Source organism: Podarcis pityusensis (genome assembly GCF_964106645.2).
Source record: "Podarcis pityusensis genome assembly, chromosome: 16".
Lineage (NCBI taxonomy): Eukaryota > Metazoa > Chordata > Lepidosauria > Squamata > Lacertidae > Podarcis > Podarcis pityusensis.
The window spans coordinates 41,029,154-41,100,590 of record NC_138041.1 but is presented as its reverse complement, the minus strand read 5'-3'; the positions used below and the strand labels follow the sequence as shown (position 1 = coordinate 41,100,590).

Sequence of the window (71,437 nt, the reverse complement as noted above, 5' to 3'; positions counted from 1 at the left end):
GGCCGGCCTGAGTTTGGGACCCCCAGTGGGACACAGTTTCCTTAAGGTCCTTGCCGAGATTATGGATAGAGTTGAACCCGTGTCAAGCTCCATGCGGCATGGGGCCCCCTCTATCTGTACCTCTACATAAATTTTCTCTACGTTGGGGTGGGGCAACTGGTATACCTGGAAGTCCGTGAGCTCCGTCGAGTTGCCTTGGTGCGTTGGGCCCCGGGACCTGGGGCTCTTGGATTGGTCATCTGATGCCTGGTGTCGGGTGGGCCGAGCCCGACACACCCGGGCGATGTGTCCCGATTTTCTGCACTGCCTGCACTCTGCGTTGCGGAAACGGCAGGTCCTCCTCTCGTGACTCTCCCCGCAGCTTGCGCAGTTCCCTCCTTCTCGTCGAGGCAGCTGTGGTCTGTGCGCTGCTTGAGTGCGCTGCTGTACTCGGTGCACCTCCTCCCTGTCGGATCCTGAGTCGTCGGTGAGGTCTTCATGGTGGACCCTCGGTTGGGATGGCAGGCTCGGCCGTGCCTCTTGGGTCGACCTCTCGGCAGCTTCTGTTGCCAGGGCCTCCTCCAGAGCGACCTGGAACGTTAGGTCCTTCTTAGCGTAGAGGCGTCGTTGCAGCTTCTCATCCTTCAGGCCACCGACGAGGCGGTCACGAAGCATGTTCTCCAGCTCTGAGAAGTTGCAGAACCGGGCGGCTTGGCGGAGAGAGGTCACAAACCCAGTTATGGTTTCCCCAGGGGCTTGCCGCTTTGCGTAGAAGGCATTTCGACGAGCCACCACTGAGGGCTGCGGCGAAAAGTGCCCCTTCAGCTGTTCCATCAGACATCACAGAAACAAGAGTGCCAACCTGCTGGGAATGTGGGCTTGGGCGTGGGGGGCATCTTTGCTTGAGGCCCTGTCCTGCCATGGGATGCCCAAAATCGTCCTGATGCAGCACATCAGCTTTCTGCAAAATGAGATGCAGGAACTAAGGGTGTGTTTGGTTTCTGTGGGAATGTCGTGGAAGCAACACACCACCTGGGGTCCGTTGACATGCAGTTGAGCCTGAAGAAGGCCTGGCCACTTGAAGTCTTGAAGCAAACAACTTGTGGGGGTCGGGGGGGGGTCAGGTGGCCAGAAGTGCCTTTGGCCCTGGCAGTTCCTCCCCTCCCGTCTCCCTCCCCTTTTTTATCTCCCTGCAGCTACCTTGGAAGCCTTTGCCGTCAGCTGGAATCAGCTTCCTCATGCGTGCCCACTAATAAATTGGAAATGCCACCTTCTCCCAAACTGCATTATTACCGTTTATAATTTTGATTGTTCATTTGCATACGAAAATTAGTCCTGTGACATGCGTGAATTTTATTTTATTCCTGAACTAATTATAAACAAGAATGCCACATTATTTACATAACTAATTATTGTTCCTTCTGTTCTCTCTGCTTCCCCCCTTTTCGGGAAGCCCCCCCCCCTTCTGTGCTGCTTAACGATGCAAATGAACAATCAGAAAACATTTCCAAAGTTTCTGAATTTCTTCTATTTGCATCAAATACAAATTCCTTTGAATGGGAGATGATGTGCGTTTCCATTTTAATGGGCCTAAATTGGCTTGATCTTAATTTGTAGTTAATTGGAATGAATAATTCTTGTCTACCTGGGTAGATTTTTCCCAGCCACTAATTGTAGATACTTATTAACCCATAAATCTGGCGTTCTCTTAGAAGGAAAAGCCCATTTTGTCCGAAGGAAGCGGCTTCCTCCTTTGACGGGGCTTCTCCTCCACCGCCCCCTCCTTCTTGCACTCTCGTCCAGCTCCTCGGGGGGGGGGGGGCTTTTGCTTCTTCCCTTGCCGGTGCGTTTTGTGTGACAAATGAGGACTCCTGTAATTTATTATTTAGATTGCGGCAGCGCCCCCAAGTGCGCCGACCTGTCATTCAGGCAGAGGCTTTCGCAGCGAAGCTGAGATGAAAGGCCCTTTTCAGGCCTTCTTTGTGTCTTTCAGAAAGACAGGGGTGTCCTCTGGGCGGGGGGGGGGGGGAGCTCCAGATGAAAGAGCAGAAGCAAAAGGGTTGGTTTCTGTACCCTTTTCATGAAAATTTATCCTGGAACAGGAAGCAAACGTGGAGCCATAGACCAAGCACTTCATCCCTGCGTTGCAAATTGTATTCTAGTTTTGCTTTGTTTTGGTATGGAAACCCCCTAAGATGGGTGCCCTTGTGGGTTGTTGGCCACAGGAGCAGAGTCTGGATCTTTTGCACAAGGGTGGGGGGAGGCAGACCCCTGCTCCTCCCACTTTTTAAACAAAGGGGGGCGTGGAGGGGCCTGGGCTTGCTGCAAAGGGCACTGCCCTCAGGATCCCAAAGTCCACCACCAGAGCACAGGTCCTGGGTCTGGGTGTCCCGGGTCTTTTAAATACCTAATGAATGAATTTACTTTATTCAGTCACAGATCAGCATAAGCAAAACATCTAAATAAATAGTGTAACAGTATGAATCTAAGCGAATAATTATTAAATAAATGGGAGCAAGAACCAATTGTAGATTAAAACATATACATAGAATAGTTGATTAAGCATAAATAATGGGTGAATAAAAAATAATAAGAAGAATTACAAAAGACCCTTTAAAACAGCTATATGGGGTGGGGCTTCAGTGATACAGATCTAACAATAGGGGCCTTCATTTTAGGACTGATTTGTAGCATAGACCATCCTCCAATGAGTATCATGGCAGCGCAGAATCTGGCAACTGAATATGTGATTTCTGGGCTTTCGTCCTGTAGCAATAGGAAGATGTTGTGTTGTTCTGAACGCCCTGGGAATGTATATAGGATGGGCTGGATAAACCTGGCTCAAATGTCTACATAATACTGGCAGTGAAGAAGAGTGTGCTCCATTTTCCTGCTGCCCAGAGCCACATGGTCATTTCCTCTCCTCGTATGGTATTTTCCTATAACGGCCTTCCTGAATTGCTGAAGGGAGGGCCTGACAACGGGCCAAGGTGAAAGCCCTTCGCTGTTTTGGTTTTGTCCGCTCCCGGTCTTTATGCCAACGTCTCCGTTCCAAACATGCCCTGTCTTTTGTGAGAGATCAGCAGCCAAACCTAACAAATACATATTCTTGCTAGTTGGCATGAGAAGGGACTAATGCCACAGAGCTGTATTGCTGATGGGCTGATACTCAGGCCATAGAAATAGAATTGGTAGAGAGGGTTCTTTGTGATGTCATTTCCCCTCCCCTCCTGGAGAGGAAGGAGCATGTAGTACTTCCTGTTCCTCCATCTCTCTCTCTTCCTTTGGCCAGAGTTGGATGCAAACACACATGTGCTTGCTCCAGCTTTAGGCACATGCCCAAAGCTAGTTATATTGTAAATTTAAGTATTTTGCCTGCATGGATTCTACTGCTGCTATTGCTGTGAAACAATGCAAGATTGTAAGTAAGTCAGTTATATTTATAAACTTACTTCCCAAGTTATTGCCTGTAAGAAAGAGGTGCCAGCTTATTTCATAGCTGGAGTTGCTCAAAACAAGGCTTTACAGCCTAATTTATGGAATCATTATGGAGTTGGAAGGGACACCAAAGGTCATCTAGCCCAACCGCCTGCAATCCAGGAATCTCAGCTAAAGCATCCAGGACAGGAGGCCATCCAACCTCTGCTTAGAAACCTCCAAATGTCAGGATGCTGTCAGTGGCTCCTGGCTGGTTGGCCGGAAAAGTATAAAGACCAGGAAAAGTTTCTTACAGTTCTTTTTTATTTCAGACCTTACAGAGAGAGCCTCTTGGATAATGGCGTTGTCCTGAGTGACTCTCCACCCCCCTTCTCTCCCACTCCCTCATTGGTCATCGTCTCCTCTGTGCCCTCTGCCTTTGAGCTCTTTGCTCTCCTACTTTTAAGGCTTGCCGGGTTCTGGGAGATGAAGGGTCTGGAATGCTTTCTAGTGACAGTGTGTCAGCCAACTGCTGCTCCGGCTGCCTGCTCCGCCTCTCCCATCATTTCCCAAATTTCCCCTCATCTGCCTCTGAGTTGTGACCTCCCGCAAACCCCTGTTGTAAATCTATACTATCTTCCTCTTCCTCCTCCATCGAAGGGTCAGGATGGGGAGGTGGTCTCCACCACTCCTCCTCCTCTGTCCAGCCCCTGACATCACCCCCCTTCAGTGTCCTCTTCTGCCCAGTCCCTGACACCAAGGAAGGAGAGTCCACCACCTCCCAAGGGAGGTTCCACTGTCGATCAGCTGTTATTGTCAAGAAAGTTTTTCTGAATGTTTAGTTGGAATCTCCTTCCTTGAAACTGGAAGCCATTGGTTCAAGTTTTACCCTCCAGAGCAGGAGAAAACAAGCTTGTTCCCTCTTCCATGCAACAGCCCTTAAGATATTTGAAGATGGCAATCATACCTCCTCTCAGTCTCCTCTTTCGCAGGCTAAACATACCCAGTTCCTTCAAGCGCTCCTCGTAAGGCTTGGTTTCCAGACCCTTGATCATCTCGGTCACCCTCCTCTGCACATGTTCCAGCTTGTCAAGATCCTTCTTAAATTGTGGTGCCCAGAATTGGACACAGTATCCCAGGTGTGGTCTGACCAAGGCAGAAGAGTGTGGGACTATATCTTCCCTTGAGCTGGGCACTAGACTTCCGTGGAAGTATATTCCTATGCTCTTAGTTTTGCTGCTGAGAATGGGATTTTGAAACTCTGTTCAACCCACAAACGTGGGAGCCTGGAAGGCTAAATTGCAATTAATATATCCTCTCCTACCCATTAAAACCCATCCCACATCTTTTGTGTTGTAGGATTGTTGTTGTGAGAGGGGCCAAGGAGGGCAGCAGTGAGAGTCAAGCAGCACAGCCAGCCAGCAAATTCAGAGCTGAGAGGAGAGTGGAAACCTGAGCCCTGCATGATTTATATCGGGAAACATTTGCTTTGGGGTTTTCTTTTTGCAACTGAAGTTGGAGTGTTAAAGTGCCAAACACGTCCACAATTACATACTACGAGGTCCCCTTCTCAAACAGCTGCCAGTGTCTCAGGTTAGGAAGTCCGGCAAGCTCTTGGCCATCTAGAAACACCTGTGCTTCTTTGATGGGGCTCTGATAGAGAACGACCCTCCTGCCTGTATGTTCATCCCACTCATAGGTTTTTAAATTCCGCTTTAAAGGAAACTCACAGAATACTGAAAACCCCCATCGGGAGCCTCTCTCTCCGACACATGCAAAATAACTGGCAAGCCCAGCCCACCCACAACGGCACGCTATACGGAGGGCCAGCTAATTGGCTGTAATGGGATTAGGAACCTAAAATGCTAATGTTTGAATGAGAATTTAATAAACTCTAATGTGATCGTGAAGAGGAGACCTCGGCTTCGAATTTCCTGGCCTGCCAGTGGGGAATAGGCAGCTGCGATTAGCCAAACAAAATGGGCTCATTATTGTGCCAGGTACTTCGGAAAATTTGTAATCAAAATATTCAGCTACAAAGGGGAATCCATTTGCAAAGAGGCGTTGGGCTGAAGGAAGCCAAGAGCAGGCTGGGAGTCTTGGGTGAAAAAGCAAAGGGGTTGGGGGGGGGGAATCGGTGCTGCCTTGATCGGAAGGGGTGAGTGATCGCTGCAGGACCCTCCCCATACCAAGGTGTGAAGGGCCTCAGCTCTGCAAGGATGCTGCCAGGGTCTTTCCATCCTGCAATCACTGAAGAAGAAGGTGGGCTCCTTTCAGGAGGTGATATAGGGAAGAATTTTGGCAGGTCTTGAGCACCTGTTTGGAAAATCAAAATATATGTCATACACTGCAGAGTTAAACTCTGGAACTCCCTCCCACAGGAGGCAGCAAAAGCTTTAAGGAGGGCTATTAAGAGGGCTACTAGCCATGGTGGCTATTCTGAGGGGTGTAGCACTGTCCACAGGTGCCCGGGGCGGGTGGGGGTGTACGCACGCCCCCCAAGCGGGAATGGGGCACGCTCACCCAGCCCTCGCTGCTGCTGCCGGGCTCCCTCCGGGCTCACCCAGCCCCAGCTGCTGATGGGTGGGCACTCGCGCACCAGGCGGGGGTGGGGTGCAGAGGGTCTCTTCCCCCTCCGCACCCTCCCCCCGCCAGGTACTGGGGGGCGTTAGCTGGTGGACAGGAGCGGGGCAGGGCATGGAGGGTGAAGAACATCCTCTGCACTCACCCAGGGGGCACACAAACTGGGCCCATGCGGGGGATGCCTGGTTCACCCCCCCCATCTGCCCCCGGGGCCCCAGCCTCCCTGGCTCCCCCATGCTCTGCCCTGCTCTGCCTCCACAGTGGGAGACAGCAAGGCTTCTGAATCCCGGCTGGTGGAAACCACAGGAGGGGTGGGTGCCGCTGCCCTCAAGTCCTGTTCACGGTCTACCTGCGCCCCATTGCCTGATCCAAAGGGCTCTTCTTACATTCAGAGATCATGTAAAGAAAGGCAGAAAAGCAGTCTCCTTCAATCCTTCACAGTCCTGATACTTACAGCAAAATACCAAAACAAAGGGGGGGGAAAGGGTTTGCTGACCTTTATAAATGATACCAAGCAAAAAAGAACAACAACAAACCTTAAGCATATGCAGTTTCACAACTTTGATGTCCGACTCACAAACTCAGCCTACCTACAGGGCTGTTGTGAAGATGAAAGAGGGAATGGGAAAACAGGCATGAGCTCCTGGATGAAAACCAATACACAAATATACAAGCAACAATATGTGCAGATTAACAATTCTCTTTTTAAAAAATATATTTTATTTTTCATTTTTTAAACAAAATTTGTATATATTCACCTCATTTTCAAATTTTGCACTCCTGGGATTACTTAGATACCTCGGACTTCCCCCACCCCCCACCCCTGGTTTCCAAATTTTCCCCTATTTCTTTGCATCTAATTACATTTTTCAAGTTCATTTTTTCACTCTTCCCCCCCACTTAACTTATATTACATTATACATGTTACAATAATCCTGCTAACGTTTTTAAATATACACAGTGGTTTTTAAGATATTCTATAAACAATTCCACTCTTGATTGCATTTCTTGTCCTCTTGGTGTCTGATCCTCACGGTCATCTTTGCCATTTCGACATAGTCCATCATCTTGGTTATCCACTCTTTTTCTTCCTTCCGCTTCTGGGCAAGTAGCATTCGTTGTCGCATACATAAATAGTCTTTTGAATTCTATTGGTAATTCATCTCCTGTTAACCCTATAGAAAGGCTTCTGGTTTTTTGATAAAAGTTATCTTAAACATTTTTTTCATTTCATTGTATATAATTTCCCAGAAGTCTTTTACTATTTTACATGTCCACCACATGTGGTAGAAAGTACCGGTACCTTCCCAGATTACACCTCTTTCTTCCTTCTTCCTTCCTTCCTTCCTTCCTTTCTTTCTTTCTTTCTTTCTTTCTTTCTTTCTTTCTTTTTCTTCTAGCCAAGCTCTTGTACCTTGACTGGCAGAAATTGGCCTGGTGAAGCTTTTTCTGGTCTGCAACACGACCTCCCCCTGGGCTGACCTCTGAGCATCCATCGGTGACATTCTGTCCTTTTGCCTATCTGAGGACTGCGGGAAGCATTTCTTCAACTCTTGTTCCCAGAGCAAAGCCCACTTCCCTCAGCTTCTCCATAGCAGTTTTTCCTCTGCATTCCCTTCGTCATCTTTCTTGCTCTCTTCGCATTCACCCAGTGCTTTCCCTCACACAGAAGGCAGCAGTTCGTCATCCCAAGCACCCATGGATAATGCAGTCAGTCAGCTGCAGAATCTATATTTTAAATCAATTCCACACTCAAAAGGCATAATAGAAAAAAGCAGAACACTATTTGGGCACCCAGCCTACATGATTTTGGACACTGGGTGTACCGTTCAGTGTGCTTGTTCAACTAAGTGTTTTTCTCGCTTCGCAGCTGGCTGCATTATTGACCAAGCTGGGGCTATGAAGACCAGTACACTTCCAGACTTGATTGTCTTTGAAGGGTTGCAGCATGCCCTATAGCCTAGGTTCACAGAGGTAGCTTTTGGAGTCCCATCAGATTTTGCTTACATTGTCACTTATAAATTGACCTATCAGTTGCTAGTAATTTGCATAATAAACTAGTGTAGCTGGAAACAGCAATTCATAAATCTGCTCTCTCAGCGGGCACAATTGTATTGATGGTAAAAGGATATCTCTGTGGTATTAGCAACCTGGGAAGCTGCTGTAAAGTCGTGTAAACTTGCATTATCTCTGTAAGACACTCCCCATTCACCCACTTTGACTGGCATCGTTTGAGGGCTGTATCTTGGGAAGCATTTTCAGAGTTTGCTGATACATAATAATACACATTTTGAAAGATGTTCTGCAAACAAATGTGTGGCTTTTATAAAAAGAAAACCTCTAAAAACATTATCTGATAATCTCAAAATTGGCTCCCAAGGAGCCGTTATGTTCTGTGGTAGAAAATATGAATTTTAAAATAGATCCTAAGTAGTGCTTTTAGATGATAGAATGCCACAGCTTACAAAGAGCCATCAGGCTCCGGCTGGCAGATAATGTGCATCTTCAGCATCATCTCCATGCTGGAGTGATAAATATTGGCCCCGGCTGGTGGGAGAGAGGGGTGGCAGGCTTGGCTATGCAGGGGAGGGTGACAGGGGCAACAAGGCCTCTGGCTGAAGAATAGGCAGGGCGAAGGGAGAAGAAGCCCCAGGAGCCCCATCAGGGAGCGGGTGCTGTGCATGCAGAAGGCCCCAGCTTCAGTTCCAGGTAGGGCATACCCTCCAACATTTCACCAATGAAAATAGGCATATCCTATTACATAACAACAGCAACAAGAACAACTCTGGCTGGCTTCCAACATATAAAATAACATAATAAAACATTCAACTTTTTTAAAAAAAAAACTTCGCTATGCAGGGCTGCCTTCAGATGTCTTGGGGTTGGATAACTCCATACCCTCCAACATTTCTCCAATGAAAACAGGGAAGTCCTAAGGAAAAGCTGGACTTTCCGGGATCAAATCAGAAACCGAGATGGCTGTTGTAAATCTGGGACTGTCCCTGGAAAACAGGGACCCTGGGAGGGTCTGCTAGGGCTGGGAATGTGCCCTGCCTGAAACCCTGGGGAGCCGCTGCTGCCAGCCAGTGTAGGCAGTACTGTGCAAGATGGCCAAGGGTCCAACTCAGGATAAGGCATCTTCCTAGGATCCCATGTCCCGTTGGAGGGGAATCATCTCAGTGTTTTCTCAAAAACAACCAGCAAAGCAACTAGCTTTTAAAACAAAAAAAGACAAAAAGGTGCCTTTATTTGCCATGAAGTTGTTACAGTACACACTTTTAACATGTGGGAGGGAGGAAAGGGGCCAGTGCTATGGACCCATGAGGACCCCCAGAAAAAAGCACTGCTAATGGGCCGCGACAATCAGGGCGGACATTGGTAATATTCAGTAGTAGGATGCCCTGAGCATGGCCAACAACTGATACCCCTAAATGGATCTTCTTCGTTATGGGTTTTCTCAATTTTGCACCCCCTGAGGCATCTGAAGCCACAGACCTACTCAGAAGCTCAGGGAGTTCTTGACCCACCTGGAGATGCCTTGTCAATGGCATGATCTGACTCAGAAGTAGGAGCACCTTCACACAGAGCCGTGTGTTCCTTTATAACCAGGCCTTTGGTAGATTAACATTATATGGCCGTGTTTGTGGGCATGGGGGGGCAGACATTCTTGCGTTTTTTGCTTTTATTCTTGTTTTTATTATGTATTTTGTGTTGTCGTTTTGTATTTTTATGTTGCAAACCTCATTGTGATCTTCAGATGGAGGGCAGTATATGTAATTGATATCATCATCATCACCAAGCCAAATAAATCCAAAAAAACAAAAGCAACACACCCATGAATATGCCAAAATCACAATGCCCACCCTAAGAATGACAAATCATCAAGAATAGCCAACTAGCATGAAGACAATATTTAAAAATTGGTCCGACACATCCCATGAACGCTTTCCCTTGGTGCTGAGAAGATGAAGATGCCCATGTCTGATGTGCCTGGCTGGGAGGCCAGCACTGAAATGACCCTGCCCCTTGTCACCATGCGGAGGCTTTGGAAAGGGCTGGCCTGGGTCTTCCTCTGGTCATGGTCTGGCTCAAGGAAGGGCAGAGGAGAAGCCTTTCATCAAAAGGAGAAGAAATCTTGCTGCTGAAAGACAGGCCTTTTGTGCTTCAGAGGAACTATTTCCAAGCTAGTGCAAGGCAACAACATTGCAGCCCATGAGATATGTTCCAACCTGTGAAACGTGGCTTCGAATCCCTGTTGCTGCTGTGAAGAGATCTGCATCTCCTTGCCCCTGTCCCGATCAGCTCTTGGCTCAGCAGAGCTCCGTGTCCAAGACTGCAGGGTGGTGGTGATGGAAGAGTGCTCCCCACCCCCATATCCAAAATCTGGGTACACTCCAGTAAGGGGTCATTCTGCTTAAATGCTCTTGAAGGTGCTCATCTTTCCTATATGCAGAACAAGATACTCACCAAGAAAAGAAAACAGAAAGTGCCAAGTGGACAAAAAACAAACAAACCTTGCAGTTGTTTATGCAGATCAGTGTTTAAAGCAAGCCAAGTATTTTGCATATGGATTTGCATAACCCTATAAAAATTCATGGGCTGAAAAACTGAGCACCATCCGTGGTTTGTGTTTCACGGGTCATCCATTGGGTGGCAAGTTGTCAGGTCTCATTTAGGCCTTTGTGTTTGCTCCTGGACAATGATGCACGCTGCCCAAAGGACATTGAATGTCTATTAATAAAGTATTTTCAAGATGGCTTGTGGCATGTATTTATCTGTTCTTCACAGATAAAATTGCTCAGATTCGGAGGGAGGTAGACTCCACTGCAGGGGCAGGGCTGGGGTAGGAGAATGTCAGAGTTCTGTCTAGTCAGGTTGTATGGGATCAGTTCCAACCTGTCACCTCCGAGGATGTGGACAGGCTCCTTGGACGAGTGAAACCAACCACCTGTCTCCGTGATCCTTGCCCATCCTGGCTCGTAAAAGCAAGCCGGGAAGGGCTGGGCAATGGCTCTGCAGGGTGGTGAATGCTTCCCTCTGTGAGGGGGTCTTCCCAGACCTAATTAAAGAAGCGCTTATTAAACTGCTTATTAAAAAATCATCTTTGGACCCAGCCATTATGGCCAACTATCGTCCAGTCTCAAATCTTCCATTCTTGGGCAAGGTAATTGAGCAGGTGGTCACTGAACAACTCCAGGCAAGCCTGGAGGATGCGGACCATTTGGATCCCTTCCAGTCGGGATTCAGACCCCATCGCAGGACTGAAGCTGCCTTGGTTGTGCTGGTCTTCCGGCAGGCTAGAGACAGGTGAAATCTGTTTCCCAGTTCTGCTGGATCTCTCAGCGGCTTTTGACACCATTGACCATGGTATCCTTTTGGACCATTTAAAGGAGTTGAGAGTTGGGGGCACTATAATGCTGTGGTTCCCAATACAGGGATTCCTTCAGATGCATTCTAAGAGCTGTGTAGTTTTTTATCTCCTTGACACCTGATGGGAGAGTGTTCCACAGGGTAGGCGCCACTACTGAGAAGGCCCTCTGCCTGGTTCCCTGTAACTTCACTTCTCACAGTGAGGGAACTGCCGGAAGGCCTAGGTAGGTGTAGCCCGGAAGCCCCAAATCTGAACCTTGTTATCTGCATGATATTTGAGAGAGGAGGGCACCTCCCTCCCCCCATATATTTTCTCTCTTCTTCACAAATTTAACACGTGGAACAAAGCTCATCCCAACATCCCCTCATCAGAATATGCCCATTCATTCATTATTTATTTCCCTGCATTTACAGGCAACCCCCAATTTGCATGGTGGTTGCGATCATTGTTCGCTTGCGTGATACCTCGTGCAATTGAAACACTCACTGCCCCCCACCCACCTGCTCCACCCCCACCCCAGGTTGTACATTTAGGTTCTAGGTAGCAAAGCAGAGACAGATTTACAAATTCCTGTGTATGTGTGTGCGTTTGACAATCTCCAGAGTGGCCATCCAGTTATGCTGCAATAGATTGTAACGGATTGCTTTGAAATCATTTCAGAACCGGGGGGGGGGGGGCTTGCCTCCCAACTCCTCCCCCCTCCATTCTGTGCTGCAATTTGCCAGAAAATGGTGGTAACCGTAATGGGGCACGACCCTCTCAGGAAAACCAATACCGCTTAGCAGGGTGGGCCCTTGTTTCTCTCACCATGATAAATTTTTGGCATCCTTTTATCACATAGGTCAATGCAGTGGTGCCCTAACTTGGGGGGGGGGCATCCCGTCCCTTGGTCCAATGAACTCATCCCCAGTGCCTCCTACCTTATAAAAAGCATTACAGTACTCAGAATAGCGTACTGCACGACTCACTAAGGAAGATAACAACGCAATAAAATTCAAAACAGTAACAATTAATTGCACCTTAATTCAAAATCCAATTAAAACTATTTAGTTCAATTTATTCAACAAAACAGATGAACTTGATCCAGCAATGCCCGCTTTTCAAAGTCTGGTCGTCATTCACACTACACCAGGGGGCATGGCCAGCCACTTTTGGACCCACTGGGTACCGGATCTCGGCCTTGACTTTCTACTCCCCTCACTCAGATTTCTTTTTGGCCCAGCTCATTTAGACAACCAATGATTTAAATTGCTATACAAGTGGCATTTGTTGTACTGCAGACTTGACTGTACTCTGTTCGGTTTTCTTGTAGGGGGGTGGGAACTAATGAAATACAGTGGTGCCTCGCAAGACGAAAAGAATCCGTTCCGCGAGTCTCTTCGTCTTGCGGGTTTTTTCGTCTTGCGAAGCAAGCCCATTAGAGGTTTAGCGGCTTAGCGCTACAGTATTAGCGGCTTAGCCGGCTTAAAGATCAGCTGATAAGCGGCTTAACGATCAGCTGATAAGCGGCTTAGCATCAGCTGTTAAGCGGCTTAAAGATCAGCTGATAAGCGGCTTAGCCATCAGCTGATAAGCGGCTTAGCATCAGCTGTTAAGCGGCTTAAAGATCAGTTGATAAGCGGCTTAGCATCAGCTGTTAAGCGGCTTAAAGATCAGCTGATAAGCGGCTTAGCCATCAGCTGATAAGCGGTTTAGCGGCTTGGGAAAAAGGGGGGGGGAGGGAAAAAACCCCGCAGGAACTCGCAAGACATTTTCGTCTTGCGAAGCAAGCACATAGGAAATTCGTTTTGCGAAGCACCTCCAAAACGGAAAACCCTTTCGTCTAGCGGGTTTTCCGTCTTGCGAGGCATTCCTCTTGCGGGGCACCACTGTATATTTTAAAATAAAATAAAATAATAACAACACAACAGTAAAACCCTGCAACTCACCCTTGAGAATTCTGGGCCTTCTCGGTAGTGGTGCCTGCCCTGTGGAACGCCCTCCCATCAAATGTCAAGGAAATAAACAACTACCTGACTTTTAGAAGACATCTGAAGGCAGCCTTGTTTAGGGAAGTTTTGAATGTTTGGTGTTTTATCGTGTTTTTAATATTCTGTTGGGAGCCACCCAGAGTGACTGGGGAAACCCAGCCAGATGGGCGGGGAATAAATAAATTATTATTATTATTATTATTATTATTATTATTATTATTATTATTATCAGTGCAGTTTCTTTTCTCACACTACCAGTGATGAAGAAGAGCAAAAAATGCAGGGAAAATTTGGGGCACGGACACAGTACTAATTGGCACCAAAAAGGAGACATTCGGTCAGATCACATGAGCAGCATGGTACATGCAAGCTGACAGTGCCAAGCCCCATCAATCTCTCTTTTGTGTGGCAGAGGATGAGCAGTGCATGCTTGGAACAACATTTTAAAAAATGTATTGAAAGTGTTTTGATATATGGTTTTCCACATCCCAAAGAAGAAAAGAGGCACCAACTAGGACGAAAGACTTTTTTGTGGGGTGGGGTTGGACTCTCTGAGCAAATTGCATTCATCTGATAAAGATGAAGCTCATTTGTTTGGAAATTGATATCTATCAAATTAGTTCTTCAATCAAATTAGCCTATGAAGATAGAGAAATTTGGCGGGGTGTGTGTATTGTGTAGCATGTTTCACTAAAGCAGTTGTGGATAGTTAGCTCTATTAATCATTCCCAGTAATTATTTCGGCTTTGACAAAATCATATACACTTTCCTTGCCTATTAATTACCTCAAGCGCATCATTTGCTTAATTATAAATGACCCCCCATACCCCCCTCTCCTCCCCCCCTCATGTGTTTGCATCCTGCAGTCAGGACAGGAGTCTGGAAAAGGGGCTGCTTTAAGGCGCATAAACCCCTCCCAACCCAGTTTCAGAGTTGTGAGTTTCCTAATTCTGGGCTGACAATTCTATTTAGGAACTTTTGACTGAATTGTGGGGGGTGTAACATGCAAATGAGGGGATGAAATTCCCTCCCCTTGTTAAAATTGAAGGGGCATGTTGAAATGGAAATTCCACAAGTCTATGCACACTTTCTGCATGCACACACATAGACTACACAGACAGTAGGGTGGGCCTCTGTGGTTGGAGGGGAGGCTCCAGAAAACCAGTTTCTCTACCCCACCCTCTCCTTCTGCAAGTTCTTCATTGCTTGTTCTGTCCTGCAAATAGTTCTGGGGTGCTGGTGGAGATTAGAGGACAGCTGTTGGTATTTTAAATATGCTGATGGCCCCCCACAACCACCCCTATGCAGTTCCTGGGGGAAGAGGAAATGGCTGAAGAGATTCTGGAGGAGCGTCTCCACCCCCATCATTCAGCCCGGACACTGAGATCCAGCTCCGAGGGCCTTCTGGTGGTTCCCTTACTGCAAGAAGTGAAGCTACAGGGAACCAGGCAGAGGGCCTTCTCAGTGGTGGCGCCCTCCCTGTGGAACGTCCTCCCATCCGATGTCAAGGAGATGGGAAGTACTTACAGGTTTGTTACAATACCATCACGTAAATGATATATTTAATGGAGATAAAAGAAATCTTGGTTTTGAAAATAAAAAAATCTAGATTTCAAATTGAATTGCTGGAGGGCAAAGTTAAATTATTGACAAAGATGTACAATTTGTTGTTAGAATGGTACACAAAAGACGAGGACACTAAAGAAGTGATGATAAAATGGGCTATAGACTTTGGGTATAATACTGAGTATGAATCTTGGTCAAAGTAGTTGAATGAACATTTAAAATTTACTGCGTTCTGTTCACAATATGATCCCAGGAGGCAGAAGGATGTTCATCGTTGAGGCCCAGGTAAGGCAGTGCTTGGCTAGGATGATCCAATAAGCATTTATTTAAAGAACTCACTCCGGGTGGGGGTGGCAGAGAAGAGGAGGAGGTTGGTTATTGCATTTGCTGCCTGTTCCCCAAGGAGCTGAGGAGAGGCAAAGGTTACGGTGCTGTTTACACTCAATGACATTTCTGTGAACGACTGTTAATGAGCAATTTTCCTTTGGCCTGTATTTCTCACCTCCCCATCTCCCCTACCAAGGGCTTTAAGCATGATCCATTCCCAGAAGGCATGCAAAGTGTGGCCCAAATGCAGTTAGCTATGGTCTGCAGAATGATATACCTGGCATAAGGAGAGCCCTGCTCCTCTTCCCCTCTTCTCCCAACCCAAAGCAGGACCTGAGTTCAAGAGCACTGCCCTCCTGCGGTTCCCAGTAACTGGCATTCAGAAATATGGCTGCCTCCAGCTGTGGAAGCAGAGCAAAGCCATCCTGGCCAGTAGCCCTCAAGAGCCTCCTCCATGAATGTGCCTCTTCTAAAGCCATCTGGGCAGGTGGCCATCTCCGCTTCCTGTGGGAGTGAGTGCCATGGCTTAACTATGAGCTGCATGAAGAAGTCCTTTCTTTTGTCTGTCCTGAACCTTCCAAAATTTAGCTTCATTGTTTTCCTCACAACTCTAGAACTTGTAGACATACAAGGAAGCACAAAGAAAAAGGCAAATCCCTACCCATGAACAGCTTAAGTTTTTGAGAAGCCCTGTGGGTTGGGCAAAGGTGGGTCTATCCAGACCTGCATCCTGTTTCCAACTGCAGCCAGCCAGTGTCATGGGCTAGGAGTCAACTTTGCCTGCTGAACAGCAGCCTGAAAGGGGGAGAAGGAAGAGTGACTCCACCTGCAGCTGATTAGCCTTCAAGGACGCAGAGGAGAAGGCACTGATCAGAACCAACTGACTTCAGCCTTTTTAAGCAGAGCTTCCAGCAGCAGTCAGATACTGAAAACAACGCTGGTAGTTCCTGGCCCAACCTTACTGCTTCCTGCTCGTTGTGACCCATGACCATTGGATTCTCTGACCTCTGGACTGTCTTGACCATGTGGATTGCTATTCACCTGACCCTAGGACTGGTCCTGCCTTTGGATACTGACTCTGCCTCCACCAGTACACCTCAAAGGTTCTTCTGGTTGGCTGGCCTCCCACTCCACGAGCTCTGCTTGTTGTTGCTCAGCAGGAAACTATGACCAACAGATGCTTCCAGGAAGCCCACCAGCAAGGCACAAAGAAGACTGCCCTCATCCATTCTTTGTCTTTAGCACCTGCTACATTGAGGTAGACTGCTCTTGAAAATGGTGGGTCCAGATGGTTCTCATGACGCCTAGTTGCTGACACCTAGTAGCTCTCTCTCTCCGCCCCAAGAATGTTCTCCCAGACCTTTTAATATCTGTGGCTTTAGAGCATTTAGATTCCTTGAACTTGTTGTTACCCCCCTCAGTGCTGCTTTAATTGCTTCCGATTCCACGATGGCTTCATGGTGGTTTTGTGCTTGGCTTCTGCAGGGCTGTTGCTGTTCTTATGGTTATTCTTTGATTGTTTTCCTTTGTCTTTTATTAATTTAGATTTGTAAACTGCCCAGAGAAAAAAAAGCAGGCAGCTATTCATCGGGTGGTCAAAATAATAATTCAGAAATGAATAAGTAGGTGTCACTTTAGGATGGATGGTTCCATTTAAAGAGCAGGAGACCTTTGCCTCATGCAGTTTGGGGTCACAGAGCTGGAGGATCAATCATCATAGACCAGGTGATATAACTAGGTAAAGTAAAGCTTTCAGATGCAAAGGTGGCAGAGGGATCTGTGCCCCCAACAATTGCTGCTGCCGCCGCTTCTGAGTCCAGCAAGTTCAAACAGCCGTCAGTTTCAGCATTTGGGGTGTTTTGTAGCAGAAAAACTCAGCACAATGGTCTTCCCTTTTTTGACAAATGCAGGGGGGCTGAAACTTAACACAGCTCCCAGTGGGATGGAATTAAATCAGTTCTATTTCCATCCCCTTTAAAATCAAATTTTCATTTTAGTAAATGAAAACTCTCTGGCTCCTGGTCAAAGTGCATTTGTAATCACACAATTATCATTTTGCTAAATTAATATATAAAAATGTTCAAACAGTTGTTTCAGTAATTAAACAGATATTCGAGGGAAGCACAGGGTTTTTATTTTATTTTAAAAATTTGTGCAGCTCCCCAGGATCTGCCAACCTTTTGCCTCTTCCCAGCCACTACTCAGGCAGTGCAAAATCAGTGGGATAATTGGATGTTTCATGTTTCCACAAAAGCATCAATGTGTGAGGAGGACCGAGTTGCCCAAAGTTTGTACTGAACTGTGCTGCGTAGCTTTGTTAATTAGATGTCTCTTTCTTCCTCCAGTCCTCCCTGTGTAGGCATAGCTGAAATGTACAAAAATTGTTGTCAACAAAAATTGTCAAGGTCGTCTCTTGACCTTGGCAGCTTCCTGGAGCAGCATGTCTTAGTCTTCATTATACGAGCCTTTTGACAATGGAACCAGCTACCTAGTGGGGGTGGGGGTGTTCTCTCTCCTTCCCTCCCTCCCTCCCTCCACCCTTCCCTGGACGTCTTCAAGTGGAGGGTTGGCTCCCATCTGCAGGGGATGCTCTCACGCCAGACTTCCGCAGCCAAGTAGAGGCTGGATGGAGCAGCTGAGTCCAGGATCCTAGCACACACCTGCCAATAAGCCCTCTTGCTACCTGCTCTCACACAGGCAATTACCACCCTGCTAAAAGTCTAGTTGCTAACAGATTTCCTTTCTTTAAAAGAAAAAAAATGTTCTCTGCTACAAGAAGGTGCGGGGAGGGAGGGAGGGAGGGAGGGAAGGACCTAAACTCTCGTTCTCCCTCACTTGCTTGTAATTCTGAAGAATATCCAACCAACCAGACATGGCTTCATGTTCTAAGTGATTTAAGGTGTAGTTGGGTTTTTGGACAAGTCTGAAACGGAGATGACAGTTTCATCAGGGAAAAGAGCTGCAGTGGGGGGGGGGTCCATCTCCAGAGGCAGTTTACCTTTGAAACATCTGTTTCTGGGTGGGAAACAGCAGGAGGAGAGCGAGAGTGCCCCCCCTCCTGCCCTGTTTAGGGCTACCTGGAGGCAGAGGACTGGGCGGGGCCAGAGGCAAAGGTAGGCAGAGCCACACAGGTGACGCTTCAATTTGTACTGCCATGTACACTCTAGCTCTGCAAAACACTGGAGGCTCCCCCCCCCCCCACAGGCCAGCAGGAGGCCTTGTCACTGTGCAAAGACACCTTCCAGCCACGACAGCAAAGTCAAGGAGGCAACACAGCAGAGCCAGGGAGGAGGAATGTGGCCAGAGCCACAGCATGGGTTGCTGACGCCGGGGGTGGGACAAGTGTTGCACCCCCAGGGGCCTTGGTAGCTGGGGTGGGGGCATGTGGAGAGTGAACGGAGCCTGCCTCCAACAGGCTCCTTGCCCAATGCCTCCATCATCATAATAATAATAATAATAATAATAATAATAATAATAATTTATTTTTTTATTTATACCCCGCCCATCCGGCTGGGTTTCCCCAGCCACTCTGGGCAGCTCCCAACAGAATATTAAAAACAGAATAAAACATCAAACATTAAAAACTTCCCTAAACAGGACTGCCTTCAGATGTCTTCTAAAAGTCAGATAGTTGTTTATTTCCTTAACATCAGATGGGAGGGCGTTCCACAGAGCGGGCACCACCACCGAGAAGGCTCTCTGCCTGGTTCCCTGTAACCTCACATCTCGCAGTGAGAGAACCACCCTTGGAACTGGACCTCAGTGTCTGGGCAGAAGGATGGGGGTGGAGACGCTCCTTCAGGACGCTCCATCCACCTGCCCACTAGACCAACGCACCTGCTGCCACACCTGAGCTACCAGAGCTCTATGCCTGTCGTGGGGGCACCTGATTGTGCCCCCGACAATGTGCACCCAGGGCCCTGGCACCCTGGCCCTACCCCACGCTACACCTCTGCATGTGGCTTGGGTCCAGAGTCTTGCGGGTTGGGTAGGCTGAAGAGTCGGGGGGAAGCTTCTAAACCCTAATGAGCAGCCCACCTCCTTCAGCTTCTCCACGCCACCCCCACCTCCTTCCTTTTCCACCTCCCCTCTTGCATGCCTTCCACCACTTTTTGATTGCAGCCTCCTCAGGGCAGGGACTTGACTGTTTGCTGTCACTTGATGTAGAGCCACATCCGAGGGAAGTGCAAGAGTTACGATAGTAGTAATGTATCTTTGGCTTAATTGCCGAACCCCTTCAAACCTCACCCCCAACCACAGCCTCTCTCTTAAAAAACAAAACCCCAAACTCCATCCCTCTCTGCAACACTCTATTAGTTTCCCTGCCTGCCTGCTGGAAGCAAAGTGAGATGGAGGCCTGGAAGTGCAGCCGCAAACCAGTGCTTCCTTCATAATAATAATGGCAGAATGAGCCTGATACTCCCCCCCCCACACACACACACTCTCCTCCTCTGCTGCTCAGTGTGCAGAGGAAGTGCCAGAGCTCCAGCAGATGCAACCTGGTACCCCGAATGGGGGGAGACAGAGACAAGAGGCCCTGGAGGGGCACGGGAATTTGGATTGTGTCTCCGCCTCCATTTTATTCAGAATACATAGCCTTGGAGAGGCTTGCTCTTTTCCATTTTAGGGAGTCTGAGGCCACGGGCCCATCTAGCTTGGCACTGCCAACACTGGCTGGCAGCCTCTCTCCGGAGTCCCCGGCAGAGAGTTTCCCCCCAGCCCTGCCTGGAGATGCCACTGTGGAGTGAAGCTGGGACCTTGTGCCCCTGGCTGCTCCCAGCTCCATGGCAGTCATGTCTCCATCTCCATTTTTTCACTATTTTCTGGCACCATCTCCCCCTGGCTATGTGACTTCCTTCTTTCTGATTTGCTTCTGTTTGATCTTCCTCCAAACCAAGGATCTTCTAGCAAACAGAGCCAGGGTCTCCTCCTGTTCTCAGAAAGCTCGTGCAAGATGAAATCTACTCTTAATCCCAGGGTCATGGGCAAAAGATTCCTGCACTGCAGAGGGATGGATTAGATGACCCTTGTGGTCCCTTCCAGCTCTACAGTTCTGCAATTCTATGATTCTCCAGAGACTGGTGATGAAATTGTGTCAATGACAGCAACTGAGACAACCACTTAGCATTTTTGTAGAGGCCTTCTGGGTGCTCAGAAGATTTACTGAGAACTCCTGTCTTGCACTCCTTACAAACAAGCACGTAAGGTAGCACATGAGCGGCTAAGAGAAATGTGACAGAGGCAGGATTCAAACAGGAGAGCATCCTGAATGTCAAGAGTTGGGTGCATACAACATGGGGGCCAGTGAAGACAATTTAAAGAAATAAGTGGAAATTATTGCAACAATTGCCAAAAAAGCCCCCCCCCCCCAAAGTGAGACTTCTTTGGGGATTGCAGAAAATATTCACAAAAACTAAGTTGTTTCAGCTCTAGCTTATTAACATGGAATCTTTCTATGTTCCAAAAGGCCTTCAGAAATAGCAGGTCCACAACCTTGTGCAGCAGGGCGGGTGCTGATTTGCAAAAAAACAACAACAAACCATCAGGGTTGCTGAGCAAAAGAGGTGGCAACTTGCCCAAGACTATTACAGACAGGAATGGCTTCCCTGAGCAGGTCACCATTTGGAGTTTCTGCATTTGCCTAGAGGTAAGTCACTAAGTTCTAGCAATTCTGCCAGGACTCAGCTACATTAGTAAAAAAAACAACAGCGCTTTGAATGCATTATAACCATGTGACACGAGATGGCACTGGAGAGCAAAAAAAGTGATTTTTTTCCTTTTGTTATAATGATTTAATTACTGAGTTATTTATAGTGCCCCCCCCCCCCCCGTGTCTAGATCCACCCCAGTCTCTGCTTTCTCCCTCTGCATTTGTAATATAAGGGGTAGCAAGGCTGGTCTGCAATAAAGGGGAATAAGAAGTGCTGGAAAAAATGCTGATTTTTTTGTTTTTGTTTGTTTAAACCCACAACAAATTCTAACTATTGTAGGTGACATGTGCCATTGAAAAATATGCATTTAGTTCCACGTGTGAGATGGTGGGGGAGGGGAAGCACCATTCAAAAACAGATAATTGGTAGGATTAATAGATGACACCTGACCAGTGATCACTCACATTCGTGTGCACCAGAGCTGTTGCTTCTGGGACAAAACACTAATAATAAAAAGGTATTAGGTCAAAACAAAGAGAGCCCCCTTCCCCAAAAGCCTGGCCACGGGCTCAGCAGACTCCGCACTGAACTTCCCCGACTTGCTGCCTCCCTGCCTCTGCACCAAGGAACAAGCTCTTTCTTTCTTTCTTTCTTTCTTTCTTTCTTTCTTTCTTTCTTTCTTTCTTTCTTTCTTTCCTTTCCTTTTCTTTTCTTTTCTTTCTTTCCTTTTAATAATTTTTATTGATTTTCTTTTCTCAAAACAAGTATCCAATTTGTTGTTGTTTGGTCGTTTAGTCGTGTCCGACTCTTCATGACCCCCTGGACCAGAACACGCCAGGCCCTCCTGTCTTCCACTGCCTCCCACAGTTTGGTCAGACCATTGTGGTCAGACTCAAAAAAAGGGTTTTCTTGTGTGTGTGTGTGTGTGTGTGTGTGTTTCTTTGTGGCTGATTGGGTGCTCTCCCTGTGCAAAGGTCAGAGGGGGCAGGGTTTCTTTTTTTTTTTTTTAAAGAATATTTATTCCAATTTTAAAGTTACAAAAAGAAAGAAAAAACCATACAAAAAAGAATAAAACATGTTACAAAAAACAGACAATAAAAAAAACTCAACAAAAGATAAGAATACATTACAATAAAGTATAACAAAAATCAAATTAAACCTTTACAACCTTTTTCCCTTTTACTTATTTCCATGACTTCCTCTCACCTCCCCGCTTTGTATTCTAGTTTAGATCGTATTTCCAGCAAATCCTTCTAACCTTCTTTTCATTTACTTATTTTAACATTCAATAATGTATTTAATCCTCCTCTATCCTCAATTTCTACACTTCATTTTTACTTAGTCCATTATACCATATCTGCCAAAACGGCCTGATATTCTTTTCCAACCTCTTTCTAACATTCTTTTATATTGCAGTATTTTTGAAGATATATTTTAAATTTTTTCCAATCTTCTTCCATCGACCCTTCTTCCTGGTCTCGAATTCTGCCGGTCATCTCAGCCAGTTCCATATAGTCCATCACTTTCATCTGCCATTCTTCTCGGATAGGCAATTCTTGTGTCTTCCAGTATTTCCCAATGAGTATTCTTGCTGCTGCTGTCGCATACATAAAAAAATTTCTATCTTCCCTTCGCACCAATTGGCCGACCATGCCCAAGAGGAAGGCCTCTGGTTTCTTCAAGAAAGTGTATTTCAATACCTTTTTTAATTCATTATATATCATTTCCCAGAAGGCCTTGATCTTTGGGCACGTCCACCAAAGGTGAAAAAAAGTACCTTCATTTTCTTTACATTTCCAACATTTATTGTCAGGCAGATGATAGATTTTTGCTAGCTTGACTGGGGTTAAGTACCACCTATAAATCATTTTCATTATGTTTTCTCTTAAGGCATTACAAGCCGTAAATTTCATACCTGTGGTCCATAACCGTTCCCAGTCAGCAAACATAATATTATGCCCAACATCTTGTGCCCATTTAATCATAGCTGATTTAACCGTTTCATCCTGTGTATTCCATTTCAGCAGCAGGTTATACATTCTTGACAAGTTCTTAATTTTAGGCTCTGAGGGGGCAGGGTTTCTGTTGAGGCAGGTGATTAGCTGGGGGAGGAGCTTATCAGAGCTTGCAGGGCAGCAGTTGAAGAAGGAGCAAAAAGGGTTTTCTTGTGTGTGTGTGTGTTTCTTTGTGGCTGATTGGCTGCTCCCCCTGTGCAAAGGTCAGAGGGGGCAGGGTTTCTGTTGAGGCAGGTGATTAGCTGGGGGAGGAGCTTATCAGAGCTTGCAGGGCAGCGGCGCGAGCCTAGCGGCGCGCGCAGTTTGATCCATCTTTTAGATTTAGGGGAGCTAGTCTCAAACGTTTGTTGGGGGAGACCTAGGGTTTTTTTGTGGGGGGAGTTATTTTTCCTGTCTTCACGCTTTTTATGATCGAGGACCGCTGTAGCCACCCCCACCGACACGTTCTCAAGATGGAGGGGGAGGGAACAGCTGCAGTCGCCTGTGGTTCCTGCGCAATGTTTGCCATCTTGCCAAAGGTTGCAGGCAGCTTTACCTGCAGCAATTGCATGTTGATTGCCCTCTTAAAAGACAAAGTCCAGCAACTGGAGGAACGTGTAGCTACGCTCCAAAGAATTAGAGAGCTGGAGCTCTTCTTGGAAGCAACAGAGCACACCGTCTCCACCAAGGAGGAGACAGGGGACTCCCCTGAGAAGGACGCTAGTTCACCAACACAGGAGCCAGATATATGGAGACACGTGACTCAAAGAAGTAGGAGGCCCAGGGTTCGCTCTGATTGTTTAGAAATACGCAATCGCTTTGAGGTCCTCTCCCCTAGCATGGAAGACGAAGAGCAGACTCCATTTGAGGATCTCTCCCTCATTACAGTCGATCAGGTATATGAAGACGAGCAGCAAAGTCAGTCCTCAGGGAATGTGCAGGCGACCTTGGAGCAGACAGCTCACGGAAGAACCCCGACCAAACCTAAGAGGAGGCGTGTAGTGGTGATAGGGGATTCCCTACTGAGGGGAACAGAAGCAGTGATCTGTGGGCCTGACAAGATGTCTCGGGAAGTGTGCTGTCTCCCCGGGGCTAAGATCCAAGATGTAACTGAACGACTGCAAGGAATCATAAAACCCACTGACAAATACCCCTTCCTCTTGGTTCATGTGGGAACCAATGACACTGCAAGCAATAGCCTCCAGAAGATCAAAAGAGACTACGAGGCTCTGGGCAGGAAATTGAAGCAATTAAATGCACAAATTGTCATCTCATCTGTCCTCCCAGTTGAACGACGTGGCCCAGGGAGAGAGGGGAAAATAGTGGAAGTGAACAGCTGGCTTCGCAAATGGTGTAAACAGGAACGGTTTGGATTCTTAGATCACGGACTGCAGTTTCTTGAAGATGGACTTCTGGCAAGCGATGGGCTGCACCTCACAACGGTTGGGAGAAATGTTTTTGCCAAAAATCTCAGAAACCTCATCAGGAGGGCTTTAAACTGACTAATGTGGGGGAGGGAGACAGTGCTCCTGAAGGTAGGAGTCTATCAATTGATGAAGATGATCATCCAAATGTCATAGACCAAATGGAGCAAACAGCACACAGACCTTGTGGTGGGAGGAAAATATTCTTAAATAAGAGTCACGGGGGAATGATTAATGGACTTCAATGTCTGTACACTAATGCGCAAAGCATGGGAAATAAACAAGATGAGCTTGAGCTCTTGGTACAGCAAACTAAATATGACATAATAGGCATCACTGAAACCTGGTGGGATAAGTCCCGCGATTGGAATGTAATAATGGGGGGATACAATCTATTTCAGAGAAACAAACCAGACAAGAAAGGAGGAGGAATGGCGTTATATGTCAGGGATGTGTATACCTGTGAAGAGATCCAAGATTTAGAACCTCAAAGCCAAAGTGAGAGCATTTGGGTCAAAATTAAGGGAGAGAAGAATAACAGTGACCTCATTGTGGGAGTTTACTATAGATCCCCAAGCCAAACGGAGGACATAGATGATGCCTTCCTGGAACAGATGGCCAAGCATGCAAAAGGAAGGGAGATAGTAGTAATGGGGGACTTCAATTACCCGGATATTTGTTGGATGTCAAACTCAGCCAAGAGCATAAGGTCAAACAGATTCCTCACTGGCCTTGCAGACAACTTCATTGTCCAGAAAGTGGGAGAAGCAACAAGAGGAACAGCCATTTTAGATCTGGTCCTAACCAATGTTGATGACCTGGTTAGTGGGGTAGAAGTGGAAGGATCATTAGGCGCGAGTGATCATGCTCTTCTGAAGTTTACTATACAGCGGAAAGGAGCAGCCAAGCATACTAGGACTCAATGTCTTGACTTTAAGAAAGCTGACTTCATAAAACTTAGGGAAGTGCTGGGTGAGATCCCATGGACAGTAATACTAAAAGGAAAGGGAGTTCATGATGGCTGGGAGTTTGTTAAGAGGGAGATACTAAAAGCACAACGTCAGGCAATACCAATGAGACAGAAACATGGAAGGTGCCTAAAGAAGCCAGGGTGGCTATCTAAAGAACTTTTAACTGAGTTAAGATTAAAAAAGGATGTGTACAAAAAATGGAAAAGGGGGGAAACCACCAAAGAGGAATTCAAACAAATAGCCAGCACATGTAGACACAAAGTCAGAAAAGCTAAAGCACAGAATGAACTCAGGCTTGCTAGAGAGGTTAAAAGCAACAAAAAAGGCTTTTATGGGTATGTCCGTAGCAAAAGGAAGAACAAAGAAACAGTGGGGTCACTCAGAGGAGAAGATGGTGAAATGCAAACAGGGGACACAGAAAGAGCTGAACTCCTCAATGGCTTCTTTGCCTCAGTCTTCTCCGATAAAGAAAACAATGCCCGACCTGAAGAATTTGGAGCAAATAATTCAGCAAAGGAAACACAGCCCAGAATAACTAAGGAGATAGTACAAGAATACTTGGCTAGTTTAGATGTATTCAAGTCTCCAGGGCCAGATGAACTGCATCCAAGAGTATTAAAAGAACTGGCAGATGTGATCTCAGAACCACTGGCAGTCATCTTTGAGAATTCCTGGAGAAGAGGCGAAGTCCCGGCAGACTGGAGGAGGGCAAATGTTGTCCCTATTTTCAAAAAGGGGAAAAGAGAGGACCCAAATAATTACCGCCCAGTCAGTCTGACATCAATACCAGGGAAGATTCTGGAGCAGATCATTAAGCAAACAGTCTGTGAGCACCTAGAAAGGAATGCTGTGATCACCAATAGTCAGCATGGATTTCTGAAAAATAAGTCATGTCAGACTAACCTGATCTCATTTTTTGACAGAATTACAAGCCTGGTAGATGAAGGGAACGCAGTGGATGTAGCCTACCTTGATTTCAGCAAGGCATTTGACAAGGTGCCCCATGAGATTCTTGTAAAGAAGCTAGTAAAATGCGGTCTTGACTATGCTACCACTCAGTGGATTTGTAACTGGCTGACTGACCGAACCCAAAGGGTGCTCATCAATGGTTCCTCTTCATCCTGGAGAAGAGTGACTAGTGGGGTGCCACAGGGTTCTGTCTTGGGCCCGGTCTTATTCAACATCTTTATCAACGACTTGGATGATGGACTCAAGGGCATCCTGATCAAATTTGCAGATGACACCAAACTGGGAGTGGTGGCTAACACCCCAGAGGACAGGATCACACTTCAAAATGACCTTGACAGATTAGAGAACTGGGCCAAAACAAACAAGATGAATTTTAACAGGGAGAAATGTAAAGTATTGCACTTGGGCAAAAAAATGAGAGGCAAAAATACAAGATGGGGGACACCTGGCTTGAGAGCAGTACATGTGAAAAGGATCTAGGAGTCTTGGTTGACCACAAACTTGACATGAGCCAACAGTGTGACGCGGCAGCTAAAAAAGCCAATGCAATTCTGGGCTGCATCAATAGGAGTATAGCATCTAGATCAAGGGAAGTAATAGTGCCACTGTATTCTGCTCTGGTCAGACCTCACCTGGAGTACTGTGTCCAGTTCTGGGCACCACAGTTCAAGAAGGACACTGACAAACTGGAACGTGTCCAGAGGAGGGCAACCAAAATGGTCAAAGGCCTGGAAACGATGCCTTATGAGGAACGGCTAAGAGAGCTGGGCATGTTTAGCCTGGAGAAGAGGAGGTTAAGGGGTGATATGATAGCCATGTTCAAATATATAAAAGGATGTCACATAGAGGAGGGAGAAAGGTTGTTTTCTGCTGCTCCAGAGAAGCGGACACGGAGCAATGGATCCAAACTACAAGAAAGAAGATTCCACCTAAACATTAGGAAGAACTTCCTGACAGTAAGAGCTGTTCGACAGTGGAATTTGCTGCCAAGGAGTGTGGTGGAGTCTCCTTCTTTGGAGGTCTTTAAGCAGAGGCTTGACAACCATATGTCAGGAGTGCTCTGATGGTGTTTCCTGCTTGGCAGGGGGTTGGACTCGATGGCCCTTGTGGTCTCTTCCAACTCTATGATTCTATGATTCTATGTTTGTAGCTTCGAGAACACTGTCCAACCATCTCGTCCTCTGTCGTCCCCTTCTCCTTGTGCCCTCCGTCTTTCTCAACATCGGGGTCTTTTCCAGGGAGTCTTCTCTTCTCATGAGGTGGCCAAAGAACTGGAGCCTCAGCTTCAGGATCTGTCCTTCCAGTGAGCACTCAGGGCTGATTTCCTGAAGAATGGATAGGTTTGATCTTCTTGCAGTCCATGGGACTCTCAAGAGTTTCCTCCAGCACCACAATTCAAAAGCATCAATTCTTCGGCGATCAGCCTTCTTTATGGTCCAGCTTTCACTTCCATACATCACCACTGGGAAAACCAGAGCTTTAACTATACGGACCTTTGTTGGCAAGGTGATGTCTCTGCTTTTTAAGATGCTGCCTAGGTTTGTTATTGCTTTTCTCCCAAGAAGCAGGCGTCAACACACATTTTCCAATCCCCCTGCCCTCCGCTGACTTCCCTCAACTACCATTTCTGGTTTATTACATCAGATGATACATTCTGCTGTTTATATACAATGTTATGTTATCGCATTGTTATACTTCTTGTTCTCTGTAAATAAAGTTGTAAATGTTTATTTAAATCCTGCCAACGAGACCGTTTCTTTCTGTTATTTCTGCACATATATTGTAAAGAGTTCCCGTTCTTTTTCAAAGTCACTATTGTCCTTTTCACGCAGTTTGTCCGTTAACTTTGCTAACTGCATAGTTCATCAACTTTTCTATCCATTGTGCTTTTGATGGTACTTCTCCGGTCTTCCAATTTTGAGCTATTAAAATTCTTACCGCTGCAGTAGCATACATGAATAATGTCTTTTTTTCTTTCGACAACACTTGTCCTAAAATACCTAACGATAAAATCTTCTGGTTTTTTAACAAATGTTATTTTAACCATTTTTTTTAATTTATTGTATATCATTTCCCAAAATTTTGTAATAATCTTACAATCCCACCACATATGATAAAATGTACCTTCCCCTTCTTTACACCTCCAACAAGTCTTTTGTTCTGTTCTATACATTTTTGCCAATTTTACCGGTGTAATGTACCACCTATATATCAGGAACAAGCTCTTTCGCAAGGCTGCTGCTTGGCATTGGCTAGCCTGGAGCGTCAATCAGTCAGATTTGGAGGGAAGGGCGGGTTCAACTGCCAAAGCAACAAGCAGTTTGGGTGAGCGCACAAATGCCAATTTTTATTTTTATGACTCCAAAAATGGGACGGGTGGCACCCCCACGGCCCTGCCCCATTATTGCCTTTAAAGGCCCTGCCCTCCAATGCACACACAAACCCCGCCTTCCCAAATGGCCCTTGTCTTGTTTGCAACGTGCCGCCTGGGCCCACAAGCACAGTGGGGTGGAATTCTTGGGGAGCCATCCGAGTTGCTTCTCCACGCTGCCTCCTGTTTCCTCTGCGGTCATTTGCATGCAAACAGGCTTGTCATGTGCTATCTTGATTCTTCACCAAGAATGAAGAATGAGAACTTTGAAATCTTGTCCATGGAGAACGGGGGCTCCACCAGGCCTCCTCCACTGCCACAGCACTCGCACTCACAACTCCCCGGCTGGGGCAGTGACAGAGGGCCCTACCCTAAGCATAGCTGGAGAGGACATGGTGGGGGGACGGGCCAGGAGACTTCAGGAGAAAGAACCACATCAAATTCCCAGCAGCAGGAGGCTGTTCAGCTTTAAGAGATAAACCAAATTTGCCGGAGCCCACATTTATGATGACCCTGTTCTGAAACCTGTTTTGATAGTGCCAGAGCAAAAGGATTCATTGATAAGGCCCCCACGTCCTCACAGAGCAGCTTCCCCCCACCAGTTAGGCCACCCATGCAAGATTTTAGGTCATCCCCCGTGGGGGGCTCCCTCCACCTCATTTTAGATATTAACTGCTGAACATGAAATATTTGCTGTGGTGCACTTGCTGTATATAAATATATATTCATTAATTTGTTGAGGACATTGGTCAGTTGATCCCAGGATGGGTTGCAACATCATTTAAAACCATTTAAAGCAAAAGTTTTAAAAAATAAAATGAAGAATTCCAGCACAACAATTTGCAGCAGTGGGTCAAAATCCCAAAAATGCCCAGGTGAAAAAGGCAGGTTTTAACCTTGTGCCGAAATGTCAGCACCATTGGTGCCAGTGGTAATTCCAAGAGGAGGGCAATCCATAATTAGGGCGCCACCACAGAGAAGGCCTTACTCCTGTCCCCACCCAGTGAACTTCCCCCTGAAGGGGGGGCAACAAGAATGAACACCTCACCCAGAGCTGAGGACTCAGGCTGCTGGGTTCCTTCAGGCAAGTGAGCCCCAAAGCCATTTAGGGTTGTTTAAGTCAGCACCTTGAATTCAGTCTGGAAACAAACAGGCAGCCAATGAGAAGTCTTCAGGGTTGGTGCTCTGCGTTCCCTGAGGGGGCCCCCAGCCAGCATTCATGCCAGAGCAGCCCCTACTAACTGCGACTTCCAGGCTGTCTGTCAGGGCATCTCTGCGCAGAGCACACGAGGGTCATCCAATGCGAGTTAACGGGAGCAGGACTCACTGCAGACAGGCTCTTTCTGTCCCAGCAAAACAAGGTGAGCAAAGGCCCTCTGCCCCCCCCCAAGCCTCCAGGGACTTGAGTGGCTCAAGGAGCACCCTCAGACGCTGCCCCTGGGCTTTCATGGGGAGGGCAACCCCATTCAGAACATGCCAGCTAGCCAACAGCTAGAGGGGGATGACTCTGTCTAGTTCTTCTCTTCTTTGGTTCTTCTGTTTCTCCATTTTACTGTCTTAAGCTCAGTTTTCTATCTTTCCACACTTGTACCATTTAAAAAATTCCTCATGAAAATTCACCAGCATTTTAGTGTGAATTTCTCCTAATATAGACATTTCCTGTGTGCAATTTTGCCCAGTATGCATATTTTTGCAAATCAGTTTTCCATAATACAATGCAATTTATGTTTTATGCATGTTATGCACATTTTACCCTACTGTTTTTATTTTGGGGTACATTACTTGCCTGGAAAATTGTTTTGCAAAATTCGGAGAAGTGCAACTTTTGAATCATGAAGAATAGTTCTGTGTTTTGGAAAATGAAAGTTAGGGAGGTTGACCTTTATATGTGAATGGAATTGAATTCTTTTCCCAAGTCAACGTGCTGCTTCGGATTTACCAGGATCCAGACTCAGTTTATTGGTCCACATCCAGTCCATTATTACCTCCAAGTACTTGCTGCTGCTACTACACATCAGTGGCTTCTGGAACCCTTTGCCATGGGAGGGAGTAATAGCCACCACCAGTGAATTAGAGAAATGTATCCTTTGCAGAAAGGGATGCGGGAGGTGCTGTGGTCTACACCACTGAGCCTCTTGGACTTGACGATCAGAAGGTCGGTGGTTCGAATCCCCGTGACGGGGTGAGCTCCCGTTGCTCAGTCCCAGCTCCTGTCAACCTAGCATAGAATCATAGAATCATAGAATCATAGAGTTGGAAGAGACCACAAGGGCCATCGAGTCCAACCCCCTGCCAAGCAGGAAACACCATCAGAGCACTCCTGACATATGGTTGTCAAGCCTCTGCTTAAAGACCTCCAAAGAAGGAGACTCCACCACACTCCTTGGCAGCAAATTCCACTGTCGAACAGCTCTTACTGTCAGGAAGTTCTTCCTAATGTTTAGGTGGAATCTTCTTTCTTGTAGTTTGGATCCATTGCTCCGTGTCCGCTTCTCTGGAGCAGCAGAAAACAACCTTTCTCCCTCCTCTATGTGACATCCTTTTATATATTTGAACATGGCTATCATATCACCCCTTAACCTCCTCTTCTCCAGGCTAAACATGCCCAGCTCTCTTAGCCGTTCCTCATAAGGCATCGTTTCCAGGCCTTTGACCATTTTGGTTGCCCTCCTCTGGACACGTTCCAGTTTGTCAGTGTCCTTCTTGAACTGTGGTGCCCAGAACTGGACACAGTACTCCAGGTGAGGTCTGACCAGAGCAGAATACAGTGGCACTATTACTTCCCTTGATCTAGATGCTATACTCCTATTGATGCAGCCCAGAATTGCATTGGCTTTTTTAGCTGCCGTGTCACACTGTTGGCTCATGTCAAGTTTGTGGTCAACCAAGACTCCTAGATCCTTTTCACATGTACTGCTCTCAAGCCAGGTGTCCCCCATCTTGTATTTTTGCCTCTCATTTTTTTGCCCAAGTGCAATACTTTACATTTCTCCCTGTTAAAATTCATCTTGTTTGTTTTGGCCCAGTTCTCTAATCTGTCAAGGTCGTTTTGAAGTGTGATCCTGTCCTCTGGGGTGTTAGCCACCCCTCCCAGTTTGGTGTCATCTGCAAATTTGATCAGGATGCCCTTGAGTCCTTTGATCAGGATGCCCTTGAGCAGTTCGAAAGCACACCAAAAATGCAAGTAGATAAATAGGTGCCGCTCCAGCGGGAAGGTAAACGGTGTTTCTGTGCGCTGCTCTGGTTCGCCAGAAGCAGCTCAGTCATGCTGGCCACATGACCCGGAAAAACTGTCTGCGGACAAACACCGGCTCCCTCGGCCTGTAAGACGAGATGAGCACCACAACCTCAGAGTCATCTGCGACTGGACTTAACTGTCAGAGGTCCTTTACCTTTTTACCTTTTATCCTTTGCAGATGCACATTTGTGGCCGTAAAAGCTGGATTGAAAACAAGCTGGCTTTCTAGGGGTGCCACTTTCTCTGGTGGAGACCCACGCTCTGCTCGGCTGGCAGAACTGCCAGCTGCTGAGTGCATCAATGGGATTCAGAGGGAAGCAATAGTCCCACTCTATTCTGCCTTGGCCAGGCAACACCTGGAATACTGTGTCCAATTCTGGGCACCATAATTTAAGAAGGATGTTGACAAGCTGGAAGGTGTGCAGAGGAGGACAACCAAGATGATCAAGGGGCTGGAAACTAAGCCTTACAAGGAGCGCTTGAAGGAGCTGGTTATGTTTAGTCTGGAAAAGAGGAGATATGAGGTGATATGTGGCCATCTCCATCAATTTTATTAATAGGACAACTCTGACCAACATTGAATTTAACCAGAATTCTGTCAGCTGAATTCTGTGCTAGTTGAGGTTTCTGAGCTGTCTTCAAGGACAGTTCCATGAATTACACACCACGGTAATCCAGCCTGGGCCCTACCAGAGCCTGAGATTACTCCCCTCATTGCCTGTTGGTGCTCTGTACTCATTCCCTTTCACGTTTGCTCCAAGACGCTTCTCTTCCTCCCCCCTTGGAACTGCAAATGCTCAGTCACTGATCTGCAGCTGGTCAGGAAGCCCTTTGTTTAAAACTTGTGAGGGGGAATGAGGAGGCGCCCTCCTCCCATTCTCCACAGATCATTGGCACAACGCAGAACGCAACAGCTTTGGTGCCGCTGGCACCGGGCTGTCAATGTGTACTGAGGGAGCCCTTAATCCATGGGTCGCTGCCGTGATAAACAAGAATGTCTCTTTTGGAGCTGTTATAACTTATCATGTTAATGTGCGGTTTGGGAGCCTTTAATTGGTGATTTGTGCATGGACTGTCACAAAATTTTAAAACACATTTGCCATCATTTCTGGGGCGCTTGAGCAGCAACTGGCTCACGACACCAACAGGGAGCAGCAAACACAATCACACCTCCAGCTTCCGGAGTCTTTGACTCCGGCAGGCGTCTGCTCCCAGCCCTCTCTCTGTCTCTCCATATTCCCATTCTGACAGGATTTAGACCTCCCCCTGCTCTGCAGCCCAGAGATGGGACAGTGGCAGCCACACGTGTGAGAATCAGGCCACTCTTTTATCCCAGTGACACTGGATGGAGAGGCAATTTAAAATACAGGCTTTTACATGTGTTCAAGGTGCACTTGTATGGTGTCAAGCCTGGAAGTAGTGCGGAAGGGACCGAAACACCTAAAAGAAGCTGAAAAATCATGCGAAAACAGCTTTTAAGTGGAATCCCGGTCAGAGCCGTCTTTCCCATAGAGATTAGTGGTGTGTTGCGCCAGGGCGCTGGGCTCTCGGGAGTGCCCCAATGAGTGGGGGAGCTGTGTGGCTTTGCTGGCGGCCTCCCCTTTCCTTGCACGCCTGCCAGCTGCACGCCCACCAACCATAAGGCTGGCGGGCGTGCAGCTTCCCTCCCAAGCTTCTGCGGGGATCGCTCTCCTCCCAAGGAGGTTTGGGAGGGAAGCTGCGCTCTCCTCCCGTGGAGGCTTGGGAGGGGCGCAACTTCACTCCCAAGCCTCTGCAAGGATCGCTTGTACACCTACAACCGCCAAGGTTCCCAGGTACGTGTGAGACGAGGCCATGGGGAAGGCACATGAGGCCCTGAACCTGTGGCTAGAGGACATGACTCTCCAGCGTATCCCCATTGATGGCAGCACCTTGCGCAAGAAGACTCTCAGCCTGTATGCACGCTTCAAGCAGCCTGCAAAGGAGTTCTGAGCCAGCTTCAAATGGTGTGTCAATCTGAAGAACATTGGCGACCATGTTGAAGCTGCATCCATGGACCAGGAGGCTGCCCAAGCATGCCCTGACCAGCTGAGGAGACACCAAGTGCGCCCTGACCAGCGGAAAAGACAAAAGCGCCAGCTGCCCATCGCCATGTTCCTCGGTGAGACACCACCAGCCCCACCAAGTGCATCTGACCCACAGCCAAGCACTTTGGGGTACCGGTCTACCCTGCTTGTCATTGTTTGCAGAATGTCCTCCAATGATGAGGAAGACGGAGAGCCACCATTGCCCTTGTGTGATGGCTTCCCTGCTGAATTGTGAAGGTTCCATGACATCACAGCAGATCAGCCCATTAGGCACATGTCAAGTCCTGCTAGAAGCAAGGAAGGAAGGATGTCAGCATGTCAGAAAATAGGGATGAGTTCAAATGGCCTTCCCCAACTTGGTGCCCTCTGCCTGCTTAGAGCTGTCTGCATGGTGTCTGGGGCTGATGAGCGTTGCAGTCCAAAACTGCCAGAGGGCTCCAGGTTGAGAAAGGCTGAGTTGGAAGGAGGTGTTATTGCTGCAATAGTTCCCAAGGATTCTGCGTATTTCCTTTTTAAAATTCTGGAACTATTCATGATTAGACTAATGAAGGGAAGGAGAGAACGAATAGAAAAGAATGGAAGGCGAGCTGAGTGCTGCCAGGGGTTCGGGGCGGGGGAAGAAGAGCACAGAGTCCTCCTTCTCCCCCCAGGTTCCTTGTGCTGGTTTCCATCGAAGCATTAATTAAGAGCACCTGCCCTTGTAGTCAAGTTCTTCTTCATTAGGAATAGAGCGTGTGTCAATGTGTAATTAAAATTATGCATATTTTTTTAAAAATAGCTCTTTTGAAATAGAACCCTAGTCATCCATACCTATTAATTTAATCAGCCAATTGAGCTCAGGTGAATTCATCGCTCCTCTCTGTCCCCCCTCCCTCCCTCCCTTAATGCTAACAGGAGTGAATTGAGCAGGAGGATTTTAACTGATTAAGTTACCATAGCAATGCAGCTCATCTCTCTCCTTATCACTTTCAAGCTCCTCAACCCTGTTAGCCACGGAAACTGAATTCACACAACCAACCTCCAGGTTCCTTCTTCCTTGCAATTTTTCTTCTGCAGAGGAAGTCGTGCCCCATTTTCAGGCAACAGTGAGCCCTGCTCCTGAATTCCATCCCTTGAAAATCATTCTGCCATTACCGTTATCTTGGATGGGTTGCAAGTTGGCACTTTATGTGTATTGAAAAGTAGGAAAAGAGGGAAATTCAGTTTGGTTCACATTTTTATTTGAACCTACCTTCATTCACACTTCTTGAAACAACGTGCACATCAAAATGCAGCTTATTTTTTGAAAATCACAGTTGCCAGATTTTGTACCCAAACTGCATATATTTGGAGGAAGTGTGCATAAAATGCAGATAGAGTGAAAATAAAATAGAAATAAAGCATTATATAAAGGGAAATTACTTGCAAAAATGTGTACAAATTGTCTACAAAAATGTGATTATTAAGAGAAAGGGCATGTGAAGAAAGGGGAGGAGCAAGGAGAGCCTGCTTGCACTAACTGCCTTGCGCAACCACCTTGCAAGGTGGGTCAGTCATGTCCCAAACTATTCAGCACTTGGTGCTGCCTCCAGCCCTCTTTGTACCTCCAGCTCTTGAATGGGGCAGAGGGAAAGAGAATCATAGAATCATAGAATCATAGAGTTGGAAGAGACCACAAGGGCCATCGAGTCCAACCCCCTGCCAAGCAGGAAACACCATCAGAGCACTCCTGACATATGGTTGTCAAGCCTCTGCTTAAAGACCTCCAAAGAAGGAGACTCCACCACACTCCTTGGCAGCAAATTCCACTGTCGAACAGCTCTTACTGTCAGGAAGTTCTTCCTAATGTTTAGGTGGAATCTTCTTTCTTGTAGTTTGGATCCATTGCTCCGTGTCCGCTTCTCTGGAGCAGTAGAAAACAACCTTTCTCCCTCCTCTATGTGACATCCTTTTATATATTTGAACATGGCTATCATATAACAGGGACTTCAATATGGCATCCAGTTTCCTGGCTGCTCCCTGGGGTGAAAGAAACCTGCTTTTTTTCTACTGCAGTCCCTCCTGCAGAGATTCCAGCAGCCTGTCAACCCCAATCCTATACCTCTCTGTAGCATGAACCAAGCACCTTAGGCTCGTGGGGGGTCCTCCACTAACCTTGTGAGTTGCCAACGATGCACATGAGACCCGCCTGTCAAATTATGTCAGGTTTATTAGGAATAAAGAAGGCAAGGGAGAGGACAAAGAGATAAAGCAGAATATGGAAAACAAAAGGAGCTCTTGAGCTCAGGTCTAGCTTATACTGAACCAATTACTTACACGCAGGCTTCTTGCCTCAAGGCAGATGGTCAGTTGCAGGTTTTCTGATGGTCAAGTAGGGCTGAGGGGCATTGGTGGGAGGGGCAAAGCACTGCCTGGCCTCCTTCTTTAAGGTTTTCCCACCAATGCTGTGGGAAGTGACAGAAATCGCCACCAGGGTTTTTCAAACTTCCTGCCAAACAAAACCTGTCCTGCGTTTGTGAATTTGGGGAGAAGGGTATGCCTGGCTCACTAAGGTGAAAGGGTGGGCAGACAAACAGGTTTTTTTGCTACAGGGAACACAAAAACATTGATGAATTTGTGTGAGGATTTTATTTTTAATTTCTCCTCGCAGGAGAAAGAGGCGCATTTGAACTATGTGGGTGAACAGGAGCAGCAGAAGACCATTCTCTAGGAACAAACATTAGACAGGCCACCCTGAGCCTAAACAATATATCCTCTCCTACCTTCCTTAACATTCCCACAGAACTGGGGTCAGAAGGTTTTGGCCCAACCTGGCTCAGCTGGAATGACAAATCAGAAGAGGAAATGAGGCTTTGCAAGAAGAAACCCCCGGCAGCACAGGGTCAGTGGCAGGACACGTGGCTAGGCTGGTGCTCAGAGCCAACTTTTGAATATCTGTGGAGTTGCTCCACACAAGCAATGTTGCCTCTCATCTGAGGATCAGTTTACAATGTCAGCAGCAGAAACACACAAGAGGAAGGCACGTTTGGCAAACCCTCACTGTGATCAACTCCCAGCCAGAAACCTCTGTCCCCACTGTGGAAGGACGTGTGGATCCAGAATTAGCCTCCGCAGTCACCTACGGACTCACTGTTAAGACCGTGTTCATGGAAGACAATCTTACTTGGCTATGAGGGATGACCAAAGAAGAAGAAGAAGAAGGAAAAGAAGACTGGCAGGTTCATCAAGTTATCAGCAGTTTCAGGGAAGGACCATAGCTCACCACACCTGCTTGACTTGCAGAAAGTCCCCTGGCTCAATCCCTGGATGAGGTAGCAGCAGGTGATGGGAAAGATGACCCTCCTCTGCCTGAGGAATCCCTGGAGAGCTGCTGCTCTAGGCATTGAACTGGGCTACAGAGGAATCTCTTTCCTGTAGATAGAAACGTGGAAGGATTGAGCCGGCACTTCTCCTTGTGTGCTCTTTTCCCCTGCGCGGAGAGACTCTGCCCAGAACATGCAGATACACATCTCCCCCAGTGCGCAGCAAACTGGTCTTGCCTGGGAAAGCTGTTTCATGTGGTCTGCAGAGGGCATAAACTGGTCCTTCTTAGATTGTTTCCCTTTTACCAGGGAGCTGCTGGGCAGCATCACTGCCTACTATAATCTTTTTTGTTAGTAAGGAGAAAAGAACAGTGGCAAAATGCTGAATTGGCCCCTCCTGAATGGGCCCCTCCTGCTCCTCATGAGGCTTCTGCCAGCGGCACACCCTTTCCAGCCAACCTGTCAGACTCCCCTGGGCAACTTAATGCCATTGAGATCCATACAATTGGGAAATGGCAGGTAATACAGAGAACAAGAAAGAAGCTCTCTCCAATTTGCTGTGTCTAAGCCGTCCCCCACAAGACAGGCCTGCTCCCACAACCCACAAGCAAATGATTCCTAGATGCAAACCAATTTGATACAAAGGTTCCCTCCTTGACTCCAAGGCTGCCACCCGGTGCACAGTTATGCCTGGGCGGGTCCCACTGAAATGAGCAGGGGATTATCTGTGGCTGCCTGCATGGAAGAGTGTAGGGAATTTGATGGGAGTAGAAAGGCGGGCAGAGGTGGGCAGAGCAGAGGTGGAGGGCAAGAAAGATGAGGAAATTGCCTTTGAGAGTATTCATAATCTAAGCAAGCATGAAATGAACCCTACCTGGTGGCGGAGGAGGAGGGGAGAGGGGCGTGCCCAGCAGAGGCTCCTGCAAGACTGGAGCAGGAAGGGCAGGCTGCCGCCGCCTGTCCCTGCAGCTCATTAGGAATGCGTGGCACATTTCCCTCCAGTGGCGCATTCTGCTGCAAGAAACCCAGAAAAAGACAAGAAAAATGAAGGCAGGTGCAATCTCATTTTCTGAGGGCTGCAAGTCAGCCAGGAAACGGCTATTATTCCATCGACTCTGTCGGCATTAAGTTATTTCCTTCACTAAATACGGGAGTGTTCATGAATATCTATTGAGTTCCAGGTAGTGGCGTCTGGCTGCACGGCGCCTCACTGATTGTAGCTTTATATTCCTCCGACAACACACCTCAATCTCACACTGAAGTGAAAGACAATAGTATTTTAAATTGGTTAATAAATCTCTAGATGGATGCTCCTGAGAGGCTGGGCGACTTCATCTCTATTACATGAATAAAAGTGATAAGGCCTCAGCCATGGAGGGGTGTTTCTGAATTGGGGAGGTTCCTTCCAGAACGCCCCCCACGTGCCCTTCAAGGCAAGCTGCCTCCTTCTCCCACTCAGCTCCAGGAAGGTCTTTGGGTGGAGCAGCCGAAACAAGCCGCCTTCACAGAGGAAGGGAAGGGGTCAGCCAGAAAGGTCCTCTGTTCCCAGAGTCAGGATGGAGCTGATCACACCAGGAAGACAGTATTCCTGAACAGAACGGGAAGGGAACGGAAGGGAAGGGAAGGGGAGGGGAGGGGAGGGGAGGGGAGGGGAGGGGAGGGGAGGGGAGGGGAGGGGAGGGGAGGGGGACCCTTCCTTGGAGGAACAAAACAGAAATAAGGTTGCACAGCATTAAGAGAATCATAGAATTGTAGACTTGGAAGCAGCACAAGGGTCATCTAGTCCAACCCCATGGAATGCAGGAAACTTTTGCCCAACGTGAGGTTCGAACCCACAATCCTAAGATTAAGTCTTATGCTCTACCAGCTGAGCTATCCCATCTATTTCTTTAGGCTTTCTTCGTTGCTCCAATTCCTCATTCATTTCTACTCAGCACGATGCCTTCTTTGAGGCAGGGCAATTTCACATTTCTCCTGTGTCAAGGATTCCCCCCACACACACACACACACCCCCACGCTCATGCAACTCCACAGGAAAAAGCTCTCTCCTGTGGACAAGCTCTCTGTGGCTCCCCTTCCTGTGAATGCCTGACAAAGAAGAATCTAATCGGGTTTGCGGCTGTGACAATCAGATCCTCCACTTGAGAGGATTCCCACTCTTCAGGGCACCTTGTCCAAGTTGCCACTTACGCCCTGACTTGTAATGAGTTTCCTTGGGCTGCCTTTGGGCATTGTCCACTTTGAGAGCAGCACTTCTTATTTCAGGAGCGTGGCCGTCCTCCCCAGGCAGCCGGCGTCATCTGCAAAGCGGCTGACCTCTCCCTCCGTGCGCTCAGGAGCAGGCCTCAGAATGTCATGTCGGCCCACAAAACAGACAGCCAAGATGGCAGCTACTTTTCGCATGCAGCACAAAGGGTGGCGTGAGGGGGCGCCGTGGGTTAGGAGGCCACATATTGATTACTGTTAGTGTGATGCTGACAAGGCTCTTGACAGGCAAGCGTTCCTGACTCAGCACAGGGCCCAGCTCTTCCAGCCCACACCATGGCTTCCCCCTGAGACACAACCAAATAAAGATGCCCCCCCCCCTTTGGCTTTGCTGCAGCTCTGGGGTGGGGCTCCTCTGGAGTTTGGATGCGGAGTGAGGCCTTTTCCAGAATGGAAGGAGCTTATCAGAGGGAGATGGGAAGAAACTGAGATTAACTGAAACATCTCTGAGGTGAGAAGAGCTAACAAAAGGCAGGATTGGGAAGAGATTGGGGGCTCATTGTAGCAAAAGTGGGGGGGGCAATTCTGAAGATGTGGGGGGAGGGTTTCTCCAGATATTGCCCCACTTCCGCCCCCCATTGTGCACAATGAAACCCCACATCTTCCCACATAATTTACCATGAGAGATAGCCACAAATGACACAGCTTGATATGAGAGATTTAAGCTGAAGCACCATGTTGATGGGAGGCTGGCAACTTACAATTTTATGAAAATTTGCTGACATTTTTAAGGTTAAAAAATAAGAGCTGGTGCCAGAAGTTGCCTCCATAAGGAAAGTTGCTCCAGAGCAAATTAAGAGGGAGCTGTAGAGGAACATTCCCAACCATTCCCCTGATCTCTCTCTCATTGCTCCTCCTCTCCGTCACACCTTCTGGATTTAGGGAGAAGCACTGGATTCAGTCTGTCCTTAGTGGGCATCTCTAGGGCAGTGGAGCTGCCAGGATGGAATCCAGGATGGCAAGTAAGAGGCAGCATGAGAGAAGTTTATAAAATGCCAGGCACAAGCATGGAGAAAATGGATGGAAAAAAGGTTTTCTCCCTCTCTCATAACACCAGAACCCATGGATAGCTAATGAAGCTGAATGTTGGGAGATTCAGGGCACTTCTTCCTGCAGCACAAACTTGGGAACTCCCTCCCGAAGGAGGCAAGGGCTGGTTGCCAACTTCAGTGGCTTTAAAAGATGAGACAGATTCATGGAGGAGAAGGGCTCTCTCTCAGTGGCCACGAACCACAAGCTCTGCCACCAGGGCAGAGGCAGTAATGAACAATGGGATTTTATAGATAGGGATGAGCAGATCTGATAATATCACTTTCTCTTGGGTTCTCATTTTTCCAATCTGAAATTCAGTTCTCCACATTTCCACATCAGTTTGCATTTTGATGCAATATTCTCTTTATAGGCACATGTTTCTATGTAATTTCTATGCAGTGACTCCTCATTTGACAAAGACTTAAGGGTCACCTTGCCAGATCAGAATAAAGGTCCATCTAGACTAGCATCAGGTGGTGCTGAAGGGATTTGATTTCTGGGGGTTATTTTATTATTATTTTGCATTTTTACATTTTACAATATTTCAACAACAAAAATTAAATCTAAACAAATTAAACCTACATTTTCTTTTACTCCCCCCTGCAGTTCCTTATTTTATATCGTAATCTTACTGCATAACCAATTCAAACCTACTTACAAGTTTAACCTTTTTACTCCCTTTAAGTTATTTCTTACTGCTCGTATTTAGGTGGCAACCCTGCTTACGTTTTTAATTGCTTACAATTTTTCTTCATGCATTCAACAATTTTTCCCAATTCTATTTTAAAAAGTCTCTCATCTCAATCTCTTATTCTTCCAGTCAATTTCGCCATCTCTACGTATTCCATCAATTCTTACCAGATCCTTCCCTTCCAAGATTGGAATACTGTGTGGATTGGAATGCTGTATAATTATCCTGAGGATCCTTTGAATGTTGTGATACAGCCCTTATATCACAGAATTTACTCAAACACATCAAAAATGTATATATTGTGATAAATATTTTAGGATTGGCAGATACTAGGGCTCTCATGAAATTTTCTCTTGGCCACACTTTCAGAATAGCAATTTGCTCACACCGCGTCAATTGTTTTCTTTATCAGAAACATGTTGGAAAACAAAAACAGTGCTTGATTTATCACACAGAACACAGCACCTTCATAATATGACCATGGGACACCCAGAAAGTATAAAGCAATGTAGCTACAAAAGAACATGAATCATTCCCAAAATACAATTATGAACGAGCCTCTGACATATGTACCTTAAGGTGTGAGCTTGCTTTTGCCAGGCAATCCCATTTAGATCAGCTCTATTTTGAGACAGACAAACTAGACTACCCTGAAATGTTTCAATGTTTCTGTGATTGTCCTTGAACCTTCCCTCTACACCTGCTATCCTCTCCTGCCACACCCTCTGAGAAGCACGAGACTTGGGTCTTGGGTCTTGTCAGTGGTGGCATCCTGGTTATGGGATGCCCTCCTCACAGAGGCTCACCTGGCACCTCCCTTGTGTTCTTTTTGACACCAGAGAAGGAACTTCCTGTCCCTTTTATTACAATCCATTTGGGGACTTTAACTTCTGCACCAAATTCATCTGGGTGTTTTATGATGGTATTAATGGTTTTAACTGCCATCTATTATGCTGACTTCAGCTGCTTTGTGATTTTATGTCATTTTATTTGTGTTTTTATTGTGAATTGTATTGTGTATTTTATTGTTTTATGTAAAGCACTCAGAGACCGTGGTCACATGGGCCATCTCTCTCTCTCTTGTGCGCACGCACACACACAGAGAGATAGAGAGAGAGAGAGAGAGAAGAATACATAAATAAATAAATAGGAAAGAAATGTATGCATTGAGATACATGCCATATTTAAATACAGTGGTACCTCGGGTTACATACGCTTCAGGTTACAGGCTCCACTAACCCAGAAATAGTGCTTCAGCTTAAGAACTTTGCTTCAGGATAAAAACAGAAATCGCGCGGTGGCAGCCCCATTAGCGGAAGTGGTGCTTCAGGTTAAGAACAGTTTCAGGTTAAGAATGGACCTCCAGAATGAATTAAGTACGTAACCAGAGGTACCACTGTACAAAGTTTTGTGCATATTTTTAAAATGAACAAATCCCAAGCCCCACAGGTCAATGCAGAAGTGGAATGGAACATATCTTTGTTCTATCCCACTTCTGCATTAGGATAACAATACTATCTAAATACTTCTATCCAGTATCATACACAGACTATATACTTATATAATAATCTGTTGTAACTGAGAATACTTATTATATCACATTGTAATTTCCTCTTTATTGTATTGTTTGCACTTTTTTCTCTTTCTCCCCCCCCCTTTATTTTATAACCAAACACTTCTAATAAAATATTAATTTTAAAAATGAACCAAGTCATGCGAAATGACCTGATACAAAATAATCCTTTCAACTCAACAGCACCATCCCATTCCCAACAGCAGCCGATATCCGGTGGTAGAATGCCTCTGAACTTGGGGGTTCTACTAAGCATGATTTTCCTAAGAATGTTCATCTTGCTTTCTTGTATCAGACCAGCATCCTGATTCCCACATGGTGAGCCAGATGATGCCTTGCAAGAGGCCCCAAGCAGGGCATGGTTGCCCAGACAAAGACTGCAATACCTCAAGGACTGCCTCTCACCATATGAACCTGTGGTCATCATCTGAGGCCTTTCTTCAGGGGCCTCCTCCAGGAGTGGTCTGGAGGTGGCAACCCAAGAACAGTCCCTTTCCGCTGGTGATCTAAATCGAGACGCTCGTTGTTTTGATCCTGAGCTCTCAGGGGAGCCAGCTGACCCATGCCAAAGCGTGAGACCAAATAACAAACATCTCTTGGTCTGGCGCTCAGACATGGGCGTAGCCAGGATTTTTGTTATGGGGGGCCAGCACTTTGTTAGGGAGGCAGAACCGACGTGATTGGTCAGTTAAGTATTTCTATTGTTTTACTTTATCTGGGGGGGGCAACTGTCCCCCACCCCCTGCCTCCTTGGCTACGCCCCTGTGCTCTGGTGCAAGCCAACTGATTTGCGCTAGAGCATGAGACCAAAAGACGAGACACTCTGGGACCCAGGCAGAATCTGGGAATGGCTTCTATAATTCCGGGATGTCCCATTTAAATGAGGACGGTTGAACAATATTCTGTTGCTCCCCGTTTGTAGGATGCTCCCAAGGGAGGCCTGCCTGGTGCCTTCATTACATATCTTTCGGTGCCAGGTGAAAACGTTTCTCTTTAACCAGGCCTTGGGCTGATTAACAGTCTATGGCCTTCTATTTTTGTTTGTGGAAGGGGGGCTAGTTTTTTTATTTTGTGTTTTGTTTTAATAATATTTTTATTAATTTTCTCAATAAACAAAATCATTGCATTAAAGAAAAAAAGAAAAAACATAAAGTAAAAAATTTAAAACACTTAATATTAGATCCACATTATGGGATGACTTCCCTCCACTCCCTCCCGTAGTTCCTTTGTATTATCTTCATTTATGCATGTCAATAAAGTCTTTATCTCTAATTACCTCCAAATTTAAGCATTATCCATAACATTACAAGTGTTTTAAAAATCCTGCTAATGTATTAACTTCCTTACAATGCTTTTGTAAATATGCAATAAACATTTCCCATTCTTATTATATTGTTATGTTATGATGTTATGTTATGTTATGTTATGTTATGTTATGTTAATGATATGATATGATATGATATGATATGATATGATATGATATGATATGATTTCTAAGTTTCCCAGTTAATTTAGCCATTTGCACATACTCCATTAACTTAGTTTGCCAATCTTCCTTGGTGGGAGTTTTTCTTTCCAGTGTTCGGCTAACAATATCCGAGCAGCCGTTGTTGCATACATGAACAAATGCTTGTATTCATTATGTCGTGGGCCCGCAGGCCAGATCAGGCCCAACTGCCCTCTGGATTCGGCCCGCGGACGGTCCTGGAATTGCCGCTTGGATTGGCGTGATCGTTCGGGCTTCGCCATTTTTTTGCAACTTTTTTCGGGTGCCATCTTTCCCCCTCCCTCCGTCCCACACCCCACGGTGGCACCTCCTCCCTCCTATCTCCCTCCTCCTGGCTTTTCCCTGCCCTGCGGAGGAAGGGAGCTGGGCTTTGACTGGTGCCAGCCAATCCAAAGCCTCGCTGTCCGCAGACTCACCACCAGCCTCTCCGTTCATGGCCGTGCTGTGGGCATCATGATGGGTGCATCGTGGGGCTTCAGCTGGAGCTTGGCGCACCTGCTGGCCCCGTGCCTGGTGCCCAGGAAAGCTGGCCCAGAAAGGAGAGGCGCTCCTGCCAACGCCAGCTCCCAACCGCAGGCAGAGCAGCAGAGGAGGTAGGAAAGCAGGGGAAGGGGAGGGGCTGGGGAGGGGGAGAGGAAACCCCCCCCCCGCCGCCACCACGTCCATGTACATGCATGTACTCCGGCCCGCCGCAAGGTCTGAGGGGCGGTGAACTGGCCCCCTCCTTTAAAAGTTTGCTGACCCCTGCTTTAGGTAAATCCATTCCTATAATACCTAATAAGAAAGCTTCCGGTTTTTTGACAAAGGTTATTTTTTTCAATTCGTTATATATCATTTCCCCCCCAAAATTAAGAACCTTACGTACATTGCCACCACATATGATAAAACATACCTTCTACCTTCTGCTTCTTTACATTTCCCACACTTATTTTCCCTTGTTTTATACATTTTTGCCAATTTAACTGGAGTTAAATACCACCTATACATCATTTTCATAAATTTCTCTTTAAGTAAGGTACAGGCCGTAAATTTTATATCCTTCTTCCATAGTCTTTCCCAATCTATCATCAGAATATTATGTTCCACGTCTTTTGCCCACTTTATCATAGCACATTTGACCTCTTCATCCTTAGTTTCCCATTCCAACAATATATTGTCCTTTTTTGATAATAATTTAGTATCACTTTCTATTATTTCTCTGGAAATTTGAAATTTCATAGGTGAATCCTTTCTTTTTATCATTTTTGAATACTTCATTTAATTGGAAATATTGTAGCCACTGGCGGACCAAGGTGGGGGCGGGGGGCGGTCCACCCTGGGTGCCATCCGGGGGGGGTGACATCGTGGCTGCCCCTGCTTCCGGGATGCGTGGCGCTTGCCACGCACGCACCGCTTTACGTGCACCCCCGGACACATGCTACGCCCCTGCGGGCAGCACATCATGCCCCCTGGGACGCACACCAGCCACACCCCCAGATGTATGCCGCTCCCGGTGCCAGAGCAGTTAGCTTCGCCACTGATTGTAGCCAATCTGCTACCTTTCCTTTTACTTCTTGAAGTTCCTTCAATTTTAATTGGTTATCCTTTTCCGTTAACAGCTTTATACATGTTGCCCAGTTAGGTTTCGTATTTACTTTTTTCATGGATATTGCTTCCGGGGGGGAAGCCACCACAGTATTTTTTGTTCTAAGAAAACTTTATATTTTTCCCAAACTTTAAAAATCACATTTCTTATTATGTGGTTCTGGAAGCTTTTATGCACTTTTGCCTTCTGGTACCACAATTACGCATGGCCAATCAAATCTATTATCATGTCCTTCTAAATTTAACAAATCTGTGTTTTTTTAATATTATCCAATCCCAGATCCAACAAATGCAAGAAGCTTCATAATATAATTTTATATCTGTTTTGTTTCTGTTTTATTCACTGCATCTGAAGATCACTACTCTGTGATCTTCAGATGCAGGCAATATTCAAATTTAATAAGTAATAATAAAGTCATACCTCTGGTTACAGACGCTTCAGGTTGCATTTTTTCTGGTTGGGGACCGCCGAAACCCAGAAGTACTGGAACGGGTTAAATCGTGCTTTGTGCATGTGCAGACGCGCTGAATCACAACCCACATGTGTGCAGACGAGACGCTGCGGGTTGCGAATGTGCATCCCGCACGAATCACATTCACAACCCGAGCATCCACTGTACAGCAATAATAAGATATTCCGGGGTGTCTACTTTTTAATGGCACCTGTCAGAGCTGCTTCCAGATCCTAGCTCACAGAGGATCACGCTAGCCAGCGATCGTTAAATAAAAGTCTTTATTGAGTTACAGTTTCCATTCTCAATCTGCTGCGTGCAACTCTACGTCTCATGGTTAGATCGGCGAAGCTCCGTCTGAGTCTCCGCCCCTTGTACACCAACTTAATATCCTAGCCCTGCTCCACCTTTTCCGCCTGACTGTTCTTCTCTGGGTCCCTCTGCCCCCCGGGGTCTCTTCCTTCCGGGACTCTTCTGACGCCGACCCCCCGGACCCTCCTGTCTCCTTGCGCCGGGCTTTAGGACCTGGCTCCCTTTCCGGGCTGCCTACTGCGCCACCTTCCTGTGCATTTGAACTTGGCGCGCGCGCCAAACCTTCCACCTTCCGTCTGACCGTTTCTTCGCTCCCCGATGGAGGTGTGGCCACTCCTGACTCGTGCCCTCCCCCCTGTTGTGAGCTGCCAGCGCTTGATCCCTGGCGCCCTTCCTCTTCCCTGCTCTCTGGCGGTGACGCTGGTCCCGATTTCCAACTGCTCCCCTCTGAGTCCCCTCTGGCTCTATCTTCCTGGGGTGTCCCCCTAGGCTCCCCCCTTGCCCTGGCCACTGGTGCTCCTTTCTGTGAATCTTCTGATTCACTGGAAAGACTCGGAGATCTCGGGTCGTCGTCATCACTCATCTTTTCTTCTGCCTCCTCCCCCTCGCTCTCTGTTTCCTCCCTTGCCCTTGCCTCTGCTCCTGAACCCCTGACAGCACCATTGAAGGAGTCACTGTTATGTGGTATGTACGACAGACAAAAATGAGCTTTTGCTGCAGTGAATTCATATACAAGTTGGAGAAAGGTAGTGAGCAGCATTCACTGCTTCAGATGCAAGGAGTGTCTCTTTTTTGGAGGGGGTGCCTTTTTATTCCCCCCCCCCCGGCCCCTGCACAGATATTTAGTGCCTGTGAGATGATTCCTTAGTGAGTCTACAACAAGTGGAATACACAAGAATCTCCTCACATGTGGATGTTGTTCCTGTTTTCATTCCAAGGAAAGCAGCCTTTGAATTATGTATCTGGGAAGTAACATGAAAGGGAAATTATTCACAGACAGAAGAAGGGAAAAGGCACGGAATTCAATTATGCAAAAAGCGAGAGAAAGCATGAGGGAAAGTGATGCATTTTCCTTAATTCCTCCACAGGCTTCTCTGTAGTCAAAGCAGCTGAAAGTGGAGATGGCAAGAGGAGGGTTTTGGTCAGGTTAGCTCTCACATCTCCCCCCCCCCCGTGTGTGTGTGTGTGTGTGTGTGTGTGTGTGTGTGTGTGATCACCCCTCCTTGCTTTCTTTGGAAAGGGCTCTTTATCTCATCCTGCTTGCAGTTCCTGGCACCAGGCTGCCAAATATGAGGCGTGGGAAGTCCATCGAAGCCCACTGTCCCAGGGTGGCTTTCCCTTCCACCTCCCTTTTTGCCCAGGAGTAACACCTCTGGCTCAGTGAGAATCCAGACAGAGGTTCTGTAGTTTGGCATTCTCAACACTGGGGGGGGCGCGTTCCCAGGGTTACCAAAGTAATATGTTCCTGACATGGCAACACCTGTGGAGATCCTGAATCCTGCTGGGCTCGAGGACATCAGAAGACCCCTGCCTCTCTCCAATAGTCCAGGCCCCAAATAAACATGGCCCTTAAACGAGCCAGGCTATGGTGTCACACAGCTGAGGAAGAACCCCTGGGTTGCTCATGAGTAAGCAATCCCTACTGCTCCTTCCCTGCCACCAGCTGCGGTTCAGGTGTGGCTAGGGTTTCCACCTGTTCCTGGAAAAACTTGATCATCCTTTTTTGGAGAAAAGTGTCCCCTGCTCTGTTTGGCCATCATGAGACCTGGGGCAGCTGAAAAACTTGGGGCCAACTGTCACGGCACCTTGTGGGAGTGGATTCCATGGTTTATTGATGTGCTGTGTGAAAAAGACCTTTTTACCTGTCCTTCATGTTGCACAAACAACTGGCCATGGCATCTGCACATGTGTGGTCCAGTGCTGGAGGTCTTTGATGTTCCAAGGTTCTCTGTCATCCTTTTCTCTTTGGGGGTGTTGGGTAAGGTTTAAAGGGGGGGGTGGAGAGCTCTTACCAACAGTGTGCTGCTCACTTCTAGCTTGGCTCAACGCTTGTGAAGCAGACATCAGCTACAGGCACAGAAACTATGATGGTGACTTCAGAACTATGGTTTCTGCCCATACATACAAATTTGATTGATTGCTTGATTAGTCCAGCTCATGGGATTAATCAGCTAAGGATTCTTTCACCATGCAATTGCCTTACTTCTAGCTTTCCACAAGTGATTTTGGGGACGGAAGTTGTGGGAGGCAAAAGAGTTGCAGGGTGGGGAGAGAATGGAGGAAGAATCTCTACAGCTGCAAAAGGCCAGTCATGTAGGGGAAGGACCAGTTGAGGTTAAAAAGCCAAGCTGTGAGCCAGGAAGCTCCCAGTTCCAATCTTGCAATGGTCCTCCTTCCTTGGAAGTTTTTAAGCAGAGGTTGGACGGCCATCTGTCACGGATGCTTTAGCTGAGATTCCTGCATTGCAGGTGACTAGATGACTCTTGTGGTCCCTTCCAGCTCTACAATTCTATGATTCTATGCTGTTTCCCCAACAATCCCACAAACATTTCAGGACAAATCCTCCTCTTCATCACTGCTGCAATGCAACCTGCCACCTTGGCATTCTGTTAGTTTCGCAGTCTATTTACTCACCCCTGATAAATTTGTCTTCAGCACTCATGGGGGGGGGGAGTGAGGGGGTGTGTATCTTCCTTGGGCTGAATGACATGATTTTGACCCAACCCATTAATTAATAGCTCATTAGGAGCCCAAATTTGTGATAGATCAGCAGTGGACTTGGCACACTGGCTTAATTTAATGATTTCTTGCATTACTTTGCTAATCATCTTTAGTCTGATTCAATTCATCTCAATGTGACTATGCTAATTTCTAATTAGGGCTGAAATGCCAATGCTGCATATGAACTGCAGGCAACCGTCTTAAGGCAACGGCCGAGGATCCTCTTTTGCCGGCCAAGTTCCTCTGTGGCAAGGTGTATTTGCGTGCTGATGGTGCAAGCAGCTCCCTCTGGCCGCTTCCTTCCTTTCGCTCCTTGCTTGCCGCTTGTCTTGGGAGGGGGGGAAATGTGCAAATGGGTCTCAGCTGCTGAGCTTCTCAGGGAAGGCAGGAAACTTTGCGAGAAAAGTACGCCTGCTAATTCAAAACATTTATGTTAGCCGATATAAATTTATTTAGTGCCATAAATTACATAATTGAATTTTTATTTCCTTCATATATTTGAGTGAAATAACTAATATTTTGAGTCGGCTTGGCCTGCAGATGTCTTTCACAGGAACATATTTCCTGTAATATTATGCCTGTATAAAGCTGACATTTAAACGGTTTAATAAATGAGCAGTTGTTTGACTTGTTTCAGATTCAATACATTCTGGAATATTAATAAAATATATTTCATAAGGCAGCTCAATAGACCATCGCCATACAAAGACCATGATTTATTAGTGATACTTTTGCTATTAGGGAGGGACAGATACTCAAAATGTCATTAAGGTTAAAATAATAATCAATCACACTAATTAGACCCTATTTTTCATATGCAAATATAATTAAGCATACACTTCCCAATAACTTTAAAGAGAATTATTGGAGTGGCGGAAAGGGTGCTAGAGAGAGGGAAGGAGAGAGGGGTCCCCTTTTGCACTAATGGAGCAACCGTTTCCCCACTTGAACATGCAAACAAAACCACTTTGTGTTTTTCCCATAACTCAAAAAAATTCAGGCAGCATCAGGGAATAACGAGGCCTTCAGGGGGAAGCTGCTTTGAGGAAGCAGAGGTAAATTCTGAAGTGCAGGAGCCATAATGAGAGGCCCCCACAGCAGCCACAGAACCATGGAGAATGCAAAAATGCAGCCAGCTGCTCCGGTCATGTGTATAACACCCGCACACCCTAAACAGCAGCAACACCATAACATCCCAAGATCACAACCCTACACATTGTTTCCGGGGAGGAAGCTCAACAGACCTCGGATACATTGACTTCTGACTGCTAAAGTGCAGCTTGTAAAGGACATTGAGCTTTAGCAAAAGATCTTCAGCTGGCTGAAATGTAACCTTTAGCTTTTAATTAGAAGTGCAAACAACCCAGCGAACATGTGTTAATCATTAAAACTGCAAGCATGAAGTAGGAACCCCTTCAAAGAAGAGGGGTCCAGCCTCTATCTGACTGTCTTCCTCATCCTCCTTCCATGCTAATCAGTCATAAACAATAGTAAAGCTTAAAAGCCTCATCAAGACCTGATTCACAGAGCCAGGAGGGTCTGCGAGGCAGCATGGCACTCCAGCAGATGACACCATTACCCCCGCGCTGAAAAAAATCCCAGACCTGCTCTCCTGCTCTGCACAACAACATGACAGAGGTGGCTAAAAATCAACAGGGAGAGATAGAGGACCGCAGAGGAGGAAGCTGCAAGTGATTTATTTGCCCTAACAAATAAACCAATCCACGTTACTGTTCTTCAGGGGCAAAATGGTTTAATCCATGGTTCAGAATAGAACTGGCACGCAAAACTGCTGGAGTTATCCTTTGAATGGAGTCATCCATATTGCCCCCCCCCCGCCCGCCCCATTTGCAAGACTTGTAATGCAACATAACAGGTAAAACAATCCCCAGTTCCACTTCTGATGCCTCTTCACTCTTAGTCGTACCTCCTCTTCTTCCCTGCCTCAGTTTTTTTTGTTTTTGTTTTTGTTTTGTTTGTTTGTTTTTAAATTTCCACTTAGAGAATTAAATAGTCATCCTTGCTGGGTGATGATTTGCTGTGAACAGGGATACTTCCACTCTGTTATTCCATTGCTGCACACCATCTCTGAGTGTGAATAAAGTGAGGACATCCAAAGTCATCAACACAGCTCCAGCCCAATGATTTAGGATGGCACATGTGAGATTAAGGCTGCCCTCCTAATCACATAGGGACGCAGGTGGCGCTGTGGGTTAAACCACTGAGCCTAGGACTTGCCGATCAAAAGGTCGGCGGTTCGAGTCCCCGTGACGGGGTGAGCTCCCGTTGCTCGGTCCCTGCTCCTGCCAACCTAGCAGTTCAAAAGCACGTCAAAGTGCAAGTAGATAAAGAGGTACCGCTTCGGCGGGAAGGTAAACGCCGTTTCCGTGCACTGCTCTGGTTCTCCAGAAGCGGCTTAGTCCTGCTGGCCACATGACCCGGAAAATGTATGCCAGCTCCCTTGGCCAATAAAGCGAGATGAGCACCGCAACCCCAGAGTCGGTCACGACTGGACCTAATGGTCAGGGGTCATGATGGCCAAGATTGCAGAATCCCCATCCTCAGGGTTCAGAGGACCTCTCAGACCAAGAGGAGGCTGTGCCTTCAGTGTTCCTCTCCCCTTCTAGTCCACCCCTGTGAATGCAGGAATCACAGCTAACCTTTTGAGCTGAGTGAATTTAGCTTCACCTCTTCTGCAAATCTTGGAGCACCTAAACAGATGTGTGAGTTCATTTTCCATCCTGACTATTCCCCATTATAATTAAATAACTGTGCATTTCCCTGCAGAGCAGGGGAAGCCAATCAGAAGAAGCGGCTTAGCCATCTCAGGTTGGAACTTTCCACAACAGATTGTCTGGGCTTTGGGATGCTGGGACTCATGCAAAAGGTTTTCTTCAGTTTTGTGGCAGAGAAGGGTTAATGTGATGTTTATTTATGAACTTGGAATATTACTGTTGCATAATTTGAATACAATGCCTGTTCATAGATGTGCATACTCCCCCCTTTATTGCATGCTATAATTTCATTTTTAAAGGTTCCTGTGTACCATCCTTTAAAAATGATATCACAAACAAGAAATAAATTCTTTTCTGCAGCTGTGCTAACTATATGTACCCAAGGGACCCACCGCTCTGTCCTTGACACAACCCTCTGGGGATTTCACCTGGAGAGGCTTGGGCAGGCCAGACCTCTGTTGCAGGGGGTGTCAGAATGGGGGCTTCAAGGGAAAATGGCAGTCACTTCCGTGCTGCTGGTAAGATTTCTTTTCTGGTGAAAATCAGTGACCCTGCATATTTCTGCAGTTGCAGGACCAGTTCCGGCAAGACAAACTATGGAGGAGAAAAGGATTTTTTTCCCTTGTTTTTTGTCATGGAGTTTTCTTCTAAATGGGCAGAGGCCACTGCACACACAGAATAGGGGTTCCTCATACTTGAATTGTCACTAAGATCCTTTTCTGTGTAAAAAGGACTATAGCTTTCCTTTTTGTATTCATTTTGTATTTCATTTTGTATTCTTCATTTTGTATTTTGCAGTTTTTTTATATGTCATTTTGTATATTTTTTGTTTTTTGTGTTTTCATTTTGTACTTGTACACTATAAATTGCTTTGTTCAGCATGAATGAATGTTTGGAATGGAGGGCAGTATATAAATTTAATAAATAAATCAATGAATGAATGAATGAATGAAGACAGGAAACTGCCACTGCTGCTGCTGCTGCTGCTGCTACCATGTTTTCCGGAGACCTTAGTTGAAATCTGGGGACATTCCGGGGATGGAATTTGTCCGGGGACAAATTTGCAAATCCAGGGACTGTCTAGTAACCTTCTAGTTTAGCATCCTGACCTCACATTTGCCAACCAGGTGTCATTCTAAAACAGAATAATGTGTGTGCCCGGGAATTCCAAAGCATCCTGTTCACGAATCCATCTCTCCTTTCTGCCCACTGCCTTAGCAGTCCCGGCCCAGCCTTCCTTTGGAAATGGCTCCCCACTTTGTAAATCTAACTTGGGCACCCCTCCTTTTCCCAACTTCTCCTTGCAAAACTGACACCAGGCATCATGATCATCACCATGAGAGGAGAGTGCTGCCTTGGTTGGCACAGATGGTGTGAAGGAGGAGACTGCCTTCAGGGCTTCCCCAAGGGGCTCGGCACGTTTTGTTGCTGACGTTGTCTTGTTAGATGTACACCAGCAGCAGGTCTCAGTGTTTTGGAGATGGGTGGCATCTTAGCTGCCCCGACAAGGTGTAACATCGGGAGGCGTGGGATGGGGCGGAACATGAGATGCAGTGGATCAGCAGCCCCCTCAGGGCGCCGGATTAAAGTGAAGATATGGAAATGGGGGAGGGGAAGGAAGATAGGGAGGGGAAGGAAGATAGGGAGAGGAGGTGGGGAGAGGTTGCATCTGCTGGGCCCTGTCTGGATCTGAGCTAGCATAATACTAGAGATGGGGTTGTTTTCCTGCCTTTAACCATGAGGAAAAACACAGCAGCTTTCCAAGGTGTGGTGAGGTGGCTTTTGTAGAGCGAATGAGCACAGTCTCCTTCAGCAGGGCATCACAGGGTGAGGTTCGGGCACTCATGGGCTCCTTCCCCAGCCTGGTGCCCTCCAGGTGATTTTGGACTGCAACTCCCATCATCCCTAGCTAGCAAAGTTATGCTTCCATCGGCCCTGGCATTATGTGGCTGTGATGGCCGGGGAGTTGGAGGAAAACATTGTTCCAGTGGTCTTGGGTTCCACATCCTTGGTTTAAATCAGCCTTCCACAACTTGGGGCTATCCAGATGCTGCATGGGTACAGGAAGAGAGCTGGGTTCAAATCCGCACTCAGTAATATAATCATAGAATTATAGTTGGAAGGTACCCCAAGGGTCATCTAGTCCAACCCCCTGTTAAAGCATCCATGGCAGGTGGCCGTCGAACCTCTGCTTAAAAACCCCGAAGGAAGGAGAGTCCACTACCTCCCAAGGGAGACCGTTCTACTGTGGAGCAGCTCTTGCCATCAGAAAGATTTTCCTGATGTTGAAAAACTCCTTCCTTGTAAATTGAAGCCATTGGTTTGAGTCCTGCCCTCCAGAGCAGGAGAAAACAAGCTTACTCCATCTTCCACGTGACAGCCCTTAAGATATTGGAAGATGGCTATCCTATCTCCTCCTTCCAGCTTGTCAATATCCCTCCTAAAATGTGGTGCCCAGAACTGGACACAGTATTCCAGGTATGGTTTGACCAAGATTTTAAAGCATTGGGATTATTTTGCTGCTGCGTCACGCTGTTGACTCATGTTCATCTTGTAGCAATCCAGGTGCCCCCCATCTTATATCTGACTCTCAGCAGGCCAGCTGTAACAGGGGATTACACAAATCAGTGGGGGGGGGCTTAGGCTGTTAGCTGTGACAGCTCAGCGGGGTTCCTGTTGCTGCTGCATTTGGGCTGCAGATGGTGAGCAGGACACAGACTCCTTCTGACACCTGAAGTGTGGGGGGGCGCGGTGTGTGGGTGTCCAGCATCACAGCCTTAACTTCCACCCACGCCATGGAGAGGCTCCGGCTTGCCGTGTTTGGGCCCCAGGGAGCCTCCATGGCTAAAAGACGCTGAACCAGCCCTGCTGCAAACGAGCCTATTAACCTGACTTGCTCTGGGCCTGGGGCGAAGCCAGCGGCTCTGCAGCTCTCAGGCAAGATGAAAGGCGGGCGTGACATCCTCATCTGCAAGTAACGCCAGCCATGAAGGAATCCGATCTGATTACGAAAGAGGAGGGCCCGGCTGGCCCAGGAGAACCAAGAGGTGCTGGGGGAGCAGAAGGCACAGAGGTTGGCCTCCTCCCTTGGAGCAGAGCTGGCCCCTGTGCCCACAGGGGAGTGCAGGATTTGCTTGTTAGCCTCCACTGCACAGGAGGGGGAGGAGGAAACCCCTGCAAGCCTGGGGTGGCCCTGGCCAGTCTTGTGTGCAAGGTTAATTGGGGGAGGAAGCCTGGGCCAGGTGCAATTACGAGTTTCCTGCCTCTGGTGTCACCTGGGGCCATGTGGATCTGCAGCACAGTGACAGGATGGAGCCCAGATCAGCCGCTGGACTCCGCTAACAGCTGAAGAGGCTCCTTCAGACCTCGCTTGCCGCTTCCTCCATTAGAAAGTTTGCCACGAGAGGCTTGAGGAGGTTCAGCTGCAAAGCAGGCAGGAATTCAAGACATGTGGCTTTCTCCCTTGCTGCATTTCCACAAGCGATGGGCAGGTCCTCCACATGGAGGGAGAGACACTCCTCTTTCTAGGACTGTCTTAGAGCACAACCTTCATCAGGTCAGTCAAGATACCGTATTTTTTGCTCTATAAGACTCACTTTTTCCCTCCTAAAAAGTAAGGGGAAATGTGTGTGCGTCTTATGGAGCGAATGCAGGCTGTGCAGCTATCCCTGAAGCCAGAACAGCAAGAGGGGTTGCTGCTTTCACTGCGTAGCGATCCCTCTTGTTGTTCTGGCTTCGGAGATTCAGAATATATTTTTTTCTTGTTTTCCTCCTCCAAAAACTAGGTGCGTCTTGTGGTCTGGTGCGTCTTATAGAGTGAAAAATACGGGTAGTTGGAAAATAGTGTACAAGCTTATGAGTTCTCTATAGTTCTTCACCTGGCAAAATAGGATGGCGGGAGGAGGAAATATTGGCTGATGGTAATGGCACATTGCCATTCTGAGACAGAATTTGAGAGAACATAGCGGCCCTTCAAATAAGGTCCTTTTTGGGAGTCATGGAAGGATTTGTGTGACTGCTTTTAAGGATTCCCAGAGGAATCCTGAGGCAGCCGCATCAGTCTGCTGCAGCAAAAGCCGCCCCGAACCTTGTGGCACCTGAAAGCCTAGCCCATTATTATGGCATAAACTTCCGTTGGATTAGTCTTCCCCAGTCTCCTCCACCTGGAAAGCCAATGGCATCGAGTCTCTGCCCCCGACCCACCCCACATCGCCCTTTGGCCAAGTCTGTGGCGGCAAACATGCCAGACTTCCCCAAATCCTAGGAATTGTTGTTTGTTAAGGGTGCTGGGAATTAGAGCTCTATGAGGGAGAAACTGCAGTTCCCGGGATTCTTTAAGGGCCAGAATGACCTTTAAATGTCTGGGGTGAGCAGACATCAGGTTTAACACATCTGCTCTGTTTTTGCGAGATTCTCAAGTTCCACCAACTAGAGCCAAAGGAGAAGACCTGCAGTGCAAGGCCTTTTGAACATCTGGGATAGAGCTAGTGCTTTTTTTTCAGCCAGAACTCACCTGAACTCAACTCCAGCACCTCTCAGGTAGGCACCATTGCATTATAAGCAGCATGTCATCAGCAGGCATGAACAATTCCGTATTGGAAAAACTACATTTTTGTGCCACAAACTGTCCGCAGCCCAAGTTTGTGTGCCAGCAATACAGGCGGGTTTTCTTCTGTCCCTGCTTACCCCCTGCCCCAGTTTCCATCCCCCTTTCACTGTTGCCAAACATGAATTGTGTTGAGTTGTGGGTAAAAATATCAGATGACACAGCGATTCTTCAAACATCTCTTGTTTATTCACAGGCCAGAACAGAACTGAACTGAAGGGGTCATCCAGCCTGCTTATATAGAGCTCCAGTACCACGCAACTGTAACAACTTTCTGTAACTATCCAATCACTGAACGTCACTTTCAACCCCTTATTTGCATATGCGGACCTGAGTGAAAACTATCTACAGTATCCCTCTGCTGGCCCAGGCTGAGAACTTCAGTACATAACTGTCAGAGCTGGCTCCAGGTCCCAGCTCACAGAGGACCAACGCTAGCCGGCAGTAATGTACAAAAGTCTTTATTGAAGTACAGTTTCCATTTTCAAGCCGCAGCGCCCCAGCTCTACGTCTAGGGGTTAGATCGGCGAAGCTCCATCTGAGTCTCCGCCCCCTGTACACCAGTTTAAGATTCTAGCCTTACTCCACCTCTTACGTCTCTCCTTTCTCCTCTGGGTCCTGCTACCCCCCGGGGTCCCTTCCTTCCTGGATTCTTCTGACGCTGACGTTGACCCCCCTGACTCCTCCCCCTCTTTTCGGCGGGCTTTGGGACCTGGCTCCCTATCCGGGCTGCCAACTGCGCCGCCCTCCTGTACATTTGAACTTGGCGCGCGCGCCCAGCCTTCAACCTTCCTCTCGACCGTTTCCTCGCTCCCCGATGGAGGCGTGGCTAATCCTGACTCATGTCCTCCCACTGGCAGTGCGCCGCCTGATCCCGATGCCTGGGACTCCTCCCCCCTACTGCACTCTGGTGTGGACGCTGGTCCTGATTTCCAACTGCTGCTCTCTGAGTCCCCTCTGGCCCCTTCTTCCTGGGGTGTCCCCCTAGGCACCCCCCTTGCTCTGACCATGGGAGCCCCTTTCTGTGAATCTTCCGATTCGCTGGAAAGACTCAGAGACCTCGGACCGCTGTCATCGCTAACATTTCCTTCGGACTCCTCCCCCTCGCTCTCTATTTCCTCCCTTTCCTGTGCCTCTGCTCCTGAACCCCTGACATCCATCCCCCCCTCGAAGCCCCCCCTTCCCCCCTCCCCTCCTTCAGGTGTGGGTACTGGGTGCTCCGTCGTTGTGGGGGTGAGTGCCGGATACAGTTCGTCCCCCGTGGCGTGCATCCAGCCGGATAAGTCCGGCTCGTCCTCCGTGCTCTTGCCGACCTGAATTTCCTCTGCTTCCATCTCTTTGCCGCCGTGCTCGAACCCAAGGTCCTCCCCCAACACGTCCATGTCCGTCTCTCCCCCGGTCTCCTCCGGGGACGTTGCCTGCCAAGGACCCCCCAGCCACTTCCTGCGCCACTGCTCCTCTGGTCGATCGTCCCACCAATAGGAACGGTCTGAGGCAGACCCCGAGGGTGATCCCTCCGGGGAACGTGTTTCTAGTGCCGGTTCCTCGTCCGAGGTGAACCCCTGGAATGTGCTGGCTGAACATGTGGGTGTGAAAAGCCAGTCGTCGAAATACTCGGCTGGCATGGGCCTGTGTGGGAAAAGGGCATGAAACTCGTCCTTGAGAAGAGGTTCGTCCAAGGCATAGTCTGGCACCCAACTGTTGGCGCTGGCCGGGGTACCTTCTCTGGCGAGAAGATATTCTACTCCCTCTTCCCCCCATCTCGAGTCTAAAATCTCTGTGACCTCGTTGACGGGTTCCCGCCTTGGCGACCCCCCCCCCCTTGTGGGCGTCTCCCTGAACGGGTCTGGTGCCGTGCCTGGCTCCTGAAATCTATGAGGTGCTTTGTAGGGCGTGAGCACTGATCTATGGAAAACTGGGTGCATTCTGGATCCCTCCGGCAGTGTCAACCGGAAGGCCACTGGATTGACCTGTGCCTCGACTTGGTAAGGTCCTAGCTGCTTATGCCCTAGCTTCTTCTTCGCTAACGACCTGGCCGGCACTGCCTGGGCTGCTAACCAAACCCAGTCTCCCACCTGTATGTCTTCCCCAACCCTTCTGTGCTTGTCGGCCTGCAGTTTGTATGCGTGCTTTGCTAGTTCTAACTGCCTCCGAAGCTGTTCGTGAACCTCCTGCAACTCTGATGCTAAGGCTTCCGCTGCCTGTGGCTCCCCCTCCCCCGCTCTCGCTAATCCCGGGAAGGTTCTGGGATGCCTCCCGTTGTTGGCGAAGAACGGTGTCACCCCCGTGGACACGTGCTTCGTGTTGTTGTAGGCGAACTCAGCGAGCGGCAGGTAGTCCACCCATGTTGCCGGCTGCTGATTTGCGTAGCATCGCAGGTACTGCTGCATGATTGCGTTGACTCGCTCCGCTTGTCCGTTCGTCTGCGGGTGTCTCGCCGACGCTAGGTTGATCTTGACGTTCAGGAAACCCATCAGCTTCTGCCAGAAGTTCGAGATGAACTGTCGCCCCCGGTCGGACAGGATAGACCGTGGCAGACCGTGAACCCTGAACACGTGGTCTATGAACAGTTTGGCGGTCTGTTCCGCCGTGGCCACCTTCGCGCACGGAATGAAGTGGGCCATTTTGGTGAACATGTCCACCACCACTAGCACTGCCGTCTTGCCCCTCGAGCTGGGTAGATCCGTGACAAAGTCCAGGGCCACCCTCTCCCACGGTTCGAGCGGTGTCTGCAGCGGTTCGAGCAGTCCCGCCGGCGGTTTGTGCACTGACTTGGCCCTTTGGCAGGTGTCGCACCTCGAGACGTAATCCGCGACTTCCCCCCGCATCTTGGGCCACCAAAAATCTCTGGCTACTAATTCTACCGTCTTCTCTTTGCCAAAGTGCCCGGCGGTGGGTGCGTCGTGCAACTGCTGCAGTACTTTCGCGCGGAGGTCGTCTCCCGGTACGTAGAGGGCCCCTCTGCGGATGAGCAATCTGTCGCGTATCTGGAACTCGTCGTCCTCCGCCGTGCCCCTGTGCACCTCCTCCATCTTGGCTTGTGCGAAGGGGTCCTCCTGCAGTGCTCGACGTACAGCATCCAGGTCCACGGTTGCTGAAGCGCACGCCCACGCTTTCGGTGCGAAAATGTGCTTGGCCGCTGCTGGTGCCGCCTCCTCGAGGTATTGCGGCTTTCTGGACAGTGCATCCGCCATGATGTTGTTGTCGCCTGGGATGTACTCTATCCTGAAGTCGAAATCCGCAAAGAACTCCACCCATCGTATGTGCCTCTGGTTCAGGAACCTTGCCGTGCGCCAGTACTCCAGGTTTTTATGGTCCGTGCGGACCTGCACTGTGTGTTTGGCTCCAATGAGGAAGTGCCGCCACGCCTTGAATGCTGCATGAATGGCCAGCAACTCCCTGTCCCAGATGGCGTAGTTCTGCTCTGACTTGCTGAGCTTCCTGGAGTAGAAGGCACACGGTCTCCAGTCCCCATGCGGGTCTTGCTGCAACAGTACTGCTCCCACGGCTCTGTCTGAGGCGTCCGTTTCAACCCTCATCGGTCTGCTGGGATTCACATGCAGTAGCTGCTCTTCGGACGAGAAGAGACGCTTGAGTTTCTGAAAGGACTGCTCCGCTTGCTCCGTCCAGATGAACTTCTTCTTCTTGGAGCTGAGCGTGTCGGTAATGGCCGCCGTCTGCATCGCGAACCCCTTGATGAACTTGCGGTAAAAGTTGGCGAAACCGACAAACCGCTGGACCTCCTTCCGATTGTGCGGGCTCTTCCAGTCCAACACTGAGCGAACCTTGGCGCTGTCCATGGCGAGCCCAGGAAATCTACCTCCTTCATGTCGAACTGGCACTTCTCCAGCTTGGCGTACAGCCTGTGCTCCTGCAGTCTCTGCAGAACTTCCTTGACGTCTCCCTCGTGGGTCTCCTCTGATTCTGAAAATATCAGGATGTCGTCCAGGAAGCAGACGCATTTCTTGTAGAGGAGACCCGCCAATACGTGATGCATGAAGGCTTGAAAACAGTGGGAGCCATTTTGTAATCCAAAGGGCATAACTCTGTATTCATAGGTGCCCAGGGGCGTGAACATGGCAGTCTTCCATTCGTCGCCCTCCCGTATGCGAATCAGGTTGTACGCCCCTCGCAGATCCAACTTTGTGAAAACGCGTCCTTTCCTCACCGTTGCGAGCAGGTCATCTATCTTGGGCATGGGAAAGGCTGTGGGCTTGGTTTTCGAGTTCAAAATTCTATAGTCCACCACAAGCCTTTTTTGGGGCGTGTCCTTCTTCTTCACAAAGAATACAGGACTGCCCCCCACTGCCTTCGACTCCTGGATGAAACCGCGCTTCAAGTTGAGGTCTATGAACTCCCTGAGTTCCTGCAGCTCGTCTTCAGACATGGAATACAGTTTCCCGGTTGGCAGCGTCGCCCCTGGCAGGAGGTCAATCTTGCAGTCATAGGACCTGTGGGGAGGCAGCTAGTCCGCTTCCTTCTCGCAGAAAACCTCCAAAAACGCTGCGTACTTGAGTGGCACTGCTTGCAGCGTGCCTAATTGTAGCTGCGGGTCATCCTCTTCCCCTTCCGGGCTAGGCAGAATGCAATGTTCCGCACAGTATGAGGAGCCGAAGGTCAGTTGTCGCTGGTACCACGCCAATGCTGGGCTGTGCCTGTGCCAACTCATGCCTAATACTATAGGCGTGTCCGACAGTTGGGTGACATTGAAGCTGATGACTTCTCGGTGATTCCCAATTTGCATCACCATCGGAGGCGTTTGCTGCACCACCTGCCCCCCCAGCAATTCCCTGCCATCCACCGTGACCACCTTCAGAGGCAGCGTGGCTGGCAGGAGTGCTATGTTGTGCTCTTGAATGAAATCCAGTCCTATGAAGTCTGCGTTACTACCAGAGTCAATGGTAATCGGCACTTCCATAGTGAGTCCATTGGGTAGTTGGAGCGATGCTGTGAGCTGCACCACTGGTTTGGGCGGGAGGGGGTCTGTGGGCTGCAAAATCTCTGGGGACGGCTTCATTGACTTGTCTGGCTGGGCCCCAGTGCCTCTTCCTCCAACCAGACTCTGTCGTTTCCCTGCTGTGGTTCTCTCTGCTGAGTTGCGTCTGTTACTGTTGCTGAGGCTGCAGTGTGCTTGTGGAGCCTCTGGGGACACTCTTTCGCCATGTGCTGAGCACTGTCGCAGATGTAGCACTTCCTGTTCCCTCTAGGAGGCTTCGCTTTGACTGCTCCCGGTGTTAGGGCTCTGGTTGCTGACTGAGCCCTGGCGCCTCCAATTTCCATCGGTTCCTCTCCCCCTCCCTGCGGAGGTGTGGATTGCGCACGCGCTGCATCCTTGGGAAAGAGGGGAGGTGCTCTCACTGGCGTACGTCCCCAACGTCCTTCTTCTCTGTTCCATGGACGTTCTTCCAGACGCACCCCAATTTGCAGCGCCCGCCGGACAACCTCCTGAGTGCTCTTTGGTCTCTCCCCCCTTGCAATCTCATCTTTCACATTTGCATTCAAGCCTTCCCAAAAAAGGTCTCTGGCTGGGGCAGAATCCTTCTCCCATCCCAGCGCATGGACTAATGCAAAAAAGCGGGAATGGTACTGCCTTACACTGGCTCTGCCTTGTTTGAGCCCATGTATGTTTTTTCTGGCGATATCAATGTCTATATTTGATAAAAAACACGAATCCATCGCTTTAATGAATGCATCCGCATTTTGGAGCGCCGGATCCTTATCTCTCCACAGATTGCGCAGCCACGCTTTAGCTTCCCCATGCAAATGGGACAAGATAAACTCCACCTTCTCTTGCTCATCTCTAAAGTCTTTATCCAGCAGTTCCAGCGCAAACAGCACGTCTGCTCGGAAGTTAGGGTACTGCTGCAAATTCCCATCGAAATGAGATACCAGGCTGCCTCCTCTTTTCCCCAGCCCAATCCCCTCTGATTTGGGTCCCGGTTGCCCCTGCTTAGCAAGCACTTCCAACCTGGCTTGGAGATCCCTGCAGGCGGCAGCCGCTTCCTCTTCCCTTTTCCTGGATGCGAGTACCTCCGCGTTGAGTTGTGTCACTGCATCTTGCAGGGCTGCTAGTTGCTGTTCTGTAGTCATCTTGCCTGACTTTTGTGAGCTCGCGAAGCACCAATCTTCTTCCCTCGCTGCGTCCACTCACGTTACGAGGTTTTTGGTGCAAAACTTTTGCAGATGGAGCTTACTGTCAGAGCTGGCTCCAGGTCCCAGCTCACAGAGGACCAACGCTAGCCGGCAGTAATGTACAAAAGTCTTTATTGAAGTACAGTTTCCATTTTCAAGCCGCAGCGCCCCAGCTCTACGTCTAGGGGTTAGATCGGCGAAGCTCCATCTGAGTCTCCGCCCCCTGTACACCAGTTTAAGATTCTAGCCTTACTCCACCTCTTACGTCTCTCCTTTCTCCTCTGGGTCCTGCTACCCCCCGGGGTCCCTTCCTTCCTGGATTCTTCTGACGCTGACGTTGACCCCCCTGACTCCTCCCCCTCTTTTCGGCGGGCTTTGGGACCTGGCTCCCTATCCGGGCTGCCAACTGCGCCGCCCTCCTGTACATTTGAACTTGGCGCGCGCGCCCAGCCTTCAACCTTCCTCTCGACCGTTTCCTCGCTCCCCGATGGAGGCGTGGCTAATCCTGACTCATGTCCTCCCACTGGCAGTGCGCCGCCTGATCCCGATGCCTGGGACTCCTCCCCCCTACTGCACTCTGGTGTGGACGCTGGTCCTGATTTCCAACTGCTGCTCTCTGAGTCCCCTCTGGCCCCTTCTTCCTGGGGTGTCCCCCTAGGCACCCCCCTTGCTCTGACCATGGGAGCCCCTTTCTGTGAATCTTCCGATTCGCTGGAAAGACTCAGAGACCTCGGACCGCTGTCATCGCTAACATTTCCTTCGGACTCCTCCCCCTCGCTCTCTATTTCCTCCCTTTCCTGTGCCTCTGCTCCTGAACCCCTGACAATAACAAATTGAGTTTCAAAAAGCAAGCCAATTTGGGCAGGACCCCTGGCCTCTGGTCCTTTGCAAAGCACCACACACTGTGGGGTTCCTTCCCAGATGCACAAGAAACCAGCTAATCCTCAAGGCAACTTCTGTGTCTTGACTGCTTCTGGTGGCAAACAGGTCTGTTTTGTTATCTTTTAAAATCTGCTGGAACATAAGACAAACATACTGGATCAGGCCAATGGCCGATGTAATCCAGCATTTTGTTCACACAGTGGCCAACCAGATGTCCCAATGGGAATCCTTTAGCAGGATTTGAGCAAGAATCCTGCATCTTCCAACGTTCAGCTTCACTGGATTACCACAAGTTCTAGTATTAGGAGAAAAGATTCTCCCTGTCCACTTTCTAAATGCCATGCGTAATTTATAAACCTCTATCATGTTGCCTCTGACTCCCTTTTCTCTAAACTAAAAAATCCCAGGTGTCTGCAACGTTTCCTCATGGAGGAGCTGCTCCATCCCCTCGATCATTTTGGTTGCCCTTTTTCTGAACCTTTCCCCACTCTACAGTGCCCTGTTTGAGGCAAGCTCAGAGCTCCCCCCCCCCCCCGTGCACAGTGACCCCCCCTCCCCTGCCAGCACACCCTGCTGCCATCGCAAGAAGCTCCAAGGCATTTCCTGGCCTCTATGCCAGGGAGAGTGAGACGGGAGGTGCCCCTTTGGGTCCATTGCTAATGAGCTGAGATGCTTACAAATCATGGGCCCCGATTCCCTGTCCTGCTGTGCCCCCTGACCTTTCCACCTTCCTCCTGGCAGCAAGCAGAAGGTCAGAGCCTTTGTGTGCCAAGCAGCCCAAGCAGCAAGCGCAGTGAAGTGGCAGAGCAGGTGGGTGTGGTGTGTGCGTGTTTGGAGCCTGCGCAGGTGGAAGGAGCATAGAGTATCTCCCGGCTCGCTCCCAACCTGAATAATTCAGCATGGTCTGGTCTCGGGGGCCCCATCGTCTTCCGCGAAGGCAAATGAGCAGCCCGGACAGCCTGTTAAGAGGGCCCCAGCCTGCTGCCACTTTCGGTAAATCAGGATTAATGAGACGGTGGAGGAATCTCAAAGCCCAGCACAGCTCCGACTGGCAGCTTTCTCGCCACGGCAACCCGGCTCTGAAGTGGCTGCTGCTGACTGGATATCCTCAGGCAGTCTCTGAACTACCTGTCAGCAACAGGATAACTAGATATCACCGGCCTCCTCTCTGCCCCGCCCTCCCCACTGCCAGTCCAGGCTCCTCTCCAGAAGTGGCCTCAGGCAGAAGCCCCCAAACTGCCCCACTTTTAGGGGGAGATCACTGCAGCCACCTCTGACATCCAGCCTGCCTGCCTTTCCAGATGAGCAGCAAATGACCCCGCCTTGTCTGCACAGTTCACACTGTGGGGGACAAGGGGATTAGGTGGCTGGTGTTCCTACCCACTCCCCCCCCCCCCCATGATGGAAGTAGTGGCTTATATGTGCTGCTTGCATTGAGCAGGCCAGGGAGAGGCTGCCTCTGAAAGGGACACCAGCCAACTCTTTGTGCGCAGGAAGTGGCAGCACTCCAGAGTCTTTTGGGTGGGAGCTGTTGGTTCAAGGAAAAAATGGGTATGTAAAAGGATAAATTCCTGGATGCCAAGATCCAGGTTTGGATCTTTGGTGAGAAAATCACAAAATGAGGGCTCTGTGCAAGAGCTAGGCTGACCTTGCTATATTTGAATTTGCAGGCAGTTAAGCATGGAAATATAGGCTGTTAGACTTTGAAAATGTGCCCTTGGGAGTTCCAAAACTTCCCTCTTCCACTAGCATAGGGAAAGACCAAACATTTGGTACGTTTAAAATGGTTTACTTACAAACTCTTCAAAGGTCAGGTTAATGTGCTTTTCCATGCAAACTTGCACAGGCAGTAAAACTTGGCTTAATTACTACACAGTGAAAGTTCATAAATTATTGCTATAGGAACTCAAAAGAGTGGCTTGTGAGAGTCATGCATTGAGCTAAACAAGTTGAGCTTCTCAGGCAGAGGAAGGGGAACAAAGGCTTGATTACCCAATCCCTTCCAATATGAGGTAAACCTGGCAGGACAGCTTACTCTATGGTTTTAACCCCTTCATACATTAATTAGACTTAAGCATGTTGGTTATATGAGGCTGGTTATCCCATGGGAGCTGGGGGCAATGATTCAACTGCAGGCATTGCTTGTTGGTAACAATAAACCTTATACACAAAGAACAGTAAACTGCACATGTGGACACATTCCATTCTTAGCCACTGGTGCAATGTGGCATAAATTTTGATGATGATCCTCCACCACTTGCTGCAAGAAGAGTCCCAAAATGCAGGCAGCTGTGTTGATCTCTCTGCATACATCCATCTGCACCCAAGGAGCACACAGCATGACAATACCCAGTTTATGAGGAACAGCAGACTCTCATAGAAACTGCTCTGAGGGTTGGGGGGGGTATTTTACAACCAAGTGGCATATAAATTTCATGAAATAGATAAATATAAAAGATGAAAGAGGGATATACAATTTGCAAAGCTCTTTCACCAGGTGAAATGCAGCATGTCACTTTAAATTTGAAATTCCAAACTAGCCTTGCAAAGAAGTTACCATTTAGCCTGCTGGTGTGAAGTAGGAACCTCCTCAAAAGATCCAGCCGCTCCCTGCCCCCCACCCACATTCTCAGACTTTATCTATGTTACAGTGGTACCTTGCAAGACAAATGCCTCGCAAGACAAAAAACTCACTAGACGAAAGGGTTTTTTGTTTTTTGAGCTGCTTCGCAAGACGATTTTCCCTATGGGCTTGCTTCGCAAGACGGAAACATCTTGCAAGTTTGTTTCCTTTTTCTTAACACCGTTAATACAGTTGCGACTTGACTTCGAGGAGCAACTCATAGAATGCGGTGTGGTAGCCTTTTTTGAGGTTTTTAAAGACTTTGGTGATTTTTGAAGCTTTTCCAAAACTTTCCCGACACCGTGCTTCACAAGACGAAAAAAATCGCAAGACGACAAAACTCGCGGAACGAATTAATTTCGTCTTGCGAGGCACCACTGTAATTTGCAACCCATTATAGGAACATTTGAAAGCCTTGTTATCACCTCATCTTCTTGCCAGAGCAAGGAGGGTCCGTCAGCTATCCTGGTGACATCATGGCTCCAGCCCTGAAGAATAGCCCTACAGCTGAGCTCCCCTCCCCATTGCCCCTCCACTGCCAATACTGGTTTCGGCTTCCCAGCTGGGCTGTGTATATGGACCCAGAGTCATGAGGAAATGCTCGTTTGCCAACCCATTTCGTCTCCATCAAAAATGTGTCCAGCCTGTCCTTCAGCCACTTGTTCACTATCTGTCATCCTTCATCTCCCCATCACCTTCGTCGCCAGCTCCAGGTGATTCATCTTATGGTTAATAAACAAATAAGTTTCTCTCACACGCTGCTGCTGTTTTCAAGCAAGACAAATGGAGAGCAGACCAAGAACTTTGTGCTGAGATGCAGGCGGACTCTGTGTTTGGTGTAGAAAGCGATAAGGAAAGAGATTGGAAGCAATTGTCACTGGCAGATCTACAACACAGGGAGGGGGGAAGCGGAAGGGAGACTGGAATTCACTCGAGATGCCAGGCAGAGATGGCCAAGCTGCTTCAGGCTGGCAGGAAGGATGGATCCCAGGGAGCCTTGGGACACTGGTGGGTAATGATGCCAGCACACTCTGGGCACCTGTGCCAGCTGCACAGGGGAGCCCTGCCCAGCGTTATTCTTGTTTATTATTTATCTATACATGCATACCTTTCCAAACACAATGTGTTCTCAGGAAAACATTTGTTAGGCAAGCGTGCACATAACAAGTCAATGATTTCCATTGATCCCTGCGGTGAAATTTCTAATATGGTCACGACCACAGAAATGACTGGAAAACCTGTGGAAACCCAAGAAAACATTGCAAAAGGCAAGCAAAGGGTGAAAAAAATGCTCTCTTATAGAGTGGTACCTTGGGTTACAGACACTTCAGGTTACAGACGCTTCAGGTTAGAGACTCCGCTAACCCAGAAATAGTACCTCAGGTTAAGAACTTTGCTTCAGGATGAGAACAGAAATTGTGCAGCGGCGGCAGCAGGAGGTCCCATTAGCTAAAGTGGTGCTTCAGGTTAAGAAGAGTTTCAGGTTAAGAACGGACCTCCAGAACAAATTAAGTTCTTAACCTGAGGTACCACTGTATGTCTGATCTCTTTTGCTCCCTCCCTACTCCCTCCCACCATGGTTTCTGGTGAAATGGCTGCATGGACCAGCATAACACCAAAAAGTAAGGCTTGCTTAAGGCTACTTATTTCTTTACAGTATTATACACAGGTTCAGCTGTTTGGATATCTGAATCTGCAGTGTGCGTTGTGAGATTTGGGTACTAATTCCTTATGTTTGGATAAGTGAATTTTCATATTGTGAGCATTTGAATAGTGAGACCTGCATGTACAGCATAGAAATTAAAACAATTCTAAGAATTACATAATACAATGCAGATTCTCATAAGTGCAACAGCATTAAAAGTGGGGGGGGGGCAGGGTATCTGAAATACAAAAAGACTGCATGAATCCCAGATGGTAGCTCTTAATCCTGGCCACCTGCAGAAAATGACAGGCCCTCCTGGCTCGCTCTTGGGAGATTCCCTTTCCCCTCCCATTCTCTCAGCCTGAGAGCTCCACTTCCCTGTTTCTCAATCAGGGTCCTTCCTTAATCTACCTGCCACTTCCGTGGGGGTGCAGCCCTTGGCTCCAGTGACATCCCAGAGGGGTTAAACCCCCCCCTCCATGTCTTCCCCTCAAGATGACTCTCACTGGCATTGGCCCACTGCCCTAGCATGGGGTCCCCTGAGGGGTTGCAGTCTTTGGGTCCAAATTGTCCCCCCCCCCCAATGAGGGAGCTATTTCAAACTGCTAACTTCTGTGAAATGAGGAGGAATGAAAACTGCCTTCCTTCGCATTTGTAGGCTCTTCAACTCCACACACAACAATTTCTCAGCATACATTTACTTTTTTTTAAAAAAGCAATCAATCCCTACACTTAAAAATGCAGGATGTGAACAGAGCAATCTGGTTTTTGCAAGCCACGTATCACACAGCTGTGCTCATCGAGGGAGCCAGGATCTGGGAGTGGCTCCTTGCTGACTGTACACTCTGTGGGAAATACAGCTTTGTTTCTGTGCAAATGGGTGGAACAGCCCCCTGTGCCGGGCAGAAGGTTGCTACCACTGAGGAGCAAAAGATGGAATGAAGTTTCACAGTTTCAAAATACAGCATAGTTTTCTAATTCAGAAATGTTGAATGCCACTTTAAAGTTTGAATTCAGAGGAACTTTTGACATACTCTTTCAATGTCTTGACTCTTAAGTAAAAAAATATATTCAGCAATGCTATGCATACTGATGCCAGTGCTTTTTTCAAGAAAAAATAGGTGCCAGTATGAAGTTATTGCACTCTTTAAAAACAAAAAAAGAGGTTTAGGTGGGCAGGAGTAAAAAAGAGAGCAGGAAAATGGGGGAGGCAGAGGGTAAGGAAGTCTAACAAAATTCTGGTTTTTTTCATGATGACTTAAATGCTTTTTTCTTTTTTTCTTTTTTTGAAATATCAAATGCCAAATTCTTTTCCCCAAAATTCTTTTTCTTTTCTTTTCTTTTCTTTTCTTTTCTTTTCTTTTCTTTTCTTTTCTTTTCTTTTCTGTTCTGTTCTGTTCTTTTCCCATCCCATCCCATTCTTTGCACTTTGGGCTCATCCACACTTTCGTTTGACCTGCATTTTGATTGCATCATGTCCTGATTAATTCTCTCAGATCAAATAGCTGTCCTTTTTGCTCCACGGCTATGCCTTGTGAAAATCCCATCTTACCCGGGGAATGAGATCTTATCAGATGCAAGGAAAACCCAGAGAGAGATTTTGCTTAACTGAGCTTCAGTTCAGCTGGCAAAATCAGATTTTCGCAAGGCTGAGCTGCCGAACAACAAGAAAAGCTCTTGGATCCGGGGAAACTAATTGTTACACTAGATGAGCAACATACGGATGAAGTGAAGGTGTGGATGAGCCCTTAGTCTGCCTGTTAGGTGATCCAGCCCTGAGCCAGATCCAGCAACCAGGTTCTCCTTATGCCCAGGTGTGGCTCGTGCTGCAAGCATCTTCTCCTCCTTCCTGGGAAGTGGGGAGCATCTGCGTGCAGAAGGCTCCTGCAGGACTTCACTCGTGAAACGGTAACCACAACCCAAAGGTGTGCAGCAAGGCGAGCTGGGGGGGCAACCCCTCCTGAGCGGATGCACAGTGAGCCACAGAACCCAACCGTCTCCCTTGGGTGGGCAAGGGAGACGGCACAGCCGTCACCTCCCCGCCTACCTCCCCCCACCCCGCTTGCTGGGTGACGGACGCCGCCGCAGCTTGATTGGGATGCAGAGCCTCGCTTCTGCCTCGCTCCCTAATGAGACAAAATAAATTTACGCCCATGTCGTCGCCAGGCCCCCCTTCCCCAAAGCAGAGGCAGTTTTTACGCTAGTTTAGACAACCTCCGATCTCGCCCGCGCCATGCTTGCGAGCTGCCTGCATTTTTATGAGCTGACTTGTTATATGCCAGCAGAGTATGCAAAATATGTCAGGCCCAAGCAGAGATTGGAATCGAAATGACTCTAATTATGTGTAATAATTTTTGCATTCCTGCATAAAACAATGTTTGGCTTTTTATAAGAGAGAGAGAGATAGAAATAAGGCCTGTGCAATAGTTAAAAGACAAATCATTTAGCAAAGCTCCGGTGTGGAGACTTTATTAGAGCATCTCCTTCCACAGGCAGCCCTGGCAGTCCTTTGGCCGTGGCTGCCAAGCTCTTTTCATCCTAGCACTGGAGGAGGAGGAGGAAGACTCTGGGACAGGGAGTCTGCTCTTGTGCTTGGATCCTGCTTGTGGGTTTCTCACAACTGGCATCGGATTGGCTGTTGTGAGAAGAGGATGCCGGACTCCATGGGCCATGGGCATGAGGCTCTTCTTAGGTTCTTACAGTGCAGGGCAGCCTAATGGTCAGAGCCTTGGGGTGCTGCTGCTCTTGCTGCATCCAGCAGGGTGCTGCTCCCTTGGGGTGAGACCAATGGCTTGGTTCATTGACTGGTTCCATGCAAGCCAGGCTGCGCCCAGCAGGAAAGGCAGATGTAGCATTTTAAGCCCCTTTTCAGGGGCAATCAAGGATACGCAGTACAAGCACCTCTTTTTTTGTTGTTGTTGTCAAAAAGTATGGCATTTACTGTTAACAACTTCATGGTGAGTAAAGGTAAAGGAACCCCTGATGGTTAGGTCCAGTCATGGCCGACTCTGGGGTTGCGGCTCTCATCTCACTTTACTGGCCAAGGGAGCCGGCGTACAGCTTCCGGGTCATGTGGCCAGCAGGACTAAGCCGCTTCTGGCGAACCAGAGCAGCGCACGGAAACACCGTTTACCTTCCCGCCGGAGCAGTACCTATTTATCTACAGTGGTGCCTCGCAAGACGAAATTAATCCGTTCCGCGAGTCTCTTCGTCTTGCGGTTTTTTCATCTTGCGAAGCACGGCTATTAGCGGCTTAGCGGCTATTAGCGGCTTAGCGGCTTAGCAGCTTAGCAGCTTAGCGGCTTAGCGGCTATTAACGGCTTAGCGGCTTTAAGAAAACGGTAACAAACTCGCAAGAACTCGCAAGACGTTTCGTCTTGCGAAGCAAGCCCATAGGGAAATTCGTCTTGTGGAACGACTCAAAAAACGGAAAACTCTTTCGTCTAGCGAGTTTTTCGTCTTGCAAGGCATTTGTCTTGCGGGGCACCACTGTACTTGC

General features: G+C 48.0%; 2 long non-coding RNA genes across 4 annotated transcripts; one reads left to right on the top strand and one right to left on the bottom strand.

The window, feature by feature from the left end:
• Positions 1 to 3,228: 3,228 nt before the first annotated feature.
• On the top strand, positions 3,229 to 5,306 carry LOC308466091. The gene is made up of 2 exons (XR_013980658.1): positions 3,229 to 3,404; positions 4,756 to 5,306. It is a non-coding gene; the product is annotated as an uncharacterized lncRNA (long non-coding RNA).
• Positions 5,307 to 35,516: 30,210 nt separating this feature from the next.
• LOC308466092 lies at positions 35,517 to 44,798 on the bottom strand. 3 transcript variants are annotated; one of them, XR_013980661.1, is made up of 3 exons: positions 39,369 to 39,953; positions 38,048 to 38,192; positions 35,517 to 37,321 (listed from the first exon to the last, which is right to left on the bottom strand). It is a non-coding gene; the product is annotated as an uncharacterized lncRNA (long non-coding RNA). The 3 variants fall into 3 exon arrangements; XR_013980659.1 differs by lacking the exon at positions 39,369 to 39,953 and adding an exon at positions 44,663 to 44,798 and having other exon boundaries at positions 37,179 to 37,321; positions 38,048 to 38,189; XR_013980660.1 differs by lacking the exon at positions 39,369 to 39,953 and adding an exon at positions 44,663 to 44,795 and having other exon boundaries at positions 37,180 to 37,321.
• Between the last annotated feature and the right edge of the window lie 26,639 nt (positions 44,799 to 71,437).